The sequence below is a fragment of the Ranitomeya imitator genome, chromosome 3 (assembly GCF_032444005.1).
Source record: "Ranitomeya imitator isolate aRanImi1 chromosome 3, aRanImi1.pri, whole genome shotgun sequence".
In the NCBI taxonomy this organism is placed as follows: Eukaryota; Metazoa; Chordata; class Amphibia; order Anura; family Dendrobatidae; genus Ranitomeya; species Ranitomeya imitator.
In genome coordinates, this window is record NC_091284.1 from 666,199,826 (window position 1) to 666,271,914 (window position 72,089).

General features: G+C 44.6%; 1 protein-coding gene across 1 annotated transcript; it reads left to right on the top strand.

The window, feature by feature from the left end:
• Positions 1-27,480: 27,480 nt before the first annotated feature.
• Positions 27,481-55,316, top strand: TAMALIN (trafficking regulator and scaffold protein tamalin). The gene is made up of 8 exons (XM_069758306.1): positions 27,481-27,726; positions 46,400-46,449; positions 47,005-47,059; positions 49,580-49,682; positions 52,036-52,129; positions 52,982-53,048; positions 53,377-53,443; positions 54,745-55,316. The coding sequence occupies exons 1-8, from the start codon at positions 27,547-27,549 to the stop codon at positions 55,179-55,181; spliced, it is 1,053 nt and encodes a 350-aa protein (XP_069614407.1). The 5' UTR covers positions 27,481-27,546; the 3' UTR covers positions 55,182-55,316.
• The last annotated feature ends 16,773 nt before the right edge of the window (positions 55,317-72,089 follow it).

Genomic DNA, 72,089 nt, shown 5'->3' on the forward strand with positions numbered 1-72,089 from the left:
AGGCATTGAAACGCTAATGAAACTACGCAAACACCCACTGGCCCAATCACTAAATGGTCACATTTACAGACTGCTTGTGTAACACCCCAGGTTCCTGGTTGTTACAGTGGCATTGCTTTCCTCACGGGGAGAGTGATGTCACGCTTGGAAGCGAGGATCTCTTTTATCAGGTAATCACAAGCATGCAACATGTTCATACTTCAGGCCAGAAGGGGGAGCTCTGATCCAGCGTGTGGGTGGCTGCCCTATATATATATTCTGGTCTGGAGGGAAAGTGTGTTCAGTTCAGTTAGTGAGTGCCAGACAGCAGACTGGAGCAGTCTGAGGCAGAGAGGGAAGAGAGGAGCCGTGCAGCCACGAGAGGTGGTGCAGCTCCTGGAAAGAGAGAAGAGAAATCAGTACAGATTGTAAAGAGTATATAGGGGAAGTGAAACGCAGAAGCACAGAAGAGTGAAGAACTGGGGGGGTTAGCTGCGACGGAGCTACCTCCCTACTGAGCGCAGACACCAGTAGCCGGAAGACAGGGGTTGTGAAGGACTCCACGTCTCACAGCAGAAAGTGGCAGGACAGCTGGATTACAAGTCACCTGTCCGCCCTTATACCTAAAGCCACAGTTGCACAGAGAGCCCGGGTTGTGATAGAGATCCTTTAAAAAGGCTCATAAACCCCACCTGGTAAAAGGGGTTCCAGATTCGCTTCCAAGCCGGCCAGACCAGACCTGTTCCTGTGATCCAGTGCCCTGGACTGCGGCTGCCTGAATTCATCAGTAAACAAGGTAAAGAGACTTCAACCCTGTGTCCTCTGTTTCTTTCTACACTGCCTACCACCAGTCCCAACTACACCGGGAGCCCTGGGGATCCAGCTTCACCTGTGGGAAGCCATACCATACCCGCTGCCACAACATTACCCCAGAGGACCCCTTTAAGCAGCGTCGGTCACCCCTGACCGGGTACCACAGGTGGTGTCACGAACTGTTATTACACAAACCCCTTTAAAGACATTCCATTTTACATGGGCACCCAGGGCCACGGACCGGGTCACCGCGACCAATCCCTTTAAGTACCGGACCAGGTACCGAGTACCCCATGGCCCTGTCAGGCGCTCCACTTGTCTTGGAAATCTTACCGTTTAGGCTTGTGGACACTGGCTTTACACAACCTGGTGGCGGCGCCTGTCCCTCAGTACTTGGTCCCAAGCCGCCACAAATGTTTCTCTCTGTACCGTCCACACCTTACATCAGCACGTGTTTCATAATATCAACAGTGCGCTGACCAAAGCAGTTACTGTGAATGTCCACCTAAGACCGGCATGTGGACAAGTGCTTGTGGCCAGAGACTGCGTTTCAGTGACATCTTACACACACACGCACACGCACACACACGGATGGACAAACCAGGGGAGATATAACCAAAGGACCCTAAACAGGCTAAGAGTTCCCTACCCCTGATTTGTCCTGACTCAATCTCTGACAGCCGCATTTAGCATGATCGCACTGGAAGCGCGTCAATAATCCTGCCCAACGCCACCTGTGTTACATGACTGCGGGTTGCCGATGTATTGGCATGACAATCTGGGGTCTACAGGAGACCCCAGTGGTTGTCATTGCTGGATAGCTATGAGCGTTGCCTAACAGTCGGCGTTCTGTTGTGAATTCTGTTTTCGAACTCCCTCCTGTGGTCATGAATGGTACTTCGGCGAGTTCTGTCCATGGACTCCCTCTGGTGGCTGTGAGTGGAGCTGCTGCTTCTGAGGTTCCTTCCACAGGTGACGTAGTTTATTCTTTGGCTGGCTGTTCTATTTAACTCCACTCAGATCGTTACTCCATGCCAGCTGTCAATGTTCTTGTACTGGTTCAGTTCGCTCTTGGATCTTTCTGGTGACCTGTCTACTCCAGCAGAAGCTAAGTCCCTGCTAGTTAATTATTTGTTCATCGTTTCCTTGTCCAGTTGGCTATCATGATTTTGTCTTGCTAGCTGGAAGCTCTGGGATGCAGAGTGGCACCTCCGCACCGTGAGTCGGTGCGGAGGTCTTTTTGCACACTCTGCGTGGTCTTTTGTAGTTTTTTGTGCTGACCGCAAAGATACCTTTCCTATCCTCAGTCTGAAAAACCAAATCACAATAATGCGGAATCCCAGAAAAACATATACACCAACTTAGAAAAAACAGAGATCCCTAAAAAATAACCTTTATTAATATAATTAAAAAGACTATATTTATCCACAATCAATAAAAAAGTATTAAATGTACCTAGTGGACCCTAGACCGAGCTACAATGCACCCTGCCTAACAGTGGAGGTTGGCACCCTACTTTACCGCGGTAGGCGCCCCCACTCCTCGGCGGCTAGCCCTTACAAGCCCTATAAGGACCTATAGTTAGAGAAAGACTAATTAGCCCTACTGAAATCTATACTAATACCCTACCTAACAGTGGAGGTTGGCACCCTAATTTACTGCGGTAGGCGCCCCCACTCAACGACGGCTAGCCCTAGGGTCCCTAACAGTCCCTAAGGTTCGGGATAGACAAAAAGATATGTCCCACAAACACCACTGATACCCGTAATGGAGAAAAAACAAAAATAGAAAAAATATTCAAAACAAAGAATAAATGTATATCACAAAAATATATATATATACTAGCACCTTATAATACTAGTGTAGAAAGATGCTATGATGGAAGAAACATATACCACAGGTGCTGTATAATAAAGATACCTTAACCCAAATACGGGTATACTGGATGCAATAATATGTCCAAACAAGATAATACACAGCACTTAGATGAAGTCCATTTTCTGTTACACTTCAATGGTGCAAATGTTTGATGTAAAGTAACCAGTAGTGCATGTCCATAAAGTATGGTACAATTACAATGACAAAAAAATGGACCAAAAGACAAAAAAAGAGGAAAATACCTCTAAAAGGCACACAGTCAGAACCACAACCACCACTCGATAATAATATTGCGAGAACTCCTCAGAGTACTTATAATGAGGGTAAAAGGGCTCAATCGTCCTTTTTATGCAAATAGACAATCAGATCCATATTATAACCAATATACTCATCTATTTGCTGAAATCTCATGGTGTGGGTCCGACTGTAGCCAAAATGACACAGGGCGATTATGTGTAGATGAACATCACCAGCGTCTGTCAGATACTTCCCCAGCAATGCCCATGCAGTCACACATACAGTGAAGATGCTGTATGTGTGACTGCATGGGCATTGCTGGGGAAGTATCTGACAGACGCTGGTGATGTTCATCTACACATAATCGCCCTGTGTCATTTTGGCTACAGTCGGACCCACACCATGAGATTTCAGCAAATAGATGAGTATATTGGTTATAATATGGATCTGATTGTCTATTTGCATAAAAAGGACGATTGAGCCCTTTTACCCTCATTATAAGTACTCTGAGGAGTTCTCGCAATATTATTATCGAGTGGTGGTTGTGGTTCTGACTGTGTGCCTTTTAGAGGTATTTTCCTCTTTTTTTGTCTTTTGGTCCATTTTTTTGTCATTGTAATTGTACCATACTTTATGGACATGCACTACTGGTTACTTTACATCAAACATTTGCACCATTGAAGTGTAACAGAAAATGGACTTCATCTAAGTGCTGTGTATTATCTTGTTTGGACATATTATTGCATCCAGTATACCCGTATTTGGGTTAAGGTATCTTTATTATACAGCACCTGTGGTATATGTTTCTTCCATCATAGCATCTTTCTACACTAGTATTATAAGGTGCTAGTATATATATATATTTTTGTGATATACATTTATTCTTTGTTTTGAATATTTTTTCTATTTTTGTTTTTTCTCCATTACGGGTATCAGTGGTGTTTGTGGGACATATCTTTTTGTCTATCCCGAACCTTAGGGACTGTTAGGGACCCTAGGGCTAGCCGTCGTTGAGTGGGGGCGCCTACCGCAGTAAATTAGGGTGCCAACCTCCACTGTTAGGTAGGGTATTAGTATAGATTTCAGTAGGGCTAATTAGTCTTTCTCTAACTATAGGTCCTTATAGGGCTTGTAAGGGCTAGCCGCCGAGGAGTGGGGGCGCCTACCGCGGTAAAGTAGGGTGCCAACCTCCACTGTTAGGCAGGGTGCATTGTAGCTCGGTCTAGGGTCCACTAGGTACATTTAATACTTTTTTATTGATTGTGGATAAATATAGTCTTTTTAATTATATTAATAAAGGTTATTTTTTAGGGATCTCTGTTTTTTCTATCCTCAGTCTGTTTAGTAAGTCTGGCCTCCCTTTGCTGAAACCTGTTTCATTTCTGTGTTTGTGACTTTCATCTTAACTCACAGTCAATATATGTGGGGGGCTGCCTTTTCCTTTGGGGAATTTCTCTGAGGCAAGGTAGGCTTTATTTTCTATCTTTAGGGCTAGTTAGCTCTTAGGCTGTGAAGAGGCGTCTAGGTCGTGTTAGGTACGCTCCACGGCTATTTCTAGTTGTGTGATAGGATTAGGGGTTGCGGTCAGCAGAGCTCTCACTTCCCAGAGCTTGTCCTGTGTGAGTTTAACCATCAGGTCATTCCGGGTGCTCCTAACCACCAAGTCCATAACAGTACAGCTGGCCCAAAGTATTAATGCATCTCAATAGAGGGATAAGAGAAGTTCTGAGAACATTTTTTTTTCTCTGCAGTGTTTTTTGTCTTTCTTTTCCCCTTAACCTCTGGGTGGTTCAGGACACAGGTGTAGATATGGACATTCAAGGTCTGTCCTCTTGTGTGGATCATCTCACTGCAAGGGTACAAAACATTCAAGATTTTGTGGTTCAGAATCCGATGTTAGAGCCTAGAATTCCAATTCCTGATTTGTTTTCTGGGGATAGATCTAAATTCCTGAATTTCAAAAATAATTGTAAACTGTTTCTAGCTTTGAAACCCCGCTCCTCTGGTGACCCCGTTCAACAAGTAAAAATCATTATTTCTTTGTTGCGTGGTGACCCTCAGGACTGGGCATTTTCCCTTGCGCCAGGAGATCCTGCATTGCGTGATGTAGATGTGTTTTTTCTGGCGCTTGGATTGCTTTATGATGAACCAAATTCAGTGGATCAGGCAGAGAAAATCTTGCTGGCTTTGTGTCAGGGTCAGGATGAAGCGGAGGTGTACTGTCAGAAGTTTAGAAAGTGGTCTGTGCTTACTCAGTGGAATGAGTGTGCCCTGGCGGCAATTTTCAGAAAGGGTCTTTCTGAAGCCCTTAAGGATGTCATGGTGGGATTTCCCACGCCTGCTGGTCAGAATGAGTCTATGTCCTTGGCCATTCAGATCGATCGGCGCTTGCATGAGCACAAAGCTGTGCACCATTTGGCGGTATTCTCTGAGCATAGGCCTGAGCCTATGCAATGTGATAGGACTTTGACCAGAGCGGAACGGCAAGAACACAGACGTCGGAATGGGCTGTGTTTTTACTGTGGTGATTCCACTCATGCTATCTCCGATTGTCCTAAGCGCACTAAGCGGTTCGCTAGGTCTGCCACCATTGGTACGGTACAGTCTAAATTTCTTTTGTCCGTTACTCTGATTTGCTCTCTGTCGTCCTATTCTGTTATGGCATTTGTGAATTCAGGCGCTGCCCTGAATTTGATGGACTTGGAGTTTGCCAGGCGCTGTGGTTTTTTCTTGGAGCCCTTGCAGTATCCTATTCCATTGAGAGGAATTGATGCTACGCCTTTGGCCAAGAATAAGCCTCAGTACTGGACTCAATTGACCATGTGCATGGCTCCTGCACATCAGGAGGATATTCGCTTTTTGGTGTTGCATAATCTGCATGATGTGGTCGTTTTGGGGTTGCCGTGGCTACAGGTCCATAATCCAGTATTGGATTGGAAATCTATGTCTGTGTCCGGCTGGGGTTGTCAGGGGGTACATGGTGATGTTCCATTACTGTCAATTTCGCCTTCCACTCCTTCTGAAGTCCCTGAGTTTTTGTCAGATTACCGGGATGTATTTGAAGAGCCCAAATCCGCTGCCTTACCTCCTCATAGGGATTGCGATTGTGCTATTAATTTGATTCCTGGTAGTAAGTTTCCTAAGGGCCGACTGTTTAATTTATCTGTGCCAGAGCACGCCGCTATGCGGAGTTATATAAAGGAATCCTTGGAGAAAAGTCATATTCGCCCGTCGTCATCACCTATGTTACTATATACAATTATTAGGTTCTGTAGAAGGACGTAGATCTGGGGATTTATTATGATGGAATATAGGCTGAACTGGATGGACAAATGTCTTTTTTCGGCCTTACTAACTATGTTACTATGTTACTATGTTGGGAGCAGGGTTCTTTTTTGTGGCCAAGAAGGATGGCTCTTTGAGACCTTGTATTGATTACCGCCTTCTTAATAAGATCACAGTCAAATTTCAGTACCCTTTGCCGCTGCTAACTGATTTGTTTGCTCGGATTAAGGGGGCTAGTTGGTTCACCAAGATAGATCTTCGAGGGGCGTATAATCTTGTGCGAATTAAACAGGGCGATGAATGGAAAACAGCATTTAATACGCCCAAGGGCCATTTTGAGTACCTGGTTATGCCATTCGGGCTTTCTAATGCTCCATCTGTGTTTCAGTCCTTTATGCATGACATCTTCCGAGAGTACCTGGATAGATTCATGATTGTATATTTGGATGATATTTTGGTCTTTTCGGATGATTGGGAGTCTCATGTGAAGCAGGTCAGAATGGTGTTCCAGGTCCTTCGTGCGAATTCCTTGTTTGTGAAGGGGTCGAAATGTCTCTTTGGGGTTCAGAAGGTTTCATTTTTGGGTTTCATTTTTTCCCCTTCTACTATCGAGATGGACCCTGTTAAAGTTCAGGCCATTTATGATTGGACTTAGCCGACATCTGTGAAGAGCCTGCAGAAGTTCCTGGGCTTTGCTAATTTTTACCGTCGCTTCATCGCTAATTTTTCTAGTGTTGCTAAACCGTTGACTGATTTGACCAAGAAAGGTGCTGATGTGGTCAATTGGTCCTCGGCGGCTGTAGAGGCTTTTCAGGAGTTGAAGCGTCGTTTTTCTTCTGCCCCTGTGTTGTGCCAACCAGATGTTTCGCTCCCGTTTCAGGTTGAGGTTGATGCTTCTGAGATTGGAGCAGGGGCTGTTTTGTCGCAAAGAAGTTCTCATGGCTCGGTGATGAAACCATGTGCCTTCTTTTCTAGAAAATTCTCGCCTGCTGAGCGCAATTATGATGTTGGCAATCGAGAGTTGTTGCCATGAAGTGGGCATTCGAGGAGTGGCGACATTGGCTTGAAGGAGCCAAGCATCGCGTAGTGGTTTTGACGGATCACAAGAATTTGACTTATCTCGAGTCTGCCAAACGGTTGAATCCTAGACAGGCTCGATGGTCGCTGTTTTTCTCGCGTTTTGATTTTGTGGTTTCGTACCTTCCGGGCTCTAAGAATGTGAAGGCTGATGCCCTGTCAAGGAGTTTTGTGCCTGACTCTCCGGGTGTTTCTGAGCCGGCGGGTATTCTCAAAGAGGGGGTAATTTTGTCTGCCATCTCCCCTGATTTGCGGCGCGTGCTGCAGAAGTTCCAGGCTGATAGACCTGACCGTTGTCCAGCGGAGAAACTGTTTGTCCCTGATAGATGGACGAGTAGAGTTATCTCTTTGGTTCATTGTTCGGTGTTGGCGGGTCACCCTGGAATCTTTGGTACCAGAGATTTGGTGGCTAGATCCTTTTGGTGGCCTTCTTTGTCACGGGATGTGCGTTCTTTTGTGCAGTCCTATGGGACTTGTGCTCGGGCTAAGCCCTGCTGTTCTCGTGCCAGTGGGTTGCTTTTGCCCTTGCCGGTCCCGAAGAGGCCCTGGACGCATATTTCCATGGATTTTATTTCAGATCTTCCTGTCTCTCAAAGGATGTCGGTCATTTGGGTGGTTTGTGATCGCTTCTCTAAGATGGTCCATTTGGTACCCTTGTCTAAATTGCCTTCCTCCTCTGATTTGGTGCCATTGTTTTTCCAGCATGTGGTTCGTTTGCATTCCGGAGAACATCGTCTCGGACAGAGGTTCTCAGTTTCTTTCGAGGTTTTGGCGGTCCTTTTGTGCTAAGATGGGCATTGATTTGTCTTTTTCTTCGGCTTTCCATCCTCAGACAAATGGCCAAACTGAACGAACTAATCAGACTTTGGAGACATATCTGAGATGCTTTGTTTCTGCTGATCAGGATGATTGGGTGTCCTTCTTGCCTTTGGCTGAGTTCGCCCTTAATAATCGGGCCAGCTCGGCTACTTTGGTTTCACCTTTTTTCTGTAATTCTGGTTTCCATCCTCGTTTCTCTTCAGGGCAGGTTGAGCCTTCGGACTATCCTGGTGTGGATACGGTGGTGGACAGGTTGCAGCAGATTTGGACTCATGTGGTGGACAATTTGACATTGTCCCAGGAGAAGGCTCAACGTTTCGCTAACCGCCAGCGCTGTGTTGGTCCCCAACTTCGTGTTGGGGGTTTGGTTTGGTTGTCATCTCGTCATGTTCCTATGAAGGTTTCCTCTCCTAAGTTTAAGCCTCGTTTCATTGGTCCGTATAAGATTTCTGAAGTTCTTAATCCTGTGTCATTTTGTTTGGACCTTCCAACTTCTTTTGCCATCCATAATGTGTTCCATAGGTCGTTATTGCGGAGATACGTGGCGCCTATGGTTCCCTCCGTTGATCCTCCTGCCCCGGTGTTGGTCGAGGGGGAGTTGGAGTATGTGGTGGAGAAGATTTTGGATTCTCGTATTTCGAGACGGAAACTCCAGTACCTGGTCAAGTGGAAGGGTTATGGTCAGGAAGATAATTCCTGGGTTTTTGCCTCTGATGTTCATGCTCCCGATCTAGTTCGTGCCTTTCATTTGGCTCGTCCTGATCGGCCTGGGGGCTCTGGTGAGGGTTCGGTGACCCCTCCTCAAGGGGGGGGGTACTGTTGTGAATTCTGTTTTCGAACTCCCTCCTGTGGTCATGAATGGTACTTCGGCGAGTTCTGTCCATGGACTCCCTCTGGTGGCTGTGAGTGAGAGCTGCTGCTTCTGAGGTTCCTTCCACAGGTGACGTAGCTTATTCTTTGGCTGGCTGTTCTATTTAACTCCACTCAGATCGTTACTCCATGCCAGCTGTCAATGTTCTTGTACTGGTTCAGTTCGCTCTTGGATCTTTCTGGTGACCTGTCTACTCCAGCAGAAGCTAAGTCCCTGCACCCGTAAGTCGGTGCGGAGGTCTTTTTGCACACTCTGCGTGGTCTTTTGTAGTTTTTTGTGCTGACCGCAAAGATACCTTTCCTATCCTCAGTCTGTTTAGTAAGTCTCGCCTCCCTTTGCTGAAACCTGTTTCATTTCTGTGTTTGTGACTTTCATCTTAACTCACAGTCAATATATGTGGGGGGCTGCCTTTTCCTTTGGGGAATTTCTCTGAGGCAAGGTAGGCTTTATTTTCTATCTTTAGGGCTAGTTAGCTCTTAGGCTGTGAAGAGGCATCTAGGTCGTGTTAGGTACGCTCCACAGCTATTTCTAGTTGTGTGATAGGATTAGGGGTTGCGGTCAGCAGAGCTCCCACTTCCCAGAGCTTGTCCTGTGTGAGTTTAACCATCAGGTCGTTCCGGGTGCTCCTAACCACCAGGTCCATAACAGCGTTCATAGCAAGTGAGCATTTCTGCTATACAGAACAGGGCTGAAGCCCTGCTGTATGTAGTACAAGTGATCGGATGATCGCAGCTTCTAGTCTCCCATGGAGACTATTGAAGCAAGCAAAAAAAAGTTTTTAAAAATATTAAAAACTTATAAAAGTTTAAATCACCCACCTTTTGCCTCATTCAAAATAAAACAATTAAAAAAACCACATATTTGGTATCGCCGCTTTCAGAATCGCCTGATCTATCAAAATATAAAAAAATTAATCCGATCGGTAAACGGTGTAACAAGAAAAAAATTCAAAATACCAGAATTACGTTTTTTTGGTTGCCGGAACATGGCATTAAAATGCAATAATGGACGAGCAAAAGATTGTATCTACACCAAAATGGTATCAATAAAAACGTCAGCTTGGTGCACAAATAATAAGCCCTCATCCAGCCCCAGATCCTGAAAAATGAAGATGCTACGGGTCTCAGAAAATGAAGCAATTGCTCTCAGGTCTCCTGTCTGTTAGTACCTGCCAGTATCCACTTTTTCCTGCCTGTGCCTGCCTGTATATCAGCCATTCCTGCCTGCATCTGCCATTCCAGTCTGTATACTAGCCTTACCTGCCAGTCTGTACACCAACCATACCTGCAGTGCCACTCTGTGTACCAGCTGTCCCAGTATGTATACGAGCCGCACCTGCCTGCACCTGCAGTGCCACTCTGTATGCCAGCCGTCCCAGTATGTATACGAGCCGTACCTGCCTTCACCTACAGTGCCAGTCGGTATAACAGCCATCCCAGTATGTATACGAGCTGTACCTGCCTGCACCTGCAGTGCCACTCTGTATGCCAGCTGTCCCAGGATGCATACGCGAGAGAAATCTTGTATACAATTGTGGGAAGAGGAGATAAGAGGGGAGTAGAGAAGGAGATCTTGTGAGGATCGGAGGTTGCGTGTAGGTAAGTACCGGGAGACGAGGTCACAGATGTATGGAGGAGACAGGTTGTGGATGGCTTTGTACGTCATGGTTAGGGTTTTGTAGTGGAGTCTCTGGACAATGGGGAGCCAATGAAGGGATTGACAGAGGGGATAGGCCGGGGAATAACGGGGGGACAGGTAGATTAGTCGGGCAGCAGAGTTTAGAATAGATTGGAGGGGTGCGAGAGTGTTAGAGGGGAGGCCACAGAGCAGGAGGTTGCAGTAGTCAAGGCGAGAGATGATGAGGGCATGGACTAGGGTTTTTGCAGATTCATGGTTGAGGAATGAACGGATTCGTGAAATATTTTTGAGTTGAAGTCGGCAGGAAGTGGAAAGGGCTTGGATATGTGGTTTGAAGGAGAGATCAGCGTCAAGGATTACCCCGAGGCAGCGAGCTTGTGGGACTGGGGAGAGTGGGCAGCCATTTACTGTAATGAGCCGTACCTGCCTGCACCTGCAGTGCCACTCTGTATACCAGCCATTCCAGTATGTATACGAGACGTACCTGCCTGCACCTGCTGTGCCAGTCTGTATACCAGCAGTACCAGTATGTATACGAGCTGTACCTGCCTGCACCTGTGGAGCGCCCCCAGACACAGGGCCACGCGTTCTCGGTACCGGGCCTCTCTGATTGGGTTCTGAGGCTGTCACGGTGGCTAGACCCGGTCCGTGACCCTGCTAAGGGGCGTCCAATAAAAGGTGATAGGAGTCTGTCAGGGTTTCGTGACGTCACCTGTGGTGTTCGGTCAGGGTGACCGACGCTGCTGTGGGGTCCGCTGGGGTGATGGAATGGCAGCTGGATGGTATACCTTCCCACAGGTGAAGTATGTCCCCAGGGCTTCCCAGTAAGGTGGATGGTGATAGTGTGAGGTGCAGTCAATAACGAGGACACAAGGTTGCAGTCTCTTTACCTCTTTACTGAAGACTTCAGGATCCTCAATCCAGAGCACGCTTAACAGAGCTATCTGAGACCGGCCGGTCCGATGGGCACTTCCAGAGTTCCCTTTGCAGGTGGAAATCAGTGCCTACAACTAGCGCCTGTGTGTTGTAGTGCTACCCTGCTGAGCATTCGGAATAGTCCTCACAAACGCTGTTCTCGTTTGTTCGTTCTTTCTAATTCTCTCTCGCTTGTTCCAGATGTTACTAGTTTCTCGTCCCCCAGTATGTTATGGCTAGGATGCACCCGTATGACGGGAAGGCTCGGAGCTCTTCCGGGACCCTAGAGACGACCCTCTCCATGCGTTGCCCCCTATGTCTTCGAAGGAAATTTAAGGTAGACAGCCAACCTATAATTAACTGTCCTGCGGAGTTTGAAGTAAGGACTAGAGTCAGTTACTCCCGCGGTGTTCCGGCCACCGGCTACGCCCCTCAGTAGGATGTTGCCTTGGTCTCACGGCACGACTCCTACTGGTTCTCCTTTGTGCTTGATCTCGTTTCTCACTGTTCCACAATATCCTTCCCTTCGTGTCTCTCTCTTAGGATACCGCCGCAGGGTGTGCAGGCGCGTTTCCGTAATGTTCTGCTCTGTTCGCTAGGCACCTGCCAGGTTCCCACACCTGACAGGGACCCCCCTGTGTCTTCTCCCTGCAACACCCCCTGCCACAGGATGTTGCCTGAATCCAACCCAGTCAGCTTCTGACTAACTTCCAACCTAACCCCTAGTTTTACCAGTGTGAGGAGTGGCCCAATAAATAAAGCCTTTTTCTCCCCCTAGTGGCCGAAGTGTGAAGTGTAATGTGTGCTGGTGATACCTGGTCAGTAGAATTCCTTCAGTGCCATCAGATGTACCATCACTCCCCTAGTGGCAGAGTGTCATACTGCAACGACCAGATCTCTGGGGCGCTGCACCTGCAGTGCCACTCTGTATACCAGCTGTCCCAGTATGTATATGAGCTGTACCTGCCTGCACCTGCAGTGCCACTCAGTATACCAGCTGTCCCAGTATGTATACGAGCCGTACCTGCCTGCACCTGCAGTGCCACTCTGTATACTAGCCATCCCAGTACGTATACGAGCCGTACCTGCCTGCACCTGCTGTGCCAGTCTGTAAACCAGCCGTTCCAGAATGTATACGAGACGTACCTGCCTGCACCTGCTGTGCCAGTTTGTATAGCAGCCGTCCCAGTATGCATACGAGTCGTACCTGCTTGCACCTGCTGTGCCAGTCTGTATACCAGCCGGCCCAGTATGTATACGAGCTGTACCTGCCTACACCTGTTGTGCCAGTCTGTATACCAGCCGTCCCAGTATGTATACGATCCGTACTTGCCTGCACCTCCTGTGCCAGTCTGTATACCAGCAGTACCAGCCTGAATCTATCGTGTCAATCTGTATAGCAGCCGTATCTACCAGCACCTGCCGTGCAAGTCTGTATGCAAATCGCACCTGTCTACACCTGCCTTGTCTTTCAGTATTCCTGCTGTGTCTGCCTGTTCTTGCAAAAGTCCATCCATTCCATCTTCCTGCCCTTTTGGGGGCCAGCTGCCGTGTGTCCGAGGTCTATCCTGGAGTAACACCTGGCGTCCATTTGGAGTCAAGTCAAAACATCTTCAGGGGCTGTAATGAAGAGACAGGTATTCTCCTAGTAATGCCCCTCCAGGCTCTCCTGGGTCCATGGAACAGTGGTTCCCAGGTACGGACTGGGGCTGAAATTCAGTCCTGGCATTTGAAATCACACAGGCCCATTCTGTCCCCGTCCCCAGCATTAGATGGGATATATTACTAATATTACCCTGGATGGAAGAAAGCAAGATTTACTACCAGACCAATATTTCTAATGATACCAGAGGCCTGTGGGATAAGTGACTGAGTCAGCGACTTTGTGCTCCATCACAACTCTTAACAGTATGGTTGTCAAGAGAACACCGATTCTGTTAACAATGTTGCAAACAAGGCGGCTCACAACCAGACTGGCCCTTCTGGCATCTGCCAGAATTGCCAGATGGCCAGTCCGGCCCTGGTGGTTCCACCACTATACCAGCTACACAAATGTGCAAAAACGTCTGGAATAAGCTAATCCCTAGTCCGCCACTGAACCCTAAATTATTTTCAGATGTGAGGGGTGTTAGGAGAGAATAGAAGAGAGTTGAATTGTCAGTGAGAGGATAATTTCTTATACGTGGCAGTAACAAACTCTGGAACGTAATCAAAACGTGCCAAAATGTCTCTAATACGCTATTTATACTTCGCCACCTAACCCTAAAATATTTTCAGATATGAGTGAAATTATTACAGAATAGAATTAGCCCTGAAAAGAGCTGTTCATTTAATTTAGCAACACCAAGGACTGTTAGGCAATCAAGCCTGCTCTAAGTGCCCGTATTACACTTTTTCTACTACAGCAGCTAATCCTCCCTAAAATGCAACTCACTGCATTATTATAGAGTAGAATCTATTTGCATTAGCCCTAAACAGGCCTGTTGGTTTAAGGTTTCACAATCATGAAAAATAAACGCTGTCCGGCACACTGTCCCTTCTCCTGCAGCTCTCCCTACACTATTTCCAGGTACAATGGAAGGAAAATGGCGGCATCGGATCTTACAGTTAGGTCCATATATATTTGGACAGCGACAACATTTTTCCAATTTTGGTTATAGACATTACCACAATGAATTTTAAACAAAACAATTCAGATGCAGTTGAAGTTCAGACTTTCAGCTTTCATTTGAGGGTATCCACATTGATATTAGATGAAGGGTTTAGAAGTTTCAGCTCCTCAACATGTGCCACCCTGCTTTTTAAAGGGACCGAAAGTAATTGGACAGATTCAATAATTTTAAATAAAATGTTCATTTTTAGTACTTGGTTGAAAACCCTTTGTTGGCAATGACTGCCTGAAGTCTTGAACTCATGGACATCACCAGACGCTGTGTTTCCTCCTTTTTGATGCTCTGCCAGGCCTTCACTGCTATGGTTTTCAGTTGCTGCTTGTTTGTGGGCCTTTCTGTCTGAAGTTTAGTATTTAACAAGTGAAATTCATGCTCAATTGGGTTGAGATCAGGTGACTGACTTGGCCATTAAAGAATATTCCACTTCTTTGCTTTAATAAACTCCTGAGTTGCTTTGGCTTTATGTTTTGGGCCATTGTCCATCTGTAGTATGAAACGATGACCAATCAGTTTGGCTGCATTTGGCTGGATCTGAGCACACAGTATGACTCTGAATACCTTAGAATTCATTCGGCTGCTTCTGTCCTGTGTCACATCATCAATAAACACTAGTGACCCAGTGCCACTGGCAGCCATGCATGCCCAAGCCATCACAGTGCCTCCGCCGTGTTTTACAGATGATGTGGTATGCTTTGGATCATGAGCTGTACCACGCCTTTGCCATACTTTTCTCTTTCCATCATTCTGGTAGAGGTTGATCTTGGTTTCATCTGTCCAAAGAATGTTCTTCCAGAACTGTGCTGGCTTTCTTAGATGTATTTTAGCAAAGTCCAGTCTAGCCTTTTTATTCTTGATGCTTATGAGTGGCTTGTACCGTGCAGTGAACCCTCTGCATTTACTTTCATGCAGTCTTCTCTTTATGGTAGATTTTGATATTGATACGCCGACCTCCTGGAGAGTGTTGTTCACTTGGTTGGCTGTTGTGAAGGGTTTCTCTTCACCATGGAGATTATTCCGCGATCATCCACCACTGTTGTCTTCCGTGGGCACCCAGGTCTTTTTGCATTGATGAGTTCACCAGTGCTTTCTTTCTTTCTTTCTTTCTTTCTTTCTCAGGATGTACCTGGAGTGCCCCCAGACACAGGGCCACGGGGTACTCGACCCGGGGTTATCACGGTAGACTTTTAAAAGCACTAACTGTCATCTCTCTCAGTAACTGGAATATCTGTCTTCACTGATTACAGATTTTACCCATGAATGAGACTGTAAGGCTATGTGCACACGTTCAGGATTTTTCGCAGAAAAATTCCTGAGAATTCCGGACATTTTCTGCAAGAAATCCGCAAGAAAACCGCATGCGTTTTTGCCGCGATTTTGACGCGTTTTTGCCGCGGTTTTGCCGAGTTTTTGCCGCGTTTTTTTCCGGACACTTCCCAATGCATTTTGGAGTGGGAAATCCGCAAAAAAAACGGAAAATTAATGAACATGCTGCGGTTTTTACCGCAATGCGTTTTTTTTCGCGGAAAAAAATGCATCATGTGCACAAAATATGCAGAATTCATTCTAAATGATGGGATGCTTATTGTATGCATTTTTTTGGCGGTTTTATAGCGTTTTCTCGGGAAAAATCGCGAAAAAAACGCAACGTGTGCACACAGCCTAAGGCTGCCGTTACATTATCAGTACTTGGTCAGTATTTTACATCATTATTTGTAAGCCAAAACCAGGAGTGGGTGATAAATACAGAAGTGGTGCATATGTTTCTATTACACTTTTCCTCTACTTGTTCCACTCCTGGTTTTGGCTACAAATACTGATGTAAAATACTGACCAAATACTGATAGTGCGACGGCAGCCTGAGAGTGAAGATCAGTCCAAGAGGAGATAAAAAAACAAACATTTCTTTGATGAGCTATATTACAAAGTCACTTATTTTCACATGTACATATACATGATTTATTAAGTAAAATTTAAACGTTTACTTTTTAAATAAACAATGGCACAATGCAATGTGTCATATGTTGTTGTATTTACCTAATGTTAAGATCTCCTAAAGGTACCTTCACACATAACGATATTGTTAACGATATCGTTGCTTTTTGTGACGTAGCAACGATATCGTTAATAAAATCGTTATGTGTGACAGCGACCAACGATCAGGCCCCTGCTGGGAGATCGTTGGTCGCTGAAGAAAGTCCAGAACTTTATTTCGTCGCTGGATCTCCCGTGGACATCGCTGGATCGGCGTGTGTGACACCGATCCAGCGATGTCTTCACTGGTAACCAGGGTAAACATCGGGTAACTAAGCGCAGGGCCGCGCTTAGTAACCCGATGTTTACCCTGGTTACCATCCTAAAAGTAAAAAAAACAAACAGTACATACTTACCTACCGCTGTCTGTCCCCGGCGCTGTGCTCTGCACTCCTCCTGTACTGGCTGTGAGCGTCGGTCAGCCGGAAAGCAGAGCGGTGATGTCACCGCTCTGCTTTCCGGCTGCTGTGCTCACAGCCAGTACAGGAGGAGTGCAGAGCACAGCGCTGGAGGACAGACAGCGGTAGGTAAGTATGTACTGTTTGTTTTTTTTACTTTTAGGATGGTAACCAAGGTAAACATCGGGTTACTAAGCGCGGCCCTGCGCTTAATTATCCGATGTTTACCCTGGTTACCGGCATCATTGGTCGCTGGAGAGCGGTCTGTGTGACAGCTCTCCAGCGACCAAACAGCGATGCTTCAGCAATCCGGATCGTTGTCGGTATCGCTGCAGCGTCGCTTAATGTGAAGGGGCCCTAAGGACAAGACATTTTTATTCTATTAAGTCTTGGCAGACAAAACCATGGTATCCATAGAGGGTGTACTCAGTTTCTTGTAATGACTGTATGGGTTTCTGCTACCATTTATTGATAACTCCATTTACCCTATCATTTTATGTATACCCTCTGTGGGGGTTTCAACTCTCTGGTAACAGCTTGGAAACGCACAGGAACAGGGTTTTGATATCAAAACAGAATAAAAGCGTACTGCCCTCCATAAACTTTACAGCTCCAAAATGAAAAAAAAGCCTTTCTTCAGCACAAATGAACAAAACAGTCCTTTCTTCAGCACAAATGAGCAAAACAGTCCTTTCCTTAGCACAAAATGAATTACAAAGCCGTCCTTTCTCTGGGTCAGAGCTCGCGAACACTGGTGTAGAAAAAAAACAAACCACACACCTCAGTCCCATTCTCATCCAGGAGAGAGATGATTTTTTCTCACTTACGATCCGCCTGCTGTCTGTATACAATACGTTTTTCTCAGCAGTAAATCTTTTACACGACCATTTACAGGTTCCTATGCTACAGAACTGTAATGTAGATGCAGAAATCAGATGCAATACTGATGGTCTATATGGCATGTGTTTTCTTCTCGCACTGTCTGATTTTGGAGTGAAATTGCTACGATTTTTTTTTCCATGATAAATACAGCTGCTGCCTTTCTCCAGGATCAGTGCACTACTACCTGAGCTAGAGCAGATGCACTTTATTAGGCCAGTAAGACCCAGACTGGAGTATGGGAGCGACCTTTCCCACCCAGGCTCTTCTTGTTGTTCCTAAATCCCAGAACCAAAGTCCAGTCAAAAATAAAACCATCTCAGTAACACATACCTCCTGCTATTCTTACACCTCTCCTGTGCAGAGCTATATGTTTCCATGGTTACAGACTACAAACAAACCGTGTGTAGGCTCATCCTGCAGTCCTGTACTCCTCTCTACTGTCCAGACACTGAAGAGAGCACAGGGTTGTGGAGTTTACACCACTGAAGGGTCAAGCTATGAACATTTTTTTTGTTTTAATCCTCAATAGGTCAGTGGAGAAGAGCAATTCTGGGCCAGAGATTGCAAAGAATGAAAGCAGCAGAGGTCATTGACTTGGGGTCAAAAGACAAACTGCCTGTGACTAGAAAAATGGGGGATGGGGGATATTTTACATACAGGGGGAGCAAAGCATTCGGCAAGGTGCACACAGATGGTATGGGTTATCTATGAAAAACCCACACTATGACATAATATTGATCAGTTCTAGAACTATAATAATAATAATAATAATTTTATTTATATAGCGCCAACATATTCCGCAGCGCTTTACAAATTATAGAGGGGACTTGTACAGACAATAAACATTACAGCATAACAGAAATACAGTTCAAAACAGATACCAGGAGGAGTGAGGGCCCTGCTCGCAAGCTTACAAACTATGGGGAAAAGGGGAGACACGAGAGGTGGATGGTAACAATTGCTTTAGTTATTCGGACCAGCTATAGTGTAAGGCTCAGGTGTTCATGTAAAGCTGCATGAACCAGTTACCTGCCTAAGTATGTAGCAGTACAGACACAGAGGGCTAATACTGCATAAAGTGTATGAGAACATGATGCGAGGAACCTTTTTTTTTTTTTTTTTTTTTTTTTTTTTATTATAAATAGGCCACACAGGGATCGTTAGGTTAATGCATTGAGGCGGTAGGCCAGTCTGAACAAATGAGTTTTTAGGGCACGCTTAAAACTGTGGGGATTGGGGATTAATCGTATTAACCTAGGTAGTGCATTCCAAAGAATCGGCGCAGCACGTGTAAAGTCTTGGAGACGGGAGTGGGAGGTTCTGATTATTGAGGATGCTAACCTGAGGTCATTAGCGGAGCAGAGGGCACGGGTAGGGTGGTAGACTGATACCAGAGAGGAGATGTAGGGTGGTGCTGAGCCATGGAGTGCTTTGTGGATGAGGGTAGTAGTTTTGTACTGGATTCTGGAGTGGATGGGTAGCCAGTGTAATGACTGGCACAGGGTAGAGGCATCGGTGTAACGGTTGGTGAGGAATATGATCCTGGCTGCAGCATTCAGGACAGATTGGAGCGGGGAGAGTTTTGCAAGAGGGAGACCGATTAGTAGAGAGTTACAATAGTCCAGACGAGAATGAATAAGTGAAACAGTCAGAGTTTTTGCAGAGTCGAAATTAAGAAAAGGGCGAATTCTAGAAATGTTTTTGAGATGCAGGTAAGAAGAGCGAGCCAGTGATCGGATGTAGGGGGTGAATGAAAGGTCAGAATCAAGGATGACCCCAAGGCAGCGGGCATGTTGCTTTGGAGTAATGGTGGAACCGCACACGGAGATGGCAATGTCAGGCAAAGGTAGGTTAGTAGAGGGAGAGAACACGAGGAGTTCAGTTTTTGACAGGTTTAGTTTCAGATAGAGGGAGGACATGATGTTAGAGACAGCGGTAAGACAATCACTGGTGTTTTCTAAAAAGGTCGGTGTGATATCGGGAGCAGAAGTGTATAATTGGGTGTCGTCAGCATAGAGATGATACTGGAAACCAAATCTACTGATTGTTTGTCCAATAGGGGCAGTATACAACGAGAAGAGTAGGGGGCCTAGGACTGATCCTTGAGGAACCCCAACAGTAAGGGGAAGGTGAGAGGAGGAAGAACCAGCAAAACATACAGTGAAGGATCGGTCAGAGAGATAGGAGGAGAACCAGGAGAGAACGGTGTCCTTTTGGAAAGTAATAAAATTAAAGGGGTTATCCACAGTTGCGGCTTTGAAAACTGGCTGCAGCCCCTCAGTACTCTATCAGAAGAGAATAGAGAAAGCTGCAGCGGATCAGCAGTCGCTGATTGGCTGCAGTGGTCACATGACATAAGGCTACTTTCACACATTGGGTTTTTTGTTTCAGGCTAAATACAGCTCTTTGGAGAAAAACCGGATCCGGAAAAAATAAAAACCGGAACCGGTTTTTCCCCCATAGACTTGTATTAGCGCCGGATGGCCCAGCGTTCCTTCCGGTTTTTTGCCGGATCCAGCGAACAATCAATTCCGGCGTCTGGAAAAAACGTCTACTGTAACGTTGTTTGTCTGCGGCGAAAAAGCCGGAAGGACCGGATTCGGCCTTTCCGGCTTTTCGCTACAATGCACGTCTACGGACGCCAGATTGCGCCGGATCCTGAAAAAGGTAGATCCGGCAGCCTGATCCAGCTTTTTACACTGAGCATGCTCAGAAACTATGGGCCTGCGCCCAGGACACATATATAAAGCAATGCCATTGAAGCCCTCACTCATTTCCAGCCATACTGCCAGTCAGAGAGACCACACCCTTCCAAGACTGAAGAACAAAGGAGTCAGAGAGCGGAGCCAGCTATAAACCTGCCACAGAGCCCAGACAGCCAAGCCTGGAGCGGAGCCTGCCACAGAGGCCAGCCAGCTATAACCTGCCACAGAGCCCAACCAGCTATAACCTGCCACAGAGGCCAGCCAGCTATAACCTGCCACAGAGGCCAGCCAGCTATAACCTGCCACAGAGGCCAGCCAGCTATAACCTGCCACAGAGGCCAGCCAGTTATAACCTGCCACAGAGGCCAGCCAGCTATAACCTGCCACAGAGGCCAGCCAGCTATAACCTGCCACAGAGGCCAGCCAGCTATAACCTGCCACAGAGGCCAGCCAGCTATAACCTGCCACAGAGGCCAGCCAGTTATAACCTGCCACAGAGGCCAGCCAGCTATAACCTGCCACAGAGGCCAGCCAGCTATAACCTGCCACAGAGGCCAGCCAGCTATAACCTGCCACAGAGGCCAGCCAGCTATAACCTGCCACAGAGGCCAGCCAGCTATAACCTGCCACAGAGCCCAGCCAGCCATGGGCCTGCCACAGAGGCCATCCAGCTACAACCTGCCACAGAGGACAGCCAGCTATAACCTGCCACAGAGCCCAGAGAGCCACGGGCCTGTCACAGAGGCCAGCCAGCTATAACCTGCCACAGAGGCCAGCCAGCTATAACCTGCCACAGAGGCCAGCCAGCTATAACCTGCCACAGAGGCCAGCCAGCTATAACCTGCCACAGAGGCCAGCCAGCTATAACCTGCCACAGAGGTCAGCCAGCTATAACCTGCCACAGAGGCCAGCCAGCTATAACCTGCCACAGAGGCCAGCCAGCTATAACCTGCCACAGAGGCCAGCCAGCTATAACCTGCCACAGAGGCCAGCCAGCTATAACCTGCCACAGAGGCCAGCCAGCTATAACCTGCCACAGAGCCCAGCCAGATCTCCTGCTACAGAGCCCAGCCAGCCATGGGCCTGCCACAGAGGCCATCCAGCTACAACCTGCCACAGAGGACAGCCAGCTATAACCTGCCACAGAGCCCAGAGAGCCACGGGCCTGTCACAGAGGCCAGCCAGCTATAACCTGCCACAGAGCCCAGCCAGCCATGGGCCTGCCACAGAGGCCATCCAGCTATAACCTGCCACAGAGGCCATCCAGCTATAACCTGCCACAGAGGCCATCCAGCTATAACCTGCCACAGAGGCCAGCCAGCTATAACCTGCCACAGAGCCCAGCCAGCCATGGGCCTGCCACAGAGGCCATCCAGCTATAACCTGCCACAGAGGCCATCCAGCTATAACCTGCCACAGAGGCCATCCAGCTATAACCTGCCACAGAGGCCAGCCAGCTATAACCTGCCACAGAGCCCAGCCAGCCATGGGCCTGCCACAGAGGCCAGCCAGCTATAACCTGCCACAGAGGCCAGCCAGCTCTTCCTGCTACAGAGCTCAGCCAGCCAAGCCGTACCAGAGCAGCCATGTCTTGTTCTGGGAGCCCTCCCTCCTGTCAGCAGCGCACTGAGGTAAATGTTTTTTACATAATTTTGCTCTCTCGCTCGATCTCCCTCTGTCTTTTGTGTATGTATGTATGTGTATGTATGTGTGTATTTGTGTATGTATGTGTATATATTAATGTATTTTGCCATTTTTCATCTTTGTAGGAAGCTGCTGAAGCTGCTGCCACAGTCCAAGAGGTGCTCCCCGAAGAAGAGGGAAGGGGTGGAGAAAGACAGAAAGGGATCACAATTGCTTTGTTTCTTTCATATATCGCGGAACAACAACCTCACACTACACACAACACATAGCAACACAAGATACTTACAGATAGAACACAACACATACAAACTGATAAATTCAGACATCACACAACACATAAAAAATGATCATTATAGATATCACATGGCACACTACACATAAAAAGGCTACATACAAGCACATAATTGTTCTGTTTTTTTCTCTTCTAGAGTTCGGATTCTGGTGCTCAATCCAGAGGTCCTCCCAGTGGCTCCCAGGGTCGTCGGCGTGAGAGTCATGGCGGCCGTCATCATGTAAGCATGTTTTTTTATTTTAAGGTTTATTCTTTATGTTGCTTACAATTTAGTTTAATTTTTTTTTTTCCTTTCTTTTAACAGGCTTCTTGGCGTGCTCCAGATTCAGACAGTGAGGAGGTCGGACTCGATATTGACCTCCTCATCAATCTGATCCGAGACAGATAGCCGCTGTGGAACATGGGTGACCGCCGCCATGCTGATATCATCATGACCCGGCGACTCTGGGAGCAAGTCTGCCAAGAGCTTATAGCGAAGTGGGAGGACCTCGATGTTCGGGCCCAGAATCAAGAACGTAAGTATACTCTGTTCAGTTTTCTTGATGCATTCTAAGGCCATGTGCACACGTACAGTATTTTTCGCGTTTTTTTCGCTATAAAAACGCGAAAAAAAACGCTTACATATGCCTCCTATTATTTACAATGTATTCCGCTTTTGTGCAAATGTTGCATTTTTTTTCCGCGAAAAAATCGCATCGTGGAAAAAAAAGCAACATGTTCATTAAATTGGCGGAATTGCGGTGACTCCGCACACCTAGGAATGCATTGATCTGCTTACTTTCCGCATGGGGCTGTGCACACCATGCGGGAAGTAAGCAGATTATGTGCGGTTGGTACCCAGGGTGGAGGAGAGGAGACTTTCCTCCACGGACTGGGCCCCATATAATTGGTAAAAAAAAAAAGAATTAAAATAAAAAATAGTGATATACTCACCCTCGATGTCTTCCCGCCTCTCAGCGGTGCACGCTGCCGGTTCCGTTCCTATAGATGCTCTGTGTGAAGGACCTGCGATGACGTCGCGGTCCTGTGATTGGTCGCGCGACGGCTCATGTGACCGCGACGTCATCGAAGGTCCTGCGCGCACCATCTATAAGAACGGATGCTGCTGAGGACATCGGCTGTCTGTAGAGGGTGAGTATAACCACTTTTTTTAATTATTTTTAACATGATATCCTTTACTATTGATGCTGCTTAGGCTGCATCTATAGTAAAAAGTTGGTCACACTTGTCAAACACTATGTCTGACAAGTGTGACCAACCTGTCAGTCAGTTTTCCAAGCGATGCTACAGATCGCTTGGAAAACTTTAGCATTCTGCAAGCTAATTATGCTTGCAAAATGCTAAGAAAACCGCAAAAAAAACGGGAAAAAACGCAAAAACAATAAGGCGGATTTCTTGCAGAAAATTTCCGGTTTTCTTCAGGAAATTTCTGCAAGAAATCCTGACGTGTACACATACCCTAAGTATTTTTTCTAACCAAGTTGTGTTTCTCCTTTTTTTAACAGGTGAGAGGATTATCAAACGGTGGCGGTTGATTAGGGATCGCTTTAAGAAAGAATTCAATAAAGAGATGAGGGCCCTGAGTGGATCTGGAGGACACAGGAGCAAATACAAGTATGCCAAAGCCCTGTCGTTCCTCAGGTCAACGATGGTGACACGAAGGTAAATATTACCCACCACATGTGATGATAACCAATGTTTTACATGTCTAACCCTCTTTTGCTCTTTCAGCCAGGGCCATGCAATTACAGTATATTAATTGTTTGTTTTTTCTCTATTGTTCCACAGCACCGTAGGCAGCACTCAGGAGCCTGCAGCACAGTTGAATCTTTCTGGGGCGATCCCTCAGGAGGCCACCACCGAGGGACACTTTGACAGCGCTGGCCCATCTGCACCTTCCCACTCTGCACCTTCCCACACATCGGATCCTTCTGTCCCATCCACGAGCGCTAGAGCATCCTGGCCGGTTCCATTGCATGTATCTGCTGGTGAGGATATAGCTTTTCCTGTACCCCACCCCTCTGCTGCTGCCACCTCTAGTACACCTGTAGCATCGGTGTGCCATCTGCAGAGGGGTCAGGTACATAATTATGCACCCGACTTCTTACACCTGAACGCATCCTTCCAGAACTGTCTGAATGTTTTGTCCGAGCAAATGGCTGCAGGTTTTAATTTAATAAATAAAAGTATACTCGAGATGCATACACTTCTGTTAACGATGCGTTCAGAGGCAAGACAGTCACCGAACAACACTTTTTTCCAGTCGGTACTTGAGCAAATGGAGACGCTATCTACTTCTCAGCAGATGCAAGTAATGGAATCCTGCCAGTCGACTCTAGCGCTCATTGCCTCAAAAGCAGAGGCTCTTGCCACCCATGCCCCCCCTTCCTCCACTGTCCATCACTACAGCCACTACCATCCTCCTGACCTGTACCACCAACCTGCCCGTGCCCCATCCCACCAACCTCACCATCACCCACATCGTGCCCATACCCCGTCCCAACAGCCACAACACTTCCAGCGTTCCCGTGCCCCTTCCCACCAGCCACACTACCAGCCTCCCGCCCGTGCCCCTTCCCACCAATATGATGATCCCGACCCATACCACTTAGCATCTACTTCATCCGCATCTCCTCTCCCTGCCCACTACCACCAGCCTCTATCACCTCCTTCCCAACCCTCTTCTCCACCCATCACTGCTTCTGCCTCCCAATCCTCCCAAAACATCACCTACACCCCTCCATCCTACCAAATTCCTAACCCCAATCCCACTTTCCTGTCCACCCGCTCAATTGCCTTCTCTACTCCTTCACCACTACCTATTGATCCTTCCCCACCACCAACATATTCCTCCCTCCACACTCCCACTGTCGAAGTGCTGGAGGGGCTGTCGGATAGGGACACAATCTCCACTCCGACTTATTCCAATCTATATTTTTGTGTGCTGCAAAATAAAGTTTATTTTTGTGTTTCAAAATAAAAGTTTGTTTTTTTTATTTAAAAAAAAATGTAATAAAACTGTGTTTACAGCTATTTTGTATTTATTCTTTATAAGGTATAGATAACACTTTGGTTAAACAAGGTTTATTTGTCAGAGGTACAATACTTTGGGTACAAACCAAACAGGTACACAACTTGGGTAAAAGGTAAAATACTTGTTACAAGGAAAAAGACAAATTGTTCAAACTCTCTCATCCTGCCAGTCTATTTTTCCTTCGGGTGAAATAAAATATTCTGCAAATTGATCCCGAATTCTGGAAACAGTGGCAGAACTTCTATACGTTTGGTTGCTATAATCAGCCAAGGTGGTTTGTTCAGACTGGTCCTCAATGGAAATCTGTTCCTTGGATAGCACATTATAGGCTGAACTGGATGGACAAATGTCTTTTTTCGGCCTTACTAACTATGTTACTATGTTACTATAATTGTGCAGGACAACACACGCTTTCACTACCTCATCCACAGTGTCTGTCTTCAAGTTAATGGATGTCAGTAGAACTCTCCATTTGGCGGTTAAGATCCCAAACGCACACTTCACCATACTCCGTGCACGTGTGAGTCGGTAGTTGAAAATTCTTTTAGTTTGGGTTAAACCACGGCTGGAGTAGGGTTTCAAAAGATGTTCTGAAAGCTGAAAGGCTTCATCCCCCAACACAAACAAAAGGCATTGGTGGTTCAGAGGTTTGAGGCAGTGGTCTTGGGGGGGGGGATTGAAAGGTTTGTCCATACAAATGCCGCCCCATAGAAGACAGTTTGAAAACTTGTGAATCATTTGAGCGGCCATATGCCCCAATATCCACCGCAACAAATTTGTAATCCGCATCGGCGATGGCCATCAGCACGATGGAAAAGCAGTTTTTATAGTTGAAATACTCGGATCCAGAACCAGCCAGTTTCACGATACGGATGTTTCCCATCCACCGCGCCCAAGCAATTGGGAAACTGACACACTTCCTGGAATCTGTCTGCTACTTCCAACCATGTCTGCATTGTGGGATGTAGAATGAATTCATCGTGCAGAGAGTCCGACACTGCACGGCAAGTGTGCCTCACTATTCCTGACATGGTTGAAATTCCCAGTCTGAACTGGAAATGTAGTGAAGACAGGGATTCTCCAGTAGCTAGGAATCTGTGAACAAAAGCAAGGCAGAAATTACTGCAAATTCAAAATATCAATCAATGAAAGTGCGCTACAAGAGTACATCGAAATAGAATGCTTACCGAAGAGTGACCATCAGACGCTCAGCCGGTGTAATGGAGAATCTGCAATATCTATCACTCCTTCTTATTAGATGTTCAACCCGCTCCACCAATACATCAAAGTTCTCTGCTTTCATCCGCACATAGCTGAAAAACTTCTCTGGGTCTCCTCGTAGCTCCATGTATAAAGTAGAAAAGACTCCCCGCGTCATTCTCAGTGCCGTGATGGGGTGGATCCACAAACAGCCTCGGCGCAGACGCATGATGCGCTGTCTCTCTTGCTCCTTCTCAAGAACAATTGTTTTCAATCGATGCGCCTCCACGATGAAATCCACGTTGTTCTGCAGAATCTTCGCAATAATGCCATCCATCTTGCTCTGTATCTTGCTCCTCTCCAACCTGTCACCGATGGGCTGCAGGAACACTGTATATATAGTTTTCAGTGGGCCAATCACATTTTTTAGCCTGTCAGGGGGTGTTTTTAAAAACCGGATCTGTCAAAAAACGTAAAAACGGGCGAAACGGATGACAACCGGATGAGACGGATCCGGTTTTCTGAAAATCGGATCAGTCTCATCCAGTTTTCAAAAAATAAGCCAGATCAGGTGCTGCGGCGCGACACCGGAACCGGCATGCGGCGAAAAACCTGATGTGTGAACATAGCCTAACAATATTACGTGATCACTGAGAGATCACAGGAGCAATGTTAGTCCAGGAGGTAAGTATGCAAGTTTATATTTTCTGCATGCACCCAGCAGGGCTTGTCCAGTAGCGGAGAACTTTGTTAATAAAGTATATCCCCCTTCCCCCATTCACAAATAAATACAATAAAAAACATGTTTGATTCTGCTGCTTCAGAGTCCAGTCTATCAAACAATAACATTATTGAGTACGTAATAAAAGCTGGAAAGGAAAATCTCCAGAGTGAAGTGTGACTGGATCCCCGCGGCCATGTTATGAGAGGACACTTCACAGGCCGCCGCCGCTGAGGTACCACAGGGAGGACGCTGATTACCGCTCTGCGATCCCACACAGGACGACACAGGCTTCCAGGCAGACACGTGCGGGAGGGGGCGTGGTCAGAGGGCTGGCCCCGCCCCCGAGATCAGTTATATCCCCGCTGCTAGCACCGCCCCCCACAGATAGAGTGAGTGCTCAGTGCGCCGTGCGGGAGGACGGAGGAGCCACAGCAGCGGCTGCCGGGACAGCGATGACTTTCAGACGCCTCAAGAAGCTGCACCAGAAGGAGGATTACACGTCCCCTCCGGTTCAGGCCATATACCGGGAAAGAGACAAGGCTGACCCCTACATGGCGCTGAGCTCGTACAGGACAGATGACATGTACAAGGCGCTGGTGGTCTCCGGCGGGACCCTGCCCCGGGCGAAGAAGGTGAGAGCGCAGTGCAAATGGCATGTGGTGTGTGCCCGGGGCTGACCCTGCGGGGACGGGGCATTTCCTAGTTGTCTTTATTTTGTCTTTCAGGGGTTAACGTGCAGCCAGTGATATATAGGGTGGGGGGTGCAGTGACCTATTGTTCAGCAGCCCCATTGTCTGCAGTGTCCTGCCTGTACTTGCCCCTGCCAGCAACACTGGTGCCCCTCTGCCATCCTGTGAGGCGGGCACTGTCCGGTAATAGCGGTGCCCCTGTGCTATCCTGTGAGGTGGGCACTGTCCGGTAATAGCGGTGCCCCTGTGCCATCCTGTGAGGTGGGTACTGTCCGGTAATAGCGGTGCCCCTGTCCCATCCTGTGAGGTGGGCACTGTCCGGTAATAGCGGTGCCCCTGTGCCATCCTGTGAGGTGGGCACTGTCCGGTAATAGCGGTGCCCCTGAGCCATCCTGTGAGGTGGACACTGTCCGGTAATAGCGGTGCCCCTGAGCCATCCTGTGAGGTGGGCACTGTCCGGTAATAGCGGTGCCCCTGTGCCATCCTGTGAGGTGGGTACTGTCCGGTAATAGCGGTGCCCCTGTGTCATCCTGTGAGGCGGGCACTGTCCAGTGGTAGCGGTGTCTGTAATAACACGGCCGCTCCTGTAATAACGCCCTGCTGTTGTCCTGTGTGATTTACACTCTGCTGTGTACCAGTGTCTGGTGTTGTACATAGTCTGTCTTGTGTGATACAGTCCTGTAGTGACGCTCGCTGTCCTGTGACACTTATTCTGCTGCTGTCCTGTAAAAACTTGTCCTGTGATTTGCACGCTGCTGGAACACTATGGTAGGTGCAGCACCAGGTTGTCAATCTGTCCCGTGTAATACTCAGCCCTGTAATAAGTGCCCATCCGGGGTGGCACATGATCTGCTGCTGTCCTGTAATGGCAGTGCCCGTCCGGGGTGGCACATGATCCCTGTAAGAGCAGTGCCCGTCCTGTGTATTCTCCTATTTGTGCTATGATAACAGTACCTGTGCTGTCATACTTATTTTATCTCGCTGTCCTATATAAGTTCGTCCTTTGTGCTATAATAAGGGACGGTCAGTAGCTCCATCTTTGTTGTGGATGGCTGGAGCTCTGACCATATCTGTATATGATGGCGGATGGTATATCATCTGCACCTGACCATGGTGCTGTCCTGCCCGCCTGCTGTCCCTGGTGTTCTGCATTAGTAATTCAGTGAAATGGTGACAGATCGTTACATTGGGTTCAGTGGGGAACGCTCTATCTAGTATTCTCCAAACGTACATATGCGGTTGAAGTAAGCGCGAAATACCGCCAACCGCAGCAACTCCAGGCGTGAGTGTAGGTGTCTGAGACGATTGCATGTCTCTAGACATTTCCTCACTACTTCTTATGAAGAGTTCAGCCTTTCCGACCACGGCTATTATACTTCCTTACAGCAGCTTTGATGTTCACATATGAACCCGCACCTAATATCTGCAGATGCTGGCGCGTTAGCGGCACAGGTGCACCAATTGTACAAAAGTGGATTAAAAATTGCACGCTGGCACATAGTTTTATCAGTTGGATGCTTTTGTAGTATGCCAAAACATTCTTCTCTTATGGTATCTGTAAGTAAAACAAGTAGGTGTGACAGTACACTTAAGGCTATGTTCACACTTTGCGGATTTTGCTGTGGATCCGCAGCGGATTTGACCGCTGCGGATCCGCAGCAGTTTCCCATGAGTTTACAGTACAATGTAAACCTATGGGAAACAAAAAACGCTGTGCACATGCTGCAGAAAAAAACGCGCGGAAACGCAGCGGTTTACATTCCGCAGCATGTCACTTCTTTACTGCGGATTTTCACCTGCTCCAATAGGAAAATGCAGATGAAAATCCGCATAAGAAACCGCAGTAAAAACCGCGATGGGTGTTCACTGCGGATTTTGGAATTCCGCTGCGGAAAATTCCACAGTGGAATCCGCAAAGTGTGAACATAGCCTTAAGGAACTGTCCGCACAGAATGGCCAGACGAAGTACAGGCGCTCGGTGCATCCCTTCTATACACCTTCACACCTGCTTGCTTTCCCTCCATCACACCCTCTTGTTTGACTGATTGCTCTGGCTTCATAGAGGGAGAGAAGGGTGGAGATGGATGGAAAACCAGCAGGTGCTAAGGTGTATGTAAATGACTGGCCACACCAAGGGTGCACCAAGCGCCTGTACTTGGTTTGAACAGTCATTCTGTGCGGACAGTCCCATTTAATAGTGCAGTCATAAGATCTATGGGCTTTAGATGACTATACCACCACCATGTCCAGCTGACTGCTATCTCTCCCGACCACCCCAGGCAGGCATGGGTAGAGGACAGTAAGATGCTGTAAGACACACCTGGTGGAAGCTTGTACTCCGACGGATCTGATCGACGCGTTCACAGGTTGGCATTAGCCTTAGTCTAATAAAAGTGCTAAACACACGGTGGTATTTTGGCTGTATTTTGTGCAGATAGTAGGGCTGCCGTAGAGGTGTACGAGGCCTCTACCTCCTCTGATTTCACATATTGTCTGTTGCTAGGCTAGGGCTACACCGTGACATTTTGTGGTGTCGCATTATACCGTCCCATCTAATGGTTTCCTATGCTGTCGCATTACAACCTGTGAAATGGAGTCACAAACGTTTCCAAATGTTTGACTGTTGCTAGTTGTAAGTCACCGTAAGCTTCAATGCAAGTTGCAAGCTTTGTATGACATGACTAGGGCTTTTTTTTTTTTACTACAAAATCAGTTTTCAAATAGTCCTAGCACAGCAAGCTGTAGACAATCTGTGCAAATGTTTCTGGTCTTGTTCTTGTCTGTGAATTGCTGTCAGGCAGCTGTAGCCCTCTCCTAAAGTCCCCGACCTTCTCCTTCAGACCCCACATGTCCAGAGAGGGCACCTGACTGCCAGTGGGCAGCGCACAGCGGCTACTTATTGCTGGGCACTGCCGGCTCATAGTGACCAGGACCGCCCGGCTACTAATAGGACACACTTTATTAATAGCAGGTGTGTAGCTAATTGATTTGACGGCTCCTTTCTTGTGGTTCAGTCCTGTAAGGAGTATTGCAGGAAGCATTTGAAGGATTTACTTGCTAAATGCTGTATAAATTGGCCATACTGAGACTACTTAAGCCTGAACAGCTAAGACGTGGCCGCTTTGAAGTCCTAATCTGAGCACATGTAGCGTGTCCTGTCCATAAATGCACATGTTCTGTGTTATTTTACTTTTAGGACAAGTTCTGACATTTTGTGATTCAGTCACATCCACAGTGTGACTTGGATATACTTAGTGTAACACTTTGTTTTGGACCCTCTGCTGTCCATGTGTATGATGGCCCACCCTCAGCTCCGTGTGTCCTGGCACATAAGCCAACATTGGTCCATTTTTTCAAAAAGACCTCACAGATAAAATCCCAGCAAGTGCTAGATTGTTCCCGATTACAGAGCGGGCTGCTCCAGCACATCCGCGCCTGCACCTGTCCGCTGTATGTAGAAGAAGTGGCTGTCTTCAGTTTACAAATGTGACATGGCCACAAAGTTTAGTGCTTGTCTCTGAAAGTCGACTTTGGGTGCATTCACTCATACATTTTTTTTTTCCTGTCCATGTCTGCAATGGATCACACAAACCAATGGTTTTATACTACTTTATACCAGTGCACATAAAACCTCAGGTGATTAGTGTGTAAGAAGTAGGCAGTTCCTGCACCCATCTGTCTAAACTAGACTTAATCTTGACCAAACAACCCCCCCCCCCCCAAAAAAAAAAAAAAAAAACGAAAAAAGCATGAAAAAACCTGAACATGTTAACACAGCCTAAGGGTATGTGCACACGCTGCAGATTATGCTACGGATCCGCAGCGGTTTCCCATGAGTTTACAGTACCATGTTAACCTATGGGAAACGAAATCCGCAGTGCACATCCTGCGGAAAAAAACGCGCGGAAACGCAGCGGTTTATTTTCTGCAGCATGTCAATTCTTTGTGCGGATTCCGCTGCGGTTTTACACCTGCTCCAATAAAAAACTGCAAGTGTAAAGCCGCAGCGGAATCTGCAGTAGAAACCGCGATAAATCCGCAGGAAAAAATGCAGTAGTTTTGCACTGCGGTTTTTCCAAATCTGCTGCGGAAAAATCCGCAGTCCTCCAGAATGTGTGCACATACCCTTAAGGAGTTTTTTTTTATTTTGTGGGTTCTCCGATCTAATGTATGTATTCTACAAGTATGCTTCAGTGAATGAATGACCTTGCACGATTTACTTTAACACCTTCCTTAATTCCTAATTTATGGCAGCCCAAGTACACTGATCTCTGCCCAGGGGCCTTAAGAATGTTAGATTTGACTACGTTAAAATGAAGGCAGAATGTAGTAAAGTAGCATAAAATACAGCTGGGCGCACATGTCAGTCCAGCTCTTTGGCTCATGGATCACGTGACGAGAAACTGAGTTGACTCTTTAATATTAGGTTAGATCCACTACTATTCAGGCCAAGGATCTGCAGTAACAAGAAGAGATAAGTGACTTTTAGTACAATATGATAAAAGAATTAAGACAAGATGAGCTTCTTATCTGACACTTTTTTTTTGGGCAGGTTCAGTGCCAAACGCCACAAAAATGAAATGTCTTGTTTGTAATTTAGAAAGTTGTTAGACTATTGGTAAAAATCTTACAATGTAACCTGAAGGTAACGTCTACATGATCAGTCATCCGTGCCAATGCTGTGGCAGCGCCAGTATATTGGTTAGTCGAGTAAGGCGCGGTGTTGTGTGCCAGCACCACCTTTGCGTGTGGTACATTGCTTTTTCATCCTGAACCATTTAGTCTTCAGCATATGAAGCAATATTGTGTGCAACGTATGTTAAGGGTACGGTGCCACTAATTGTGCACAGTCTGGGTTAGCGGGCCTTGCCAAACTGGATCCAGATCTGACTGTCTAGAACTCCTCTATGTAAGTGCCTTATCATGAAATATAATGAAATCGAAGTTTGATCTGAGAGAGAGTAATTATTTCAAGCTGGATCCAGCCTTTGGCACCTAGATAAAAAGCTGTCAGTTATGCAAACGTTTGGCTGTTTACTTAACACAAAACTGGAAAATCGAGTTTCACATTACTTTGCGTCCAGCCGACTTCTTTAGTCATTTTATTATCAAACGAAGGTCTAATTATTTACTAATTTGCATGACGCGCAGTCAGCCAAGTCACAACGGGGAACAAGGGCACCTGTCAGAGTACTGTATTAAGTATGTATATTTATAATACATACCTGTTACAGCATTTTCTGATGTGTTATAAGTGGCATTAAATTACTGATGTGTCCTGCTGCATAGCCGCGGACCATGCAGGGCTTGGAGTGGCTGAGCGGGTCAGCTGCTCAGAACTGTAATGTATCTCTGCCAGGAATGAATTCTCTTGTAGTTGATCCATCTGTACAGTTGGCTAGCGGATAGCACATTGTGATTACACTCCCTTGTCCTGTCTCAGTATAAAGTTCCCAAGCAGCTGGGAGAAGGAATGCTCCTTTGCATCCTTCACTTTTCCTTTTCTGTGTTGCTTCAGTAGTCTCATAGAACTTGAGTGCAAGGGCTAATGGTTTCCACCATCTGGTAAGAAAAGAGCCAGCACATTTGTGAATGGACGGAGGCCATCATTGGTTGTAGTTACAGAATGATTGTTAGAAAAGGTCTTCACAGCCTGAAATGTGGTCCTGGTCCTGATCCGCTCCATTGCGGTCTTGGACACTACAGAAGCATCTTCTTACATTTTGTATTTGCCAACATTCATGTATTTTCTATCAGCATAAACGTCTTTTCTGCCAAATTTTGTGAGATTTGGGCTCTCTTGTGTAATGAAATCCTCATTTATTAATTTTTGTGCAAATGACTAAACTTCAGTGACACACTTAAAAGTGAAATGCTTTTAATTAAGGGGGACATGTTCAGTCAATCCTTACAGTGGTATCTTGCATCTATGGAGAACACCTTTTATTCTGTACTAGTTTTGTCAGTACCTTCTAAGGATCCCTGAGCTGTAAGTAAACACAAGTGTGTACATTTGGTGACTTATTAATTGTGCAGTTAGTCTCTTGTGAGATTCCACCTGTTTCTGACAGATCAGCATCAGATCTCTGGCCTTTCATACTAAGCAGTTTTGTGGCTGATCAAGCAGAAACGTCAATTATCACAATGTGTTCTCATGAAACAAGAGACGTAACAGGGAATCATGCCGTCTTCTGAATACTTAAAAGATTTCGTTCCTAAGGCTACAGTCACACATCCGTGTGACATGTCCCAGTGCAATCTGTTTTGTTGCTTTGTATCGGACATCACGCTGACCCATAATTTTGTTGACCCATACACAAATCAATATTAAAAATGGTTCCGTTTCTCTGGTCCTAGAGCACATCCTATTCTCGTCCGTCAGACTCTGCCATTAAAGTCTATGGGCATCTGTGCATAATAGATGACACATTGAAGACATACTGTGCACTTCAGTTTTCCATCTGAGTTTCGGCTGTTTTTGACCGTTTAAGGCTATGTTCACTTATTGCATATTTTCTGTGGGTTTTTCTACATGATGGTTGTTGTGGGGTTTTTTTTTTTTTGGCTGCAGGTTTTTTTAGGTGCATTTCTCTTGTGCATGCTGATAAAGTTTAGTGCATAAAAAAGTATGCAACTTACTGAGATTTTTGCACCAAAAACACAGCAAAACCTGATAACTGTGTTTTTTGCTGCTTTTTGCACTTATTGCTTTCTATGGGTGAAAAAACGTATAAAGTGACACGCTGCAATTTTCCAATTAAGTCAGGGAAAGAAAAAACAATGTGTATGTGCAAGAGATTTCTGAAATCTCATAGCTTTTGCTGCTATTGTAAAACACAGCTTAAAATTTGCATAAAAACGCCGCAAAAATACAACGTGTGAACATAATGTAAGGGTCAAGGGATGAAAAGAAAGTTGTCTACCTGCTTCAGTGAAAAAATACCAGATCAGCTAGAATTACACCTGGCTCCCTCGCAGCGTCTCCGCGCCGCACCTTCTCCTGAATGAGCGGTCACGTGGTGCCCCCCATTACAGTGATGAATATGCGGCTCCACCCCTATGGGAGGTGGAGCCACATATTCATCACTGTAATCGGTGGCACCACGTGACCGCTCATACAGGAGAAGCTGTGGCGAGGACAGGACGCTGCGAGGGAGCCGGGTGAGTATTTCATTAACAGCGGCCGGACGCACAGGGGGTGGGAGGGGGGTGGGGACAGGGATCTTTATTTTAAACACGAAAAAACAAAAAAAAAAAAAGATTTTTCATATCTTCTTGCCAGCGAACGCTGCTGGAGAGAAGATATGAATGGCGGCTTCAGCGCCACGTGGGGGGGGGGGGGGACAGCGCTTACTGTAGCGCTGTCTCCTGCATGGCACACGAACTGCACACGGACAGCATCCGTGTGCGGTACGTATTTTACACGTACCCATTGACTTTAATGGGTCCGTGTAATCCGTGCGCTCCCACGAACACTGACATGTCTTCGTGTTTTGCACACGGTCCGTGAAAACACACTGACATGTGCAGAGACACATTGATTTCAATGTGTCTACGTGAGTCAGTGTCTCCGGTACGTGAGGAAACTTTCACCTCACGTACCGGAGCCACTGACGTGTGAAACCGGCCTAAGGTAAGTGCCGTGTCAGTGCGCCTACGTGGACAGGACTTCTTGCTGCATCCAGTATATTTGTTCTGATGAATGTCCGGATGTGGACCGAAAACGTTCGACTTGCCTTTATGGATGCACATCAATAAACTTTTTGCATATGATTATTCATCTAGAGTGCCAAGCTTTTTCGGATTTGGATTTGTTGGGCTGGATACCCTACTTGAGCACCTACTCTATACACTACTACGAGTGCCGTGTTCTATTATTAGAATTAGATTATATTAGTATATGAGTCCTTCTGTAAGGACAGACAGGCGTATAAATCGGACCGCAATGCACAGACTGGCCGGTGGCTCTGCCGATCACAGCGTGACATCTTCATGTATTTTTGTGCAGCGGCCACGCTCAGGTCAGGAGAGCAGCCGGGCAGTCCATTCACTGCGTTCGGATCTTGGTCCAATTTATACAGCCGTCTGACTGCGTCCTAATAGAATGCCATAATAGTAGTGTTTTTCAGCATTTATTATAAATTTTTACCAAATTGAGAAACTTGTAGAAAAACTATACACCTAAAACTTGCTGGGGTTGGAAAAAGCGAAGGACTTGATGCAACACAAAACCCGTGGGGAAAGAACAAGAATGCACTTCATATTTTCTTGTAGCCAACATAAAAAAATGCCAAAATTATGGAGCACATAATATGGTACAAGTCATGAAAAACAATTTACTGTGGTATTTTGGCGCATTTGGCTTGATGAACGTGCCCCATGTGGGACAATCTCCAAGTTTTTCTTGAACGTTTAGTCATGTGGGACATCAGAAATGAGAAGTGAACGTACGTCACTCATAGGCAAGAGATTCCTCTTGTCTGGGCATACATCATTGACCACTTCTCTGTAAGCTGCTTTCGTAAATTGACATTTGCTAATACCAATTTGTAAATCCGAAAACCATAAACATCTGCATGGGTGAATCTACAAGCTAGATCTGCCTTCATTGTGGCATCTGCTGAGCAGGTGCCAAGGCTTTGCCACGTGTAGCTATTTCTTTCCTTGGGAAGTGTATGTTTTAATTAGGGAGTTAATGGGTAATGCTGCCTCTTATCCATATTTAGGGGTCGCGTGGGTTTTACAAGTGTGGTGGAGGCAGAGGTCACATTTTCTCATTTCATTACATTTGAGTGACTGACGCATGTGTTCTGTGCCAGCGACCACTATGAAAACATTTGGTGCTAGCCAGCTTTGTGTAGTGGCTAATCGGCTAATGATATGTTGGGTCCCCTGTCGCTGTCTATTTGCTTGATGTTTCTTTTCCATCCAATTTGCGATAATTGCTTTTCTTTTGTCAGTGACATTATCCTAACATGCTGTCGTCTCTGGCTTTTTTTTTCATGATCTTTTTAATAATCCATTTGTTTCTTGTCTCCCAGGCAAGTAGTGGCACAGTAGTCACACCCTGTCTCTCTAAAGTGCCATCATTTAATTATTGCTTTGTTTAAGCTGTATGAGCCGATTTCCTTAGGGGAACAGATGGTTCATGAAGTTGGGGACAATAAGATGATTGAGCGTTAGATGGTGGTAGGCAGGAGGGGCGCAGGTCTCCTGAACATATGCACGATGGTGCGGTGGACCTTTATGACCAGGACGGATTTATTATGTCGCAAGCAGGAACCAGAAGCCACAATTACAAGTTCTATAGTCGCCATATGGCTGTTATTTTATGACTAGCAAACAGTATTATATCCTCATTTATACAATCATGGTTCCCTTTTCACTAAATATAAAGTAAAAAAATTGAGCCAACTCTCCACATTGAGGAAGTTTCATCTCCTTTTGGATCTTTTAGTCTAGTGCACCTGTTGTGTGCTTTAATGATGGAGCCAGATCCCTCCACCACACTCTTCCTCATTCTCAGGACTGCTACTGACACATGTCAGACTGGTTTGATGATCCCAACTGGTTTTGCAGTATCTATAGTAATGGCACCCGTAGCAAACTGTAGCGATGTGTCCTAAAGGCATGTTTGTCTGGATCAAGGCTGTGGAGTCGGTAAGCCACAGTTGCGACTCCGACTCCTGGATTTTATCAGGTTCCGACTCTGACGTCTTCATAAATGGCCAATTCGTAACAATAAATTTACTGTTGTCAAATATTAACATTGTGCTTATTCAGTTTCTCACCATCATATACGGTAAGTAATCAGACCACTTAAAGCAAAAACTATATTTATTAGAATACAATTAGAATATAGCAAATAACTTTTATAAACTTTTCTTAACTCTTGTAAGTAAATATGCAATAAACACTGTTCTGCAGATAATAAGAAATCTATACACTGTCAGAGATAATGTTTTATATCTTGAGTGATGGTCAAATGTTCAAATACAGCTGATTTAATGTGACGCTTCTTTGACATTCTCAGCTTTTTAATTCTGCATTCACAATCCAAATGACAATTGTTTTTCCTAAAAACAATTGTACAAAATTATTGCCAGGTCGTACAACTGATATAGTGGTAAGTAATACTGTTATTCCTCATGTACTCGGTTAACTGATGCAAAGTTTGTTGAAAGGATAATACATCTTACAGTCTTCCTCTTCTGAGTAGCAGCTGTGAGATGCTTGGAAGACGCACACCAAACATCTAGTCTAGAGGAGGAGCTTTACTACTAAGAATTTGCAACACATTTTCACTTTCAGTTTCATACGTTGTAAGGGGGGGGGGGGGGGTTGGGGCAGCATGAGGTTAACCAAGTATAAGATTAGATAAGGGCAGTGGAGAACAGTGACACACAAGAAGTTAGGGTACCGTCACACAGTGGCACTTTTGTCGCTACGACGGTACGATTCGTGACGTTCCAGCGATATCCATACGATATCGCTGTGTCTGACACGCAGCAGCGATCAGGGATCCTGCTGAGAATCGTACGTCGTAGCAGATCGTTTGGAACATTCTTTCGTCGCTGGATCTCCCGCTGTCATCGCTGGATCGGTGTGTGTGACACCGATCTAGCGATGTGTTCGCTTGTAACCAGGGTAAACATCGGGTTACTAAGCGCAGGGCCGCGCTTAGTAACCCGATGTTTACCCTGGTTACCAGCGTAAATGTAAAAAACAAACAAACAGTACATACTTACATTCCGGTGTCCGTCAGGTCCCTTGCCGTCTGCTTCCCGCACTGACTGACTGGCGGCCGTAAAGTGAAAGCAGAGCACAGCGGTGACGTCACCGCTGTGCTGTGCTTTCACTTTACGGCCGGCAGTCAGTGAGTGCGGGAAGCAGACGGCAAGGGACAGACACCGGGATGTAAGTATGTAGTGTTTGGGTTTTTTTACGCTGGTAACCAGGGTAAACATCGGGTTACTAAGCGCGGCACTGCGCTTAGTAACCCGATGTTTACCCTGGTTACCCGGGGACCTCGGCATCGTTGGTCGCTGGAGAGCTGTCTGTGTGACAGCTCTCCAGCGACCACACTATGACTTACCAACGATCACGGCCAGGTCGTATCGCTCGTCGTGATCATTGGTAAATCGTATAGTGTGACGGTACCCTAAGAAATGTCTCTATCTCCAGCAGAACTGCTTATTACTGTTGTTCATAGTTTGATAGAACATATTTAACATTTATAAAATTCATATGAAAGTTCAATTATAATATTAATGCAATTTTTTTAAAGCTAGAGTCTGAGTCGGTACATTTCTACCGACTCCGACTCCAACCAAAACTAACTCCGACTTCACAGCCCTGGACTCTGGATAATGAAATGGCTTCTCATGTAGTTGCCCTCTTACTTCCAGATTCACAGTAGGACATATTTGGGTTTTGGGCTTTTACGTTAACGCTTCTTTACACACAGTGTTGCTGTGTAGAAATTGGAGGTGTTCCGTCATTTGTGGTCTCCAAAGTTTGATAATAAGGCCTCCTTCAGACGTCCGTGGAAAAATGATATTGGTGCCATCAGTGGTTTCCATCCGTGTTTTTTCAGTATGCATGAAGAAAGAGTTAAATGGGAAAAGTTTATTATATACTTTGCAATGTTAAACACGGATGGCACACTGATGCCATCCATGTGCTTGTACTTGTGTTCACTGACTTGTACTGGTCCTTGTTATGCCATCCATGCGGCCAGAAAAAACAGACGTCTCCATGTGTTTTGCACTGACACACATGTCATGTTTATACACGACTATCAACATAATTTATAGTGGGTACGTGTGGCATACGTGAAAAACCCCAGATGCCACACGTACTGGTAACACGTATATGTGAAGGACGCCTATGGAAATGGTACTTTCTTCCTACAATATAAACATAGAGGATTACAAAGTACCACAGAGTGGTTTTATACTTGCCGGCCAGCGGCCATTAAACTGGCGACTATATAGAATTTGATCGGCGGTCATTAAGCTGTAACTTATTATACTGTAACTTCTAAGCAAGCTTAGAAAACAAATTGCCTGCAGAACAAAAATTTTGTTCTTTGGGTATTAGGAAGACCATTTTGGGGGGGAATCTAGTCTTCCTTGGAACCATTATTCTCCAAAACCGCCCAGAGCAAGTAAATCTAATCCAGACTTCTGTCCCTTTTCTGTTTTTCTTTGAGGCTAAAACTATTAAAAGCCCACATGTCTATTCTCTCCAGGCTTGAGGGGAGTTGTCCCTTTAACACCTGAAAGCCGGTGACCACTAGACTGGTAAAACCCAGAATTGTGCACAGTTTAGGGAAATTTATGAAACTGGCTGAAAGAAAAACTGACTTTATTGCCCATAGCAACCAATTATAGAGCCAGACCAATTTAAGAAATAAAAGCTGAGATCTGATTGGTTGCTGTGGACAGCAATGACAGTATGCTTTTAGACAGTTTTGTGAAAGGTGATGTCTCCTCATGACCAGGGCTGTGGAGTCGGTAAGCCAAAGCTCCGACTCAAGCGCCTCAATTTCTATGACACCGACCCAGACTCCACCAAAATGGGCTATGACTCCGACTCCCCAGCCCTGCTCATGACACACATTTTTATACTAAACCAATTATACTCACAATGAAATGAGGGTTTTTTGTATTCGAATGAATGGCCGTCCACGTAACAATCAAGTTAAAATAAAAATTTGAAAATCTGAGCCTAAATGTCTGAAGGAATAATCAACATAACTGGTGCCCTGATTGTCACTTGTCTTGCATTCTGGAGCGCCATTTACATTTCCAAATAATGGCCACCTATGCTTGTTTCCCCCTACTGGAACATTCTTGGAAGCCAAACGTGCCCCCACCCCATCCTCTGCTGCCCCCTACAAAGACCACCAATAATATGAAGTATGCAAAGTCCAGGCAGCACTGCTCCTCAAGGGAATGTGTATAGAGAGGGTGCACGTTCCCATTGAGTTGACCACTTTCTCACCAGGCTTCAGAACAGGAGTACAGTGCTCCGTACTTGGAGGGAATGCAACAAAGCATTTTTTTTCATATTCCAGATGCAACAAGAAACACCACATTTGTAAATCAGACATGAGTAAATAGCCGGATATGTAAAAGATCATGGTGGTCTTTGTCTGGCAAAATGGGTATTATCCATTTCATTCTGGGATGGTCATAACTACCAAAAATGTCATTCAGGGCAGTGGACATGAATGTGACCGAAGAAAGGCCTCTGCGAAGATGTCACAGTGGCACCCATATTGGGAAGATACAAATGGGGCTCCAGAATGGAAGAGTGGTGGCTGGATTGGTTAAAAAGAAAAAAAGATATCGGATATGTTGACTGCACTTTTGACATGTATAGCCACGTTTTGGTTTTGTCTGGAGTGTTGTTAGAACCACTATTTGTGGGAAGGATTTACACCTTAATATTGTAAACTCTTTAATAGGTTTGGTATGTAAAAAAAACCAAGAACTTCCTACGAATGTTTCTTGAACATTTGAGATGAATTGTATTGTTCCTCTTTCTTTTTTTATTCTGAGCGAATGTTGCTTTATGGCCTATAGACAGAAGCCAGCTCTGAGTCATGTAGCGAGAAGTGGTTTTGGTACAGTGTGTTTGCGAGTTCACATCAGTTTCTCGGCTCAGTGAGCTTCACAAGTTTCTGCAACAATTGTTCTTTTGCTGCAAATATTAAGTTGACTTTGCACACTAATACATATTTCACATTCTTGCCTGTGTGAAGCTTTGCTCCGATACTCTCACGTTTTCCACCCCTACGCCTTCTTAAGGATTGAGGTTCTTATTCAGATCTAATAACTGAACTTGGAATGGGCCCATTTTTCCACCCTACAGAATGACCCTTGTTTTGAGTTCTCAACCTCGTGTAGTACAATGGCATAAATTGTTCGGAAATGAATTGCGATTTGTTAAAACTTACCCCAGACAACGTGAAAGAAACTTTTGAGTGAGTACTGGGGGACAAAAGGGCACCCCTCATTTGCTGGCATGAGCGACAATGTGTTACGGAGGAATATGGAACGAATGGAAGAATGTGGCTGACGTTGAATACTACGTAGATGCAAATTTTCTTGTTCGTTTTTGCTTTATGCATACAGAAAATTTCAATAAGATTTAAATATTCATATTTTAAAATAAGGAGTGCTTTGTGGCATCGCCGTGAATGACGCATCATTTTACGCTTTCCAGACCTTTATTTTTGTGTACAATCGGATGATTAGCATCTTTAGTGCATTGTGCCAAATCTACACTCCAGATTTACACGTGTCAAGAATTGGGTGCATCATGTTTTAATTGTAGTCCACATTTGATTGACCTATTGTAACCTCATCCATCATATATTGTATATTCTAGCGTTTTTGGCAGAACCTATAATGCTGCTCCAGAAGATATTTAGCTCATCTCATTCTAGAGAAAATAAATCACTTATAATAGGAAAGTGTTTACCGATTGTCCTTAAGTTCTTTAAAAACCATCTATTGCATGTGTTGGGCTCTGTTCACACGCAGTCTTTTGAGATGGACAAATCAGACTGTTTTTCAAGCAGGTACTGCTTCAAGAAACACTCCTCCTCCTTTTTGGGGAAGTTTTTTGGAATAGTTTTTCTTTTCCTGTTGCTTTTCCTGATTGGACAGTGCTTAGTTTGTAGCAGATTCCCTCGGGATTCAGTTTAAAGAAGTGACATGCACTTTTTGTTTTTCCTTCAGACATTTTTCAAAACTTCAGGAAAATTTAAAAAAAAAAAACCCGAAAAACTCCACACAACTGGCTATTTTGGATTTCCCATTGACAAAGTTTTTCATACTGTTTTAAATATAGAGGAGGATTTTGAATCAAGTACAGTGGAAAAAAAAACCTCCCTAAACTTTGTGTTTACTCAGTAGCTGGCAGAATTTGCTGGAAATTGTATTTCAGCAGTTTCCTGTCATTTTGCAACATTTATGGCTACCATGGTTGGCCAGTGTAATAAAGGTGATGGTTATCGATCACATAAATAGCAATAATTACCATTTACCAGAAGAGCAAACATTGATAAGAGTGTGGCTGCAGATAACCTCTTGTAATGAGATTCATGTTCTAATACTCCTCATTATAGCTTGTATCAGTGTCAGTGACTCATTAGGTTGATGGAGATGATCTTTTCTAACAGCCTCAGTAGGACCCTATTCGTTAATTTACGCTCTCATTACTTATTTGATTGTAAACTTCCATGTGCAGGTAATGTATTTAATATGTCTAAGCTTAGAATAACCTACTGAATTGTTGTCTTGCTACCCCGTCTAAGTATATTATCTTATTTGGTGTGCCGTTCTCAATTAATGTCTTTGTTCCCAAGGATTGGAATCCTTTGCATGTAATAAAGCGTATTCATGTGGGCTCTGTGAGCGCTGTTAGGGTACCGTCACACAGTGACTTTTTGATCGCTACGACGGCACGATTTGTGACGCTCCAGCATCGTAACAATATCGCTCCAGCGTCGTAGACTGCTGTCACACTTTGCAATGTACGACGCTGGAGCGATAATTTCATGACGTATGTGCGATGTAGAAGCCGTTGGTTACTATGCACACATCGTATACAATATCGTGCACACCTTTGTTACACCATGCGATCATGCCGCCACAGCGGGACACTAGACGACGAAAGAAAGTTTCAAACGATCTGCTACGACGTACGATTCTCAGTGGGGTCCCTGATCGCAGGAGCGTGTCAGACACAGCGAGATCGCTGGAACGTCACGGATATATCGCTGGAACGTCACAAATCGTGCCGTCGTAGCGATCAAAATGCCACTGTGTGACGGTACCCTAAGTCTGTCTCAGCCGCTTTACGCCGCTCTTTACAGATCATAAACAATTTACCGTAGACTAAATCAATGCTGATGTAACATAAACAGTAACTGCACCATCAAAGCCGTCGCTTTACAAGGGTCGACCTAAAGAGGCGCAGCCATCTGTTTGGGGAAATAAGTGACATGGCTTAGCCATTTGTAGCAAAACCGTTTCCGTCATAGCGGATCAATGTTACATTTGTTTTAATAACAAATAGTGATGAGCAAATATACTCGTTACTCGAGATTTCTCGAGCACGCTCGGGTGTCCTCCGAGTATTAGTGCTCGGAGATTTAGTTTTTAGCGCCTCAGCTGAATGATTTACATCTGTTTAGCCAGCATAAGTACTTGTGGGGGTTGCCTGGTTGCAAGGGAATCACTAAAAAATACTCGGTCACCCGAGCGTGCTCGGGAAATCTCGAGTAACGAGTATATTCGCTCATCACTAATAACAAACCCTTATGCCTTAATCGATTTATATACACTTCAGATAGCTATTTGGTTGAAGGCTGACCCATCACCCCCTCCTCAGTAAGGCTAGGTTCACATTTGCGGTTGAGTCCACAGCGTTTCGTACGCAACCGCAAACACATGGCAAAACGCATAACACTGTGTTTTTTTTATCCACATCAACTTACGCATGACGGATAAAAAAAAAGCGCAACGTTTGCGTTTATGCGCATGCATTTGTTCTGAAAAAAATTTTCAAGGAGAATTTCCTTGACACAAGCCACGCCCAATGGGCGTGGCTCATGGGATTTCTGTATATAGACCCTTGTGCAAACGCAAGCCCTTGCGTTCCTATGCTTTCCCGTAGACTGTAAAGCGTTGTTTAGACGCACTCCTTCCGCAAGAGTCCGCATGCATATGGCGGCAGAAATTTGATTCCAAAAAAATTCTAACATGGGGAGTCAGCCACGCCCAGCCTCTCACCACGAAAATACGCATGCGTAAGCAAACGTGGGCGAACACATGCACCTGCCTCTACAATGTTAAAGATAGGAAATCAAGACGCATGCAGTTGTATGCATCAGAAACGCTGCGGCCACAACCGCAAATGTGAAACCAGCCTAAGCCTGCTGGCGGGATTCAGCTGCATGTCCATGTGTTGTCAATGGGGAGAGGGCAGTAAGCATATTTGTGAAACTCCTCACAGCATTGATTGGGCATTCTTTTTAACAGTAATTACATGACCACTCTGTCAGTACCCTAACCCTATAGACTTTGGATAGCAGTCATATGATATATTTCTCCTACTTCTGCTGCTGGGGAGCAGACATCACTAACATACACATTGGATAATATCCCAATAAAATGGCAGATTTGGCTGACCTACATCTAACCTGTATGGTCAGCTTTAAGGTCTAAAGACCCCTTTAAGACATTAAAGTTGGCTAAACTCACTGATGCCCAGGAAAAATGGGGGGAGGCGGGCTTCCAAGTCTTCCACCACAGATGATGTTGCGGAGAAGATTTCAGTCTGTTGAATTTCCAATGGCCGATTCTCTTGTTCTTCCTGGAAAAAAGCTGCTGCCAACGCAATCTGACTGTGGCTTTTTCGTAGAGACCAGAGGAGCTGTTCTTGGGAGATGGCAGTCTTTGAACAATCATTCTGTCGATGGCAAATGTGTATGGGAACCTTTAAAGGGATTGTGAAGGGGCAATATATTAATGACCTGTCCTTAGCACAGTCATTAAAATCTGGCACCCCCACAATCCTATATCATAAGCTCCCGTATCGGCCACATGTAATCAAACTGAATGGCGCTGCACTGCATTGTGCCGATTCTGTTAAATAGCTGCTGTTCTGCAGGACCAATGTGCTCCATCCGGCCACCGCTGGAACTTAAAATTTATCCCTTGTGATTCCAATCTGATATGGATGACCCACTCTAAGGACTGGGTAGCACCTTTAAAAGCTTTGGCTTTCTGTCAGCTGAACAATTGTTTTGACATTTACAACCTGTACTGATTGACCCATACAAATGATCGTTGGGTTTAGTGGCCTAAGATGCGTTTACAGTGGAAGATGAGCATGAACCGGAGTTCTTACAAAAAGTCTTCTTGTTTCACGATTATCGTTGGGTGAAATGTTTTGCGCAGCACAAAAAAACTTACTCGGCGGTACATTGTCTTGTGTAAACGGGTCTCGCCCTGCCAAGAAATATGGCAGCCTGTGCGCCCTGAGCAATCTAGTTAAGGTCCATCAGTTCCCATTGTTTGCTTTAAACAACCACAGATTGGTAAAGTTTTACCGTACAGCAGTCAAATTGGGGCGCCGGTCAGTCCTTGGAAAGTGACCTTTTTAGACTACTCCGGCAGTGGTTTATCTCCCGGAGAATTTAAGCGATAAGTCTTTGGATATCCAATGTGAAGAATCCTCTCTAACCTCATCTTTCAGGGGAGAGTCGGGAGTCCCCCACATACATTACTTGCATCCGATGTGTGTGGAGGCCTTAAAGGATACATCCTTATTCTACCATGGCTTCAGTGGCTTTAAAAGATGAACTAGAGTCCAAAAAGAAGGGTCTCGAATACCCCTGCTCCCCCAGTATTTGTCTGCTTTACATCTCGCCATGCATCCTCCTGTGCAGAAGATGAGGTGCTCCTGTTGATTGCTTGTTTTTTCTGTTTTTTTTTTCTACTCCCTTTCCCTAAATTAATTTCTGCAGAATTAATAGATCTATTGTATGAAGATTTATTATTCATAAATTAACTTTTTTTTTTATTTTGTATAGGGCTCTCCAATGGGTTGGAAGAATGTGAGCCAGGTATCGGAGCATCACAGGTAAGGAAGGCTTCTGTAACTTCCATTTCTAATGTTCAATGGATGATTTTCTGTATCTGCTGTGAAGAACGTTTCACAATCCTTGTTTGCTTTGCTTTCCCATTATGGTCCTTTGTCTGTATGGACTACTTTCGTTATTAAGCGGTGACAGTTTATTGATTCCTGGTTTCGGTACAGCGTATGGCAGCTGCTTTTCATGTTTGCTTGTCAGTTTCTGTTGCACATAGGATGTGGCCTTGTCATGCACACTACTAAGGGTTATTATGGAGGATCACTGTCATTTCCCTATACAGAATATTGGTATACAGAATTCTGTTCAGTCAGTGGTAGGATTCTCCAGAGACACTGGAATAAAGGGCTATTTAACCATTGGTGGGTGTTGTGCCTTTCTAAATGTGCAGCCCAGAGCCTCATTTATAAAGAACAATGGGGTGTATTGTGCCGGAAACACTACACATGCTTTGTCTTGGTTAGTGGCAATCTGCTGTGAAGATGTTTGGGATGGGGGTGAAGAACTCAACAAATATAAAATAACTTTTTTTTTTCCCCCTCCAGGAAAATAGTCACTTTAGAAAAAGAAGATTGTGAAACATTTGGTTTTGAGATCCAGGTGAGAAGTGTGGAGGCACGCACTGTACTTCTAATATATGCACTTTTCTTCCATTCCTATTTCCGATGTTTTGTAGGTGATCAAACTTGTGATACAGTTAGAGCCAATTATCATGGATGTCATCCTATTCGTTGAGATTTCCCTAAACATGCTAGTTTTGCCCGTCAGTGCCCCTTAATGAGCGTCCATCAACTAGTTTGGCTCTCATTTATCCATTTAAATTATTTAGGAAATGTTCATTGGACAATTCCTAATTTCGCACGTCCCATTCCACCGATCTCTTACCTGATGGCATCCACTGCTTTTGATTATTCAGCCTGGTGTGATATCACATGCCTGTCACACTACAACTAGTGACGTCACTTCAGGATGGCTAATCAAAAGAAGAGATGTGGTTGTCGGCAGGTAAGGTGCAGTATTTCCCCTCCCATTCAGCGGTCACAGATCGTTGTCATGGCTGATAGAATGGGACGTGCAAATAAATAAGAACCAACTCTAGTTGGCAGATCATGAGGTCTGACCCTGCTGGGAACAAACACATGGCATTAAGTGCTCAACTTTCCCGAAGTGCTACCACAGGAAAAGTAAGCATCACATAATGTCCATTTACATCAAATGGCTTCTTGTGTAATGCAGGACCTCCAGAGCAAGGTATGCCCCGTATAACTGAGGATTGGCGTGCATTCACGCCTGTGACATGTCTGAGAGCTGTCTAATATCTTATTGGATAGCACTCCGACCCATAGTCTCACAGATCCATTCACGCCCGTGAAAATCATAGATCCAAGCCTGAAATCTGTGAAACACTTATGTCCTCTTCTGAGCTGCTGTTGAGTATTAGACAGGGATGTACTTGATGGGTCTGGTCTGTGTGCTGTCCAATTAGAAAAAAAAAACCACAATCTGTGACACAGATATGATCGCACCCTTAACCGGAATTCCCTATTAGGGAATATAAAAATAAGTTTTCTAAGCTGGACAACCCCTTGAATAAGTGAAATGGCTTCATTTACGTAGTCACATTTATGTCCTCTTGTCGCTGGTGCGTGATGGGACAGGATTGACGAATGATGCTTCCTCTTTTCTAAGTGGTTTCTGTACATCCCTTTTTAAATAGATGCTCCATATCAGATATAATCTGTAAACTGTTTTATATAATGCGCCTTGTGATTATGGATCACGCAAGTGGTTAATTAATAGTCACTACAGCCGTTCACTTAGCCAAGTCCCTGGATTGTCATCTGCTAAGCAAACAGGAGCACCTGGCACTGTATTCATGCACAGCCTCTGTCATGGTTACTGGGAAGTGTCCAGACAAAGTGTTTGCATATTGTCATTTTTTCCATGTTCGTGTGGCCATTTACATCTGTTTGACGTCTGAAGGATTATCCTTGTTTAATCCCTAATTTTTATTGAGATTTCCAACCACTCTTCCTAGTGTTGCATACATAAATAAGCTGGCACCATGGTCAGCTAGTTCTGTTGAATGACCTATCCATCTATCAACCTAATGTTTCCTTATCCTGGTCTCTAATGACATTACCAAACGAAGTCACCCTATAAGCTTTTGGGTGGGTTCTACAGCAAGTCATCATGCAGTTCTGTTCCCCAATTGTGGCTTTAACCTCTCCTGGGCTCCTTTTTCTCTTTGGACACCACAACTTCTATAATATGAAAAAATTTGACACTTTTTAAAGGGAACCTGTCAGAAATTAAACACCCCCTCCTACTAAACCAGGGGTGTCAAACTGCATTCCTCGAGGGCCTCAAACCATGCGTGTTTTCAAGATTTCCTTAGCATTGCACAAGGTGCTGGAATCATTCTCTGCAGGTGATTAAATTATCACCTGTGCAATGCAAGGAAATCCTGAAAACATGACCTGTTTGCAGCCCTCGAGGAATGCAGTTTGACACCCCTGTACTAAACTATTAATCATTATTTAGCTCTTTATGATTAGCCAACTTCTCCCTTTAAGCCCCAAAGTACTGCTTCATCAGCAAGAAATTGCATTTTAAAGTGGTCTTGAAGTGCATTGGGGCGTAACGATTCACTTACAGCTTCTTAGCCTCAGCTGTATTCCAGAACTATCGGCACCCTGCACTGAAGTGCATTGGGGCGTGGCGATTCACTTACAGCTTCTTGGCCTCGGCTGTATTTTGGTACTAGCAGCACCCTGCGCTGGATGACGACAGGTCAGTGGCTCTGTACCAGAACAAACGAAATGTCAATAATCCAAAGGAGGGAGCTGCTGTTTATGGAATACAGCTGAGGTGAAGGCGCTGTAAGTGCATCATCATACGGCAATGCACTTTCAGATGGACTTCAAATCACATTTTCTCTCTGCTCAAGCATCACTTGGGCCAATCACATTATGAATCCCCTCTCCCCTAATGTATTAAAGGCTACACAGTTGTTAATTGTTTTGAGGGAAGAGTTGGTTAAAACTAACAGGTTCCCTTTTAGGAAATGCGAAACTTGTGATGCTAGTGGTTGATCTCAGCCTTTCTCTCATTCTCTAGACATATGGTCTTCATCATAAGGACAGAAACACTGTGGAGATGTTCACATTTGTCTGTCGGGTCCACGAAGGAAGTCCCGCTATGCTGTGTGGATTGAAAGTTGGTGAGTGTGGCCTTACTCTGGATAAAGCAGTTATTTCACAATTGACTCCGCTCAAAGAAAAATGTGAGATCATGAACGTTTATCTAGAATTTCCTCGGGTTATCGTCATCCTGCTGACTTTTATAAGAAATGCGAGTGGTTTTGCTTAGGAAACCGATGACATGGCTTCCTGTCTAAGCTGTACCTTCCTGTTAATGATGCTCTGATAATAAGCACCAGAAAGCAATTAATTATTTTAGTCCTCAGAGAAGTCTATAGTGTGTGACAATGTATAAGATAGAATAGTTGTGGATTTGACCATATGATCTGATATACTCCTGAAAGAGAATGGCAAGAGACAGTCTACTGGATGTCTGTGAGAGTGCAGAGGAAGTGGGAAAAGGAAAAACTTATCACACAGAAAACTCCGCAGCAGGACCGGGCGACCTGTGGTCATTTATCTAGGCGGGGTCCCGGCATACTTTGTGGTATAATTATTGCTTAATGTAATGTCAGATTGAATTGTTCAGATGTTGCGCAGGGCTGTACTTTGTCCAACTTTTCTACCGAGTCCTCTATTGCAACTAATAAACATTACAAAGATTTTAGCTATTTTGAATCTGTAATATTTCCCTAGGAAATATGTATGATGCTGAACCCTGTGGTGATCCTTTTGGAACAAACAATGAACTATATTGGGTCATCAGTTATCCTTCTGACACTTTTGCATAGCACATAGGAAATTCAGCTGGGAACTCCCTTTAGTTTAGGCTTGGTCACATCAATATCTCCATGTCAGTGCACCATGGTAGTGCACCATGATACACTTCAAGGACGATCCAACCAGTTTTTTCCTATTAGAATAATATATGCAGCCACCACCATTATCTCATGTTTGTGGGCACCTTTTTAAGGCCCTCTTACATGGACTGACAATCATCCAAATGAGCTTTTGTACATGTGCTTGCTCTCGATCGTTGTAACCTGGGCCACAATCATTTCCAACAGCGCGTCTCCACGTCTTAAAAGGATATGTATTGCCAACATGTATACTGTATGAGGACCAAACTATCATATTAATGATCATTCATCCCTGGACACTTTGCATCGGTCCATGTAAAAGGGCATATAAATAAGCCCCAAGATCCACTTGTTGATCAGAGTTCATATTGGAAAGAAATCTGCACACATAAATGAAGCTTAAAGCGGTCTATACACATTACATAGCTGGAGACCAAATTATCGTTTGGCTTTCTCTCTAATCCCCCATCCACTCTTGGCTTGGGTGAGTACACGTTTGTTTTCTACGAAAGGATCGGGGAATTGAATTCCAACCTACCGATCCTTATGTCCCCTGACTTATCTGATAATCAAAAAGCCCCAAAACCCGTTAGGTGGTTGGCCAATACGGCTGTAATTGTCAGCTTCAGCATACTTTTCCTCTAAAGTGTATGGGGTCTTTAGTTGTGGAGGGTCTTTAAAGTCAAGTTGGGATAAATTAACCTCCATTACTTGGAGTGTCTTGTGACCTTAATTCATTTCCCATGTTTTTGGTGGTCGACCAAAAAGCGACCAAGGTCTAACTTTTTGCATCTTTCTATGGAATTGAAGCAACAAGTCCTAGTAAATGGCTGCATAATGTATGTGATGGATATGCCCCCCACTCTATTGTTTGCTAATGTTTCTCTTACTGAATTTTAATTATTTTTTCTTAAATCTGTTTCAATCCCTGTTTTCAAAGAATCTGCATCCATAGTGTATTTGGCTAATGATTCTGTGACTTTGAGCAGCAGCGTGTTAATGTAAAACTCGTGTTCTTTGGCTGTTTTTGTTTCAGTCCCTGTTGCTTTTTTATATTATACAGCATGTTCTGTGCAGGAAATGAGTCAGTGAAGCTAAGGACTTGGAAAGGAGCCTCCAATTGTGTCCACAGGACGGACAGATCATGCACTACTTCTGTTCCTGCTCTCAATAGAGCTGCCAAATTTTGTAGAAATTCAGGGGAATACATATAAATTTCGGGCTTCTTCTCTCCAGTCCAATTTATCTGTTTTTTTTGGAAAGTGCCGTTATTGACTACAACCTAGAAAAGGAAAGTACCAGACAGGAAAGTTTAGATTAGTCTACGTAAATCTAATTATGCAGCCATCTTCCAGTAGCTAGATTTAGCATTTACTGCTCGAACCTTGCCCTCTATTGCATCTACCCTCAGTGGGAATAATGCAGTCTCGCCAACTGCTATCAGTAAACCATGTCCTGTTTTTGTGTAGGTTCTTAGTACATGGTTGCATGATAAGATTATAGATGCTGCTACCAAATTTAAGAATTAATGTGACTGATGTGTATGTACCAATACTTTTTTTTTCTTTTTTAGGTGATATCATTGCTGGTGTAAATGGCCTCAATATGGAAGGAGTCAGGCACAAGGAGATCGTAGAACTAATAAAAGCATCCGGAAATAAAATTAGGTAAGAATATTTCATTGTGGAGATACGGAACCAAATGCTTTCATAACAAAATATTTTACATCTGCATCGCTCTAGTGTCTCTATTGAAACCCCCATACACATTAGACTAATGTCAGCTGCACCCACTGATACCGGCTGGTTCGGCCAACATTGTGTTCAGACGCCAGCTGACTGTGTTAGGAAAGATGTAGATCAGACCTGTCTGATTTCAGATTGATCATAGTTTTGTTCTCCCCAGGAGATAAGCCACGGGCAGAGATGACAGGAGTTCTCGGCCAAATGAACACTCCTGTGTATGAGGGAGCCGGCTGAGATGGCTACCGGCCAAAGTATAGTTTGTCAGAGAGATCTAACGTGTATGGAGGCCTATAGGCTTAATTCTATATTCTTGCAGTCAAGGTGCACATTGGTAGCTATTGAAGGTAGCTACCCAGTATGGGAGAATTTCAGCTAGCCATGCCTGTCTGTGGATGGGTATCCAGCTTCATAAATATTCTTAGTCATATCGGAGGAAGCCATCACTTCACAAGTTTTTTAACAAGTAGTGTTCATCTCTTCTGGGGGACGGCAAATTTGCATGTTTTTTCCATGGAGCATTACCAATAAGTCTCCATATACAGCTGACAGCTGGTCTTCTTACTGAGACATTGCTGCTCATGTAATGAGAATTCAATAGGATCTAGTACATGTCTGGGGAAATAGAAGAAACCGTTCCCTCTGGATATCTCCATGAGTTCAGTGCTGTGTGCCTGCTGCGGTGGCCTTGTAACTTGTTTTCTTTGTGTGTATCAGTGTGAAATAATCTTTGGCTCTGTGGTTCGACAGTCATCACTTCCATGTTTTGTCTGACAGGCTAGAGACGGTCTATGGTTCTGCTATCCGAAGAGCGGAGTTGGAGGCCAGGCTACAGTATCTGAAGGTCAGTGATTGTCAGTTGCTGCCATGGGAATCTCTTGTGAATTGCGGTCTTTTATTTTGTCATTGCTGAGCTTTCAATATTGACTTAGTATGTCTAAACAATAGTTTTAGTACACGTGTATATGTATATAGATAGTTTTCTGTAATCTGCATTATATATAAACCTAATGTCAGAAGTGGCCTGAGGCTGTAAATTCTACAGCTGCAGTTACACGTGATCTAGGAAAGCAATAGATTCAGTAGGACAGCTGGAAGCTCACTGTTGCCTAATTTTTACTATATTTTTATATTTTAACACTTGACCTGAAGGACCTTTCTTATTCTTGTAGCAAACATTATATGAAAAATGGGAAGAATATCGCTCTCTAATGGTGCAGGAGCAGCGGCTCTTACATGGTAAGTGGCATTCTTTAGAGCTATATTTTATTGATTATTATTTTTTTTTTTTTTAAGTATTAAATGACGTTTGGCCATAGATGTTTTAATAGCTGGCACTGAGTATCGTTCTCAACCTTTGAGAGAACCTGCCAGATTTTTTTTTTCTGCCCTTCCATTCCATATCAGTGATGGATAGTCTGATTCTAGTAATCTACAAAGTTGTCCATTCTACCTCAATTTGATGTAAAATTTTGTTGAAAATAAATTGTACTGTCCTCTCAAGCTGAATGCCAATTTGTAGCATCTGGTCAAGGAGAAGCAGTGACTGCCAAGTACAATCAAGGTAGTCTTGCCATATAGGTGGGGGTTAAGCTCAACTTTAGTCAGAGGTGTCACAATAACCGTGACTGGATAGAACTATTTAGCATATGGGCCTTGAACCTATTTTTTTCCAAAATGACTCAATTGGGCTATTAAGGTCCGTTTTTGAACCTTCTAGAACCAAACTAGCAGGGTTCTGATAGCATTTTGGGGGGAAGCAGGAAGTTAGGGGACAAATAGTTCAAGTTCCCTTTCACAGAGGAGTGATCTGGATCACATTTATTGAATTTTTCCGACCAGTAGTGTAATTTCTTAATACAATTAGTTGCTACTTGTTTAGAAGCTGTGGACCAAGATGTCCTCATAATGTGTAATGAAACATTGTAACCAGACTTAATATCTTAAGTATTTTTGCTTCCTAAAATCTCATGCCAGTTGAAATTCTGGGCGACCGCTATTAATGGAAATTTTCACACAATGTATCTGTTGCTGTTGTACTACTTGTACAACATGAGGATACACGCACATAAGGAGACACATGCAGAAGAGCTTTTTATTGCAAGGTTAAAGGTTACATATGGGCCTGGAAGACTTGTTAGTTTTTCAGTGGCTTACTTAATAAGTGGAGAGAATTTTCTAGCTCTTGTCATCAGCAGAAGACGAATGTTTGTAAAAGTCAGTTATTTATGGTTTCCAAACAAATGGACTTTGTGTCCATATATTGCGACCATATATTGTGACCATGTCTTGGGATGTTTTTCGACTAATTTCAACCAGATTCTAATAGTCAAAAGCTTATTTTACCAAGTCCTCGGTTGGATTGTCACAAAAGGCTTATTTATGTATTTCTACCACAGAAGACATTACTAATACTTGTTTCCATTTATTAGTATACCATGACTTGAGTTTAAGGTTGACATGTGGTGCTCAAGTAAAGTAGCTTTGTCATAATGTGGTTCTGTTTTATGATTTTCTCATGCAGTTATTCTGTCTTGTAGGCATCGTAGTAAAGGACCCCAGTGTTTATGACACATTGGAATCCGTCAGGTCATACATTTATGGGACAGTTCCACAATGTACCAAAGATCCACTCCCCAGCTCCCTGGCCACTGGAAGTATATGCAGTAGCGCAAGTTGCCTCAGCACAGCAGAGGATAATGAGGATCCCGTGTACCAGACCTGCTACTTCAATTCTGATTCCACAGATGACATTCACGCCATTCCCAACAAGAGCACAATCAAGCCTTACAAGTCGTCACTAACTCGCAGCTCTAGTGTCAAGTGTACTAGTCCTGCTACGAACTGGGAGAAACCCAAAGAGCAGAGTACCTTTGTGTCTTTACCCAGGAAAAAACACATAAGTTTTCGAAAAAGACTTCTGAAGTTTATCCCTGGACTAAACAGATCACTTGAAGAGGAGGCCAGTCCTCTTTAGCACCCCTTTATATCAAAATTTAAGTTATTTATTTATTGTTTTGGAAAAGAGTGAAACGCTTTGTATTTTCTTTGTTAGACTTTATTGTTAAACTTTATACCATTTTTGTTTTTCATTAAAATGTTTGCAAAGGCAGCAGTGGGTACCAAATTCTAGGTTTTTCCTGTAAAAAGAGAAAAAAAGTGTCCTAGTGAATTCAGCTCTTCAAAGGCTTATGGAGGAGGACCACAGCCAGCAGGAAGCTGCTGCACAGAACAGTTCTGTTCTGGTTCAAAGCAAGAGAGTCCAACATCCTGTATTGTGCGAGAGCCGAGACACTGTAGTCGCTCCACTTCTCCTTAAATGCCGGGGGAACCTGCCGTGCACAAAATGTAGCAACTGAAGCTGTCAGGTTTTATGTATGCAACACACTCCCCATTGTGTAGCGATCTGGGAAGGGCTCACTTGTGGATACATTATATGGTTAATTTCCTGCATTAGCTCGCTACACAAGGCTCTCATTGAAATTTCAGATATGGTAGTTTTTCCTTTAGTGATGATAAATGTTGCGGACTGCTTTTTGCTTACACGCTTGTTAAAATTGGGCTCATGTAATCATGGTGAAAATCTCCTTATTTTATATACTATACAGTATGTCCTCTCAGCCTTTCCATTACACACTCTGATATATTTGCTCTTCAGCTGCATTATTGCATGCCTTGCAGGGAGCTACTGTGATGAAGATGTAAAGATTAAGTTTGTGAAGTTCATTTTGGTGGCATCAGTAGTGCTAGTGTATTTGGGGACACAGTAAGTGGCGACCCCATCAATCTATCTTTAAAAACCTATATTTGTTGAGGAGGCTACACTTGGGAGGTAGTGCATAGTATATTTAAGCTTCATAGTCCTTTTATTGCAGCAATTTCTAGTTTACCTACATAATTCACTTTGTACTTTATTCAGCAGACAAAGTAATTGTAATGTTTTTTTTGTACAATAGGTTTAGAGAGGTCTTAAATAACAGCTGTTACCCCCCAGCCCTGCGTCTAGCACTACCTCTGCCCTCTGCTCCAGTCTTTGTTGATCTGCTGTATCTGTGATGCCATGATTGCAGCACCCGTAAACTGCTGCAGCCAATCACCAAGTTTGATGGTTTGTGCTGTCTACATCGGTAGAGCTGATGAGCCCATTGAGTGGCCACAACAGTTGTGAGTGTTGAAGCCATGATGTCACTTCTGCGGCCGATCACCAGAAACCAGAGAAGTGGCAGAGCTAGACCCAGGGAGGGTGAATAACTCAATTTGTTATTTTAGACCTCTGCAGCCCTATGGTACAATACAAATTTAGAAAGGACATCACCTTTAAAAGGTTTTCCAGTTTCAGAAAAGCATTGTCCGTCCTGAGGTACAATTGGGGGAAAAAATTACACTGCCATTCTAACCCTCCCTGTGTCCAGTGGTGAGCCCGCACCTCTGCTTATGGTCTGTTTGGCTGCAGTGGGGTTGATGTGACGTCAACATTGCAGACAGTCTGTGTACTCAGCTGCTTGTGCCATCCACACTGGCAGAGGCGCTCCGTGCAGTGATTGCCTGCAGCGCTTTCGATGTGACATCTGCACTGCAAACAACGGGGCAGCGGTGGGGACTTTGCGCTGGACCTGGGCTGACTAAGTAAAGCCGTTTTGTTTTTTTGCAACAATTGAGGCTTTTGTTAGAACTTTTTGAAAACCCTTTTACGCAGAATTTTTCATTTTAGCATGGACTTCCACCACTAACAAGGAGGTTATTCTGGTGAGGCACCAGAAGATAAAAAGCTTGACAAACCCTGATTTAATCACTGCAGGTTTGGCCACTTATGGCTTTAAATGTTAAAAATTGTGCAGAGCAGATAAGTTCATCTGCTTATCTGCTTTGTTTCTGTGGAAACTTCTTGCGTCTCCAAATCGTCCACACAAACTAGAACATGTGCTGATTGTTGGCGAATTGGGATTTACTGAATATTGGACATCTTAGCTGGTTTCAATAGTAGTGTGCGAAGTGCTATAATTTTCCGGTTGTCGAGATTTTCTTGGATATTTGTAGAATACCTTTCTGACTTTAAATTTCTTAAACAAAACTCAACTTTAAAACATTAATTCTATATAACTAGAGTTGAGTGAATATGTTCGGAATCGGTCGACGAGTCTGAATTTACCATATTTGTACCCTATTTGTGTGGAATTTGTTTGATTCCGAACATATTCGGTCATTTCTACTCCCATTGACTCAATGACGTTTTGCTGTGTTTGGCGAATATTGCAAATACAATATTTGCCGCCAATCTTAATTGGAACCAAATTTTGAAAAATTAGCTCAACTCTACTTGTGGCCATTTCTCTTTATTAATTCTAATTTACAAATCGTGCCCCTTAACTGTGGGTGTTGAGATATCAATAAATAGGGAGCAGCTATAGATCTGTAGGTATTTCCCTCCGCTCTTGTCAAAGTGGAGTCCTCCTTTACAACCGCCCCAGCCTCTCTGCTGTTCACATTGACAGGACGCATGTCCTATTAAGGGTTAATAGATGTAGATCAGGGATGTTTAATACAAGTCTCTAATATTCCAGCAGAAGCACCGGAAAGGGTTAACCTGCTCACCTCAAACAGGAACTCTCAGGATTTACAGCTGGATTTAGTCTTGGTCTTGATAGCGGTAACCTGGTTTATAGGTGAGCTAAATCAAAGGGTTATTCAAGGAGTCTCCGAATGTTTTTCAAGAAATTACTGGGCATCCTGTCCTGAGATGACCCCGTGCTGCTCTTGGCGTGAGCGGTGTACAGTTCACATGAGCTGTTTTCTCAGGCTTCAGCGCTCAGTGCCACATCTTCTTCCACCAGCTGAGCCCTCTATGTAGAGCTCATAAAGGTAACCTTTCACTCCGTACAACACACACACACTGTTAGAGCGCACTCCACATGCTACTGCCCTGGTGTTCACATTGACGGGACGCTCCTAAATTCCTGCTTGCCCATGTTACAGTGCTGGCCTGTGTGGGAGGAATGTTCACCCTCCTGTTGGGGAATTGTTCCCATGTGTAGCGATTACAAATCTCCTTTGACACTGTACAATATGCCAGTCAGAAGCATACTGGCAGAACAAGCGCCATGTGCTGGACAAATGTTCCTGTCATTACGGCCTCACGGCAGCTCCAACCACAAGGCCACATACAGACATCCTGAGGAGACCACCACAGCTGTGAGAACCCATATCCAGGGTCCGTGACCGCTCCCATACTGTTCCCGAGTAAGGCTGCATTCATGCCCCCTAATGTGGGGAGCTGTAGATTGATTACATTACCCAAAGGCTTTGATTGCTAATTTTATGGGGTCCCAGGACTGCACTGAACTCTGCAGATTTAGTTTGAAAAGGTAAAAATCTGCATCATCATCTGATCTGCGAGATCCACAGTGGCAGTGACTTTCAGCTGCGGTTTTTCTCTTTTCCACCATGCTGACAATCGTGTTATGCAGCAGATTTTCAGCTGAGGATGTTTGCTGTCCACCTTATGTGCATGTCCTGTAAAACAGTGTACCCTGTCCAGTGGCTGTCCAGTTATTTCAAAACTACAACTCCCATCATGCCTTGGCAGTGGGTTATCTGGGCATAATGAAAGTTGTAGTTTTTCAAGAGCTGGAGAGCCACAGGTTGATGAACGCTGCCCTATTAGTTTCATTACTTTGTCCTTTGCAATATACATAAAAAACTATGGTATATTGGTGGATGGCAGAAATGGACTTAAAGGAGTTGCACAAGTCACGCTGAGTGCACACAGCTGATTCATACGTGATGTGCGTATAAATGGTCATGTGACTGCATGTATGGCATCTGCATCATTACATTCACATGCCGACTAGACTAGAACATTGTGAAGAGAAGGAAAGTCTAGTCGTCATGTAACTGCAAGTATGCAAATTGCACAGGAATTACATGGGAACAGTAACTGTAGCATTTTTTTTCTTAATTAACTATAAGCACACCATGGCACTAACAGCCAGCTCTGCACTGATGCGCTGCTCAGCCGGCTGTCTGAGTGACTGGTTGTGCTTACAGCCACCACTCTGCTCTATTCATTCTTTCCAAGGTGCTGCATTTTCAGATCAATAGCAAGGCAACTTGATAAGGCTATTAACCTGGAGATTAACCCTATGTTTGCAGTTTGATGGCGTGATCAGACCTGACAGATTCCTTTTAAGGGCAGAGTCAAACTGCTGTGTTATTCACGCAAGGATCACATCGCAATCCTCGGACTGGCCATCGGCTCTCCTGAGTGTGACGGCTGCATAGAAATGCATGCTGTCACATTCAGCAGGTTAGTAGGGCTGCCGGCCAGTCCGAGGATTGCGATGCTTGCGCAAGTAATACAGCAGTCCGTGCCCTTAGAGTGAGCAGCGTTTCACCGATCAGCTGTTATCGGTGTCAGCGGCTGCCGGCTGGAAGTACTCACTTGCCGAGCTGCTGTCTTCTGCTAGTGGCTGGGGCTTGGTACTGCACATCCGCCTCCTACTGCAATAAGTAGTAGTGGTTGTGCAGTACCCTGTGTTGGCCACTACATGTAGGAGCAGCTCGGCAAGTGAGTACTTTTGGATGCCGACCGCTGATCGGGGGGTGTCGTACCCTGGCTGATCAGACATTGAGGACCTCTCCTTAGGATAGATTATATGTGAAAGTAGTAGACAACCTCTTTATGTATGTGCACACGCTGCGGATCCGTCGCTGCAGATTCGCAGCAGTTTTCCATGCGTTTACAGTACCATGTAAACCTATGGAAAACAAAATCCGCAGTGCACATGCTGCGGGAAAAAAACTGCGTGGAAACCTAGCGTTTATTCCGCAGCATGTCAATCTGGAAATTTCTGCAGAGTAATCTGCAGCGTGTGCACATAGCCTTCAAGTTCCCGCAGTGAGTTTTTGGGGAATTTCTGATGCTGCATAGTTTTGCTGCGCAAAAAAACAAGTGTATTAAAGTTCCAGCAAAGTGGATGGGATTTATAGAGATCTCATGTCGACCGAGCTTTTTTCACGCTGAGTAAGCGGACCTGCGATGTGTTGAAATCTGCAACGTGTTACAACTTAGCCAACTTGCAAGACAAATTATGTGCAGATACACAAAATCTAGAGGTAAAAAAACACATGTAATCCACACATGACTAAAGTTTTGTAAAAGCCTCATACTTGAAAGTATCAAGAATAAAGCAGCTTACGGTAATTTAAAATCTGACATACTAAAGAGACAAACCGCAGCATCAAAAACATAACGCAATAAAATAAACATCAAAAACGTCCCAAATACTCATCATGGGAACATAGCCGAAGAATCCCTTCAATCAATGCAGTCAATTGGCAACAATCGAGACCCTGCACATTCTCTTGTCCATTCATTTCATATGATTCCTCCTCAGGACCTTCTCTTACTTGAACAATGTTTTAGCTACTTATTTTATTAATGCAAGATATTCCCTACAATAAAGATGTGTTCACCCCCTCCTTTGCATTTCTGCATAGTTGTCTGTGACTGTATGTTGTCATAGGAGTGGTCAGCCATGGAAATAGCTCGGAATCTTGTCTGAATTTCACAAGGCATGTGCATTTAATTCAATCCATGCAGGTGAGAGAGCGAGCCAGCACGGAACATGCAATGAAGGCAGAAATGCTAGGCATATGCTGGGACATCTGCTCCAAATTCCATCAGTTTAATTTTGTTTTTTGTTTAAAAAAAATCCCTTGCTCTTCAACCAGCCTTAAAAACATCCCTTTGTGATTTGCTGTGTAGATTCCTGGGTTACATGCCACCCCTTGGACATTAGTAGTATGAAAATACTTAGCAGTTCCTTTGAAGTCTTTGCTTTGTACGTCTATTGGACGTTCCTCCAGCTTGGCTCTAATACAGTATGTCATGGAACTGTTCTTCATTAGGATCTGCTCCGGTTGGGCTGTCACTGTACGGTGTAATAGTTGCTGCTGATTTTTACTCTCCGTGTGCTTTTATTTTCACAACATTACTTTCTACTCAATCATGTTAAAGATTGCCAAGCCATAAAACCTGAAGTCATGTTCAACTTGTCCAAACCAACGGAAAAAAAATCTCTGAAGAGGATGTTAGAGGCCCCAGGCACTCAAAACAAGTATAAGATGTCTTCAGACCCCCAGCCCCATGAGGAAGGCAGAGGAAGTTGCTTGAGAGCCTGACACATGGTCGCTTCTAGTGTGAGCCATTGACGTATGTGGATCTGTTTAGACAAAGTTTAATGGAACAATTTAATAAATCATGTTACATAGCAACCGGTCAATGCACATTACACAAGTCATTATTTCAGCTGTTTTATTACGATTATAGGATATACTCTACTTTGTTACAATTTTTTTGTCTCCGCAGTCTCGCAATTTTCTTTTATGTGTACAGTTGTGCTCAAAAGTTTACATACTCTGGCAGAACTTTTGCTTTCTTTGCCTTTTTCCATAGAATATGAATAACATCAAAACTTTTTCTCCACTCATGGTTAGTGGTTGGGTGAAGCCATATATTGTCAAACTACTGTGTTTTCTCTTTTTTAATCATAATGACAACCCAAAACATCCAAATAACCCTGATCAAAAGTTCACATGCCCCATTTCTTAATACTGTGTATTGCCACTAGTGATGAGCGAATATACTCGTTACTCGAGATTTCCTGAGCACGCTCGGGTAACCTCCGAGTATTTTTTTAGTACTCGGAGATTTAGTTTTCTTCCCCGCAGCTGAATGATTTACATCTGTCAGCCAGCATAAGTACATGTGGGGATTCCCTAGCAACCAGGCAACTCCCACATGTACATATGCTGGCTAACAGATGTAAATCATTCAGCTGCGGCGAAGAAAACTAAATCTCCGAGCACTAAAAAAAATACTCGTAGGTTACCCGAGCATGCTCAGGAAATCTTGAGTAACGAGTATATTCGCTCATCACTAATTGCCACCTCTAACAGCAATGACAGCTTGAAGTCTTTTGTGGTAGTTGTGGATGAGGTTCTTTATTTTCTCAGATGGTATAGCTGCCCACTAGTGATGAGCGAATATACTCGTTACTCAAGATTTCCCGAGCATGCTTGGGTGTCCTTCGAGTATTTGTAAGTGCTCTGAGATTTACCGTATTTTCCCGACTATAAGACGCACTCTCCCCCCCCCCCAAAAAAAGGGGAAAATGGGGGGGTGCGTCTTATAGTCGTAATGCAGGCTTACCGGCAGTGGTGTGGCGGAGGCAGAGGTGCGGGGATGAGGAGGCGGTATGGCGTGAGCGGGGTCCCTTCCACAGGTGAGGTGATGCAGCAGCCCGGTAAGCAGCAGAGCCGGGTTAATTACCTGTTTATCGGTGGCGGCCATCTTCCTGAGGCCACGTGTGCGCAGATGGAGTGCTCTGTTTCCCGGGGCTTCAGGAAAATGGCCGCGGGAGGCCGCGCGTGCGCAGATGGAGATCGCGGCAGCCAATTTCCTGAAGCAGAGTTCGCAGATTTAGATTTCGGCTTCAGGAAAATGGCCGCCGCGATCTCCATCTGCGCTCCCGCGGCCATTTTCCTGAAGCCCCGGGAAGCAGAGCACTCCATCTGCGCACGCGCGGCCCCGGAAAGATGGCCGCCGCCACCGATAAACCGGTAATTAACCCGGCTCTGGTGCTTACCAGGCTGCTGCATCACCTCACCTGTGGAAGGGAGCCTGCTCATGCCATACCGCTCATTATCCCCGCACCTCTGCCGTCGCCACACCACTGCTGCAACCCCCCCATGGACACCAGGCCGTGGTGTCGCCAACCTAAGCAGGAAGGGACCCTTCTCAGGTGCACGCCGTACCGCATCACCCCACCTCTGCTGACACCATGCCTCCTGTGACCCTGCTCTGCCACCGCCAGCCCTCAGGTAAGATACTGTAAATTCAGACAATAAGATGGACCCCCATCTTATAAAAAATCTTTTTTTCTGCAATTTTCACCCCAAATTTGGGGTGCACCTTATGGTCCGGTGCGTCTTATAGTCCGAAAAAATACGTAGTTTTCTTTGCAGCAGCTGAATGATTTACATTAGCCAGATTGATTACATGTGGAGATTCCCTAGCAACCAGCAACCCACACATGTACAGGTCCTTCTCAAAAAATTAGCATATAGTGTTAAATTTCATTATTTACCATAATGTAATGATTACAATTAAACTTTCATATATTATAGATTCATTATCCACCAACTGAAATTTGTCAGGTCTTTTATTGTTTTAATACTGATGATTTTGGCATACAACTCCTGATAACCCAAAAAACCTGTCTCAATAAATTAGCATATTTCACCCATCCAATCAAATAAAAGTGTTTTTTAATAACAAACAAAAAAACCATCAAATAATAATGTTCAGTTATGCACTCAATACTTGGTCGGGAATCCTTTGGCTAATTTTTTGAGAAGGACCTGTACTTGCTGGCTAACAGATGTAAATCATTCAGCTGTGGTGATGAAAACGAAATCTCCAAGCACTTACAAATACTCGGAGGACACCTGATCATGCTCGGGAAATCTCGAGTAACGAGTATATTCGCTCATCACTACTGCCCACTGTTCTTGGCAAAAAGCCTCCAGTTCCTGTAAATTCCTGGGCTGTCTAGCATTAACTGCGCACTTCAGATCTCCCCAGAGTGGCTCAATGATATTGAGGTCAGGAGACTGAGATGGCCACTCTAGAACCTTCACTTTGTTCTGCTGTAGCCAATGACAGGACAACTTGGCCTTGTGTTTTGCATCGTTGTCATGTTGGAACTGATGAGTGCAAATACCTATATCTGCTTGTGAACAGCATATGTAGTTGTGGTGTTCTGCAATCGTGGACATAGACTTGAGGCTTACTTATGTCACTTGGTAGGAAAAGCAATTGTGGAGAACCCCAAAACAAACACATCCTGGAAAACAGATGGGATTTACAAGGGTCTAACAGCCAAATGGGTCATCCCCCTTTGCACAACTTCAAAGGGGTTATTTTGGACTTTTATATTGATCTCCTATCCTTAGGATAGGTCAACAATCGTGATTAGCGAACATACTCTGATAAAGTGTTATCTGAGCACTCTCGGGTGCTAACTGAGTGCCTTCAGCGTCCTCAAATTATATGTTCGAGTCCCTGCGGCTGCATGCCTTGTGGCTCTTCTACGGTTGCAACCCATGCAGGGATTGCCTAACAAACAGGCAACCCTTGTAACTGCCTGCTTTCTCAACGACAGCTATACATCCTTCACCTATTCAAATCAATGGGGGGCATATGTATAGTACCCTGCTGCAGCTACTATGTAGATGATGTGTGTAGCTCCATTCTGCAACTGAACACATCTGGCCGACAATGGCATCGGGAACACCTGAACAAGGGGGTGCCATGTCTCACCTTCTACCCTCGATCGAATATTAATGACCTATCCTAAATGTCCCAGACAACTCCCTTTAATAAATAGTATAGTTTATAGCTGCCATGCAATACTTCCTCATGGTTATCCCCCTAATAACTGGACCATTTAGGGTTATTATTTAGCCAAAGCACAGAGATGTTTACATATACATATGCAATTTTTACATGGTGCGCGCATTTTATGACATATTGGATTTTATCTGAATTTCAAATTGTATTTTTTTTTAATATAAAAATGACCTCTGGATTAGGGAAATACTGGCATGTGACTATTATATATATATATATTTTTTTTTTTTTTTTTTTTCATCTTCGTACTTTGTAGCGTTTCATGAATGACACTTTTTAATTAAGACTAGTACTTTTAATGTATACGCGTCCTTTTATACTTCTCACCTTTCATAATACAAGATTGCTATTTTAATCTGCTTGTCAACAATGAGTCTTATTTCAGCTATGTTGTCGCGTCATAGGTTAGACTTTGCACTTCCGATTCAGTTTCATTACCATAAAACTCTGAACTGCTTTATTTAGACTCAATCCCCGAGTTATTACATATCCTGTGACCTCTGAACCGAGGCAATTCTAGTATTCCAGTGTAAATATCATTGAACTAGTAATACTCCCCCAAGTAATAAAATGAAAAACACCACAGGAAGGCAAAAAAAAAACATGTGGCAAAGAGTAAGCTCCACATTAGCGAAAAAAATTCCTTCCCCACTCCACATACGGCAATCAGACTAGTTCCCTGGATCAACGCCCTATCAAGGAATCTAGTGTATATACCCTGTAACATTATACTTTTCCAGAAAGGTATCCAGGTATCCTCTTAAATTTAAGTAATGAATCACTCATTACAACATCATACGGCAGAGAGTTCCATAGTTTCACTGCTCTTACAGTAAAGAATCCGTGTCTGTTATTATGCTTAAACCTTTTTTCCTCCAAACGCAGAGGATGCCCCCTTGTCCCGGTTTCAGGTCTATGATTAAAAAGATCATCAGAAAGGTCTTTGTACTGTCCCCTCATATATTTATACATTAAAATAAGATCACCCCTTAGTCTTCGTTTTTCCAAACTAAATAGCCCCAAGTGTAATAACCTATCTTGGTATTGCAGACCCCCCAGTCCTCTAATAACCTTGGTCGCTCTTCTCTGCACCCGCTCTAGTTCAGCTATGTCTTTCTTATACATCGGAGACCAGAACTGTGCACAGTATTCTAAGTGTGGTCGAACTAGTGACTTGTATAGAGGTAAAATTATATTTTCCTCATGAGCATCTATGCCTCTTTTAATGCATCCCATTATTTTATTTGCCTTTGTAGCAGCTGCCTGACACTGGCCACTGAATATGAGTTTGTCATCCACCCTTACACCCAGGTCTTTTTCATTGACGGTTTTGTCCAGAGATTTAGAATTAAGCACATAATTATACATCTTATTACTTCTACCCAAGTGCATGACCTTACATTTATCCCCATTAAAGCTCATTTGCCATTTATCAGCCCAAGCTTCTAGTTTACATAAATCATCCTGTAATATAAAATTGTCCTCCTCTGTATTGATTACCCTGCAGAGTTTAGTGTCATCTGCAAATATTGAAATTCTACTCTGCATGCCCCCTACAAGGTAATTAATAAAAATGTTAAAAAGAAGAGGGCCCAATACTGACCCCTGTGGTACCCCACTGCTAACCGCTACCCAGTCCGAGTGTGCTCCATTAATAAACACCCTTTGTTTCCTATCCCTGAGCCAGCTCTCAACCCACTTGCACATATTTTCCCCTATCCCCATTATTCTCATTTTATGTATCAACCTTTTGTGTGGCACTGTATCAAAAGCTTTTGAAAAGTCCATATACACTACATCCACTGGGTTCCCTTCGTCCAATCCGGAACTTACCTCTTCATAGAAACTGATCAAATTAGTCTGACATGAACGGTCCCTAGTAAACCCGTGCTGATACTGGGTCATGAGGTTATTCCTCTTCAGATACTCCAGTATAGCATCCCTTAGAATTCCCTCCAGGATTTTACCCACAGTAGACGTTAAGCTTACTGGCCGATAATTTCCGAGTTCAGTTTTTGTCCCCTTTTTGAATATTGGCACCACATTTGCTATACGCCAGTCCTGTGGTACAGACCCTGTTATTATGGAGTCTTTAAAGATTAAAAATAATGGTCTATCGATGACTGTACTTAATTCCTGCAGTACTCGAGGGTGTATCCCATCCGGGCCCGGAGATTTGTCAATTTTAGTGATTTTTAGATGCCGCCGCACTTCCTGCTGGGTTAAGCAGGTGACATTTAATTGGGAATTTTTATCACCAGTCATTTTGTCTGCCATGGGATTTTCTTGTGTAAATACTGATGAAACAAAGTCATTTAGCATATTGGCTTTTTCCTCATCCTCATCCATTATTTCACCCAGACTATTTTTAAGGGGGCCAACACTATCATTTTTTAGTTTCTTACTATTTATGTAGTTAAAGAATATTTTAGGATTATTTTTACTCTCTCTGGCAATGAGTCTCTCTGTCTCAATCTTTGCTGCCTTGATTTGCTTTGTACAAAATTTATTTAATTTTCTGTCTTTACTTAATGCCTCATCACTACCTACTTCCTTTAATTCTCTAAATGCTTTCTTTTTGTCACTTATTGCGCCCCTTACAGCTCTATTTAGCCATATTGGAACATGATACCTGCCCATTTGTGTCCATCTTACAATATGAAGAGGATCAATCCTTAAAATGGTCCCAAAAGTTGCAATGTTCTCAAGTCCTTCTTTTAGTCTATGCCTGATGAAGAGACCTGAGTAGTCTCGAAAGCTTGCAATTTGTTACCATCTTTTCAGTTAGCCATTAAAAGGTATCAACCACTGAGGACTCTCAATTCAAAAAAATTGTGAAATTCTAGGTTATCAGGTAGTAAAACACAGAAAATTCCAATGGGGATGAATTCTTTAGCAAGCCACTGTATACATGTCCAGGACACACCATTGTCTACATAAGTACATAATTAGCTGCTGTAGTATAGTGACCTATGTTATAGGTAGGGGGCACTGTATGGGCTTCCCAGAGTGCGCATGGAGGCGTATGGAGACCATAGGAATGCATGGCAATCGCAGATATAAGTGTGGTGATGAGTCAAAGTCCGGCATTAGTGTGAATGGCCGGTATGTGTGTCACAGAGGAGGACACTCTGCACTGTCAGCCTGAAGTAAGGATGTTCTGGGACATGTAGTCCTACAAGTGAAGTGTGTTGTTTAGCTAAGGAGGCTGGCAGGGCTAGTTCTGAGAGATGGGAGGATCAAACTAGCCACACACACACTCCCATCTAGGGGAGTGGTTACAACCATATAATGTGACTGAGGTTTGGTCACAGGGGCTCTGAGTGTGGACCAGAATGGTCTGTGCTGGAAGGTCCTGGAGAGCCCATGTGTTGGGAGTGTCGTCTCCCTGAAGAGCACATGGCGGGGGGTCTGGACCTCGCACAGACCAGACTGTGTAACGGATGGAGATCCGGTCAGAGTGAGAATGTTGGAAGAATGCCTCTAAGGAAGAGAGGTATCCAAGAACCTGTACAGCGATGACAGGTAACGGATGGAGATCCGTGTTTTACTGACCGGGGTCAGAATGAAGGGAAAAGTGAAAATGTTGGAAGGATGCCTCTAAGGAAGAGAGGTATCCGAGAACCTGTGCAACGACGACAAGTAACGGATGGAGATCCGTGTTGTACTGACCGGGGTTAGAGTGAAAGAAAGAGTGAGAATGTCTGTGGGATGCCTCCAGTGAAGAGAGGTATCCGAGAACCTGTGCGGCACCAACAGGTAATGGATGGAGATCCGTGTTGTACTGACCGGGGTCAGAGTGAAAGGAAGAGAGAGACATTGTGTCTGGGGCACCTCTGAGGCCAAGAGGTGTCCAGGAGCCCGTGTAGGTTGCCAACGGGTACCGGTCTGAAAACCGTGTGTTATGCTGATCGGGATCAGTGAGGTACTGTGATAAAGCTGAATATGTACAGACAGTGTTCTGTTATGAACAGGTAATTCAGAACCACAATGGACCTTGAAGTTCAGAGCACACAAGGTGACCTGACATTTACCAAAAACATAGGACAAGCTCTGAGATGTGGAAACTCTGCTGACCGCAATCCCTAATCCTAACACACCACACTAGAGGTAGCCGTGGATTGCGCCTAACGCTCCCTATGCAACTCGGCACAGCCTGAGAAACTAACTAGCCCTGAAGATAGAAAAATAAGCCTACCTTGCCTCAGAGAAATTCCCCAAAGGAAAAGGCAGCCCCCCACATATAATGACTGTGAGTAAAGATGAAATACAAACACAGAGATGAAATAGATTTAGCAAAGTGAGGCCCGACTTACTGAATAGACCGAGGATAGGAAAGATAGCTTTGCGGTCAACACAAAAACCTACAAACAACCACGCAGAGGGGCAAAAAGACCCTCCGCACCGACTAATGGTACGGAGGTGCTCCCTCTGCGTCTCAGAGCTTCCAGCAAGCAAGAAAAAACCGATATAGCAAGCTGGACAGAAAATATAGCAAACAAAAATAACACAAGCAGAACTTAGCTTATGCAGGATAGAGAGGCCACAGGAACGATCCAGGAGGAAGCAAGACCAATACTAGAACATTGACTGGAGGCCAGGATCAAAGCACCAGGTGGAGTTAAATAGAGCAGCACCTAACGACTTAACCTCATCACCTGAGGAAGGAAACTCAGAAGCCGCAGTACCACTCTCATCCATCAAAGGAAGCTTATAGACAGAACCAGCCGCAGTACCACTCACGACCACAGGAGGGAGCTTGGCCACAGAATTCACAACAGGGTTCATGCTGTTGTCAAGTTCCTGAAGATGTTGTTTATGTGGATGTGAAATAAACCTGAAACTGTGTTTTGTAAGAAAACCGAGCCTGTATGCGTTATTCTCGTGCCAAGCGAGTGTCCCCCAAGACCCGAAGTAAGGGAAACGCTACACTGCATTCAGTGAACTGATGAACAACACTAATTACTTTTATTTCTCCAATAAATTGTTTTATTCATGACTGAAGGACATTGGATATGTTTATTTTCAGACTGGTCTTTAGGCAAAGTTGGGCATTTTACAGGAAATGCTTGTGAGTTCATTTCTTAAGGTACCGTCACACTAAGCGACGCTGCAGTGATACCGACAACGATCCGGATCGCTGTTTGGTCGCTGGAGAGCTGTCACACAGACCGCTCTCCAGCGACCAACGATCCCGAGGTCCCCGGTAACCAGGGTAAACATCGGGTAACTAAGCGCAGGGCCGCGCTTAGTAACCCGATGTTTACCCTGGTTACCAGCGTAAAAAAACAAACAGTACATACTTACATTCAGCTGTCTGTCCCTTGCCGTCTGGTTCCTGCCTTGACGGCTGGCCGTAAAGTGAAAGCAGAGCACAGCCACAGCGGTGAGTCACCGCTGTGTGACTCACCGCTGTGCTGTGCTTTCACTTTCACTTTGCGGCCAGCAGTCAGTGCAGGGACCAGACGGCAAGGGACAGACAGCTGAATGTAAGTATGTACTGTTTGTTTTTTTACGCTGGTAACCAGGGTAAACATCGGGTTACTAAGCGCGGCCCTGCGCTTAGTTACCCGATGTTTACCCTGGTTACCAGTGAAGACATCGCTGAATCGGTGTCACACACACCGATTCAGCGATGTCTGCGGGGAGTCCAGCGACGAAATAAAGTTCTGGACTTTCTTCCCCGACCAGCGATCTCCCAGCAGGGGCCTGATCGCTGCTGCCTGTCACACTGGACGATATCGCTAGCGAGGACGCTGCAACGTCACGGATCGCTAGCGATATCGTCTAGTGTGACGGTACCTTTACTGTAGACTCCTGTTGAAGCCAGAAAGACAATCAACTGGCCTAACTATAAAAAAAAAGGCCCCATTGGTGCTTTAAATGGTCATTGTCATTTCATCAAACTTTGCATAGCCTAATATTACAAGCAAATATACAAAACTGTTCAATATATTTTATCAAAGATTCTGAATATGATATGCTTATTTTTCTTTTGATTGAAGCTTAAAGATGCAGGATAAAGGTCTTATAAAAGCCAGAAATGGTTTATTTTTCCTCACATACACACACACACGACAACTGTAGTCACCTAAAATAACGGGTACATTTTAAAACTATGCTAAAGTTTTACAGTATATACTTCAATATCTCATTCATTTTGTTGGAGGGTGAGCACATGCATGCAGCCAACTCTTTGCCAGGGCCCTGAAGACACTAGTTCTTATGAATAAAAGGATTTAAGAGGTGGAAACCCCATTAATCACTGCTTTAATGATATGTTATGAACTATGTTAATGAAACGTTCTAGGATTGTTTTGGTAGAAACATTGAAACCACTCACATGATTACAAATACCTAGATTGACCTAGATTCCACAGCATAATGATTGCCAATAAAGAGGTGGGCAAGATTAGAGCCTCTAAAATAGTGGAGTATGATCAATGTGATTTTTTTATGGCTCTCGACAAAACACTGTAGGGTAGAAGCGGCATGTAAATTCTAATGATGCATTGTGTGTGACATCCACTTGGTAAACCAAAAAATTACTACTAAGTGTAGGTCCCACCAGGAGAACAGCAGTCCGGTTACTTTAGCTCTCTGACAAATCGGTGTCATAATCTTTCTGGAGCTCATTTGTGCGGTAGCCATAAATGTAGGGGTTCTATCTCTAGAAACATCACATGTTGAGAGAAAATAGGGGTATCTGAACCATGGTTAGCACTCAATTGAGGAAAAGATGAGATGGAGATGTGGCCATGTGTTGTGGATTCTGTTTTTGGGCTCCCTCTGGTGGTTACAGATGGTACTGGGTGACTTGTGTTCTCTGCGGTCTCTGGTGTCCACCTGTTCTATCAGGATATGGGAGTTTCCTATTTAACCTGGCTTTCTTGTCATTTCCTCGCCGGCGATCAATGTAATCAGTGTGTCTTGTTACCTCTGCTTCCCGCTTCTGTAATCTTCAGGACAAGCTAAGTTTTTGATTTTCCTGTTCCACGTTTTGCTTTATTTTTGTTTTAGTCCAGCTTGCAGTTTTGTGATTCCTTGTTGGTGGTTGCTCTAGTGGGCTGATATTACTCCTCATGTTCCATGAGTTGGCACATGAGTTCAGGTAATTTCAGGATGGTTTTTTGTAGGGTTTTTCGCTGACCGCGCAGTTCACTTTTGTATCCTCTGCTATCTAGTTTTAGCGGGCCTCATTTTGCTGAATCTGTTTTCATTACTACGTATGTGCTTTCCTCTCATTTCACCGTCATTACATGTGGGGGGCTGCTATTTCTGTGGGGTGTTTCTCTGGAGGCAAGAGAGGTCTTTGTTTCTTCTAATAGGGGAAGCTAGTCCTTCGGCTGGCGCGAGACGTCTAGAATCATCGTAGGCACGTTCCCCGGCTACTGCTAGTGTTGTGAATTAGGT

Excerpts from the sequence above, each read along its gene's own strand:
- TAMALIN (XM_069758306.1), top strand. The coding sequence starts at position 27,547 with ATGACTTTCAGACGCCTCAAGAAGCTGCACCAGAAGGAGGATTACACG. Across the intron at positions 49,683-52,035 it reads GCTGTGTGGATTGAAAGTTG|GTGATATCATTGCTGGTGTA; the intron begins GTGAGTGTGGCC and ends TTTCTTTTTTAG. Across the intron at positions 53,049-53,376 it reads CCAGGCTACAGTATCTGAAG|CAAACATTATATGAAAAATG; the intron begins GTCAGTGATTGT and ends TTATTCTTGTAG.